Source organism: Beta vulgaris, chromosome 8 (genome assembly GCF_026745355.1).
Source record: "Beta vulgaris subsp. vulgaris cultivar EL10 chromosome 8, EL10.2, whole genome shotgun sequence".
NCBI classification, from domain to species: Eukaryota; Viridiplantae; Streptophyta; class Magnoliopsida; order Caryophyllales; family Amaranthaceae; genus Beta; species Beta vulgaris.
In genome coordinates, this window is record NC_079209.1 from 7074609 (window position 1) to 7146697 (window position 72089).

General features: G+C 33.6%; 3 protein-coding genes across 4 annotated transcripts; all 3 read left to right on the forward strand.

Annotated features, from left to right (window-relative positions):
* Positions 1 to 30455: 30455 nt before the first annotated feature.
* On the forward strand, positions 30456 to 33027 carry LOC104900888 (F-box protein CPR1). Of its 2 annotated transcripts, none has more exons than XM_019251157.3 (4): positions 30456 to 30771; positions 31008 to 32195; positions 32370 to 32454; positions 32634 to 33027. In XM_019251157.3, exons 2-3 carry the CDS (start codon positions 31051 to 31053, stop codon positions 32404 to 32406), a joined length of 1182 nt encoding a protein of 393 aa, XP_019106702.1. In that variant the 5' UTR covers positions 30456 to 30771; positions 31008 to 31050; the 3' UTR covers positions 32407 to 32454; positions 32634 to 33027. The 2 variants fall into 2 exon arrangements, with proteins under 2 accessions (XP_019106702.1, XP_010686719.1); XM_010688417.4 differs by having other exon boundaries at positions 30460 to 30771; positions 32654 to 33027.
* Positions 33028 to 45471: 12444 nt separating this feature from the next.
* LOC125492918 (F-box protein CPR1-like) lies at positions 45472 to 49221 on the forward strand. Its single transcript, XM_057391376.1, has 2 exons — positions 45472 to 47699; positions 48695 to 49221. Exon 1 carries the CDS (start codon positions 46590 to 46592, stop codon positions 47691 to 47693), a length of 1104 nt encoding a protein of 367 aa, XP_057247359.1. The 5' UTR covers positions 45472 to 46589; the 3' UTR covers positions 47694 to 47699; positions 48695 to 49221.
* A 98-nt stretch (positions 49222 to 49319) lies between these two features.
* LOC125492629 (F-box protein CPR1-like) lies at positions 49320 to 52254 on the forward strand. The gene is made up of 2 exons (XM_048635280.2): positions 49320 to 49691; positions 50967 to 52254. The coding sequence occupies exon 2, from the start codon at positions 50980 to 50982 to the stop codon at positions 52117 to 52119; it is 1140 nt and encodes a 379-aa protein (XP_048491237.1). The 5' UTR covers positions 49320 to 49691; positions 50967 to 50979; the 3' UTR covers positions 52120 to 52254.
* Positions 52255 to 72089: the final 19835 nt, after the last annotated feature.

A 72089-nucleotide genomic window follows, 5' to 3' on the forward strand; every position in this document is an offset into this window, starting at 1 on the left:
AGTTACCCCTTGATATAGCTCCGTGATGGGATGACTAGCTTGGGGGTGTGTGTGCACACTTAGCAAAATAGAAGGGGAGATAAGAAGAGAAATTGTTTTCAGGATTATTTTTAATCCAAGTTGTTTGTAAAGAGTTTATTCTTAAAAGGTTATTCTTGAATTACTATTCAAGTGTTTGGAAAGATTTTGTTCTTAAAAGGTTGTTCTTGAATTACTATTCAAGTGTTTAATTTGGAAAGAGTTTGTTCTTAAAATGTTGTTCTTGAATTATTCACTAGTACAGAATCGACGATTTGCGTCCCCTGATTTGCGTCGCACAGACACGGAAACGACGCACAGTTGGGATTTGCGTTACATGTGGGAGGAGTGCGACGCACAACATGGTCCATTTGCGTCGGACCTGCTTTACATGCGTTGCAAAAGCCAAATGTGCGTCGTTTCCGTGTATGTGCGACGCAAATCAAATACCTAATTTGCATCGCACTTATTGAGTGTGCGACGCACATAGGCCTACCTACTCTTATTTCATAAACCCTAACGCCTCATAAGTCATACGCCTCAGCGCCTCTTTCTCTCTCTTTACAATTCTCAGCGCGCCTCTTTCTATCTCTTCACAATTCTCAGCTCCTACCATTCTCAGCGCCTCGTTCTCTCTCTCTCCTCAACCGCTTCTCTCCAAACATCTCCGCCGCTTCTCTCCTCAAATTCTCCTCTCCTGGACGCGGATTCTCATCTTCCTGCTGGACGCGGATTCTATACAATTCAACGAACAATTTCAGCGAACTAAACGGACGACTTACACTAAGTCTTAGATCTGATTTTTCTATTTTCCGGCGACCTACGCGCATCTTACATCTGATTTTTCTAGTTTCCGGCGAATCACACTAAGTCTCTCGCTTTTGACAGGTTCGAAGTTGTTTCAATGTTTAAATCTGATATGTTTTTTCATTTTTATATCTGATTTTATTTTTAGTTTTCAAATCTGGAAATTCGTTTTTCATATTCAGATCTGGAAAACTAAAAATTTTGTTCATGCAAATGAAAATTAAAAACTGATCCTTTCGTTTTTATTTTTATTTTTTATATCTATTTTTTTTTGTTTACTTTTTGGCATTTTTAGGGTTTATTTTCTGATTTAGAATTTACTCTATAATTTTCAGATCTGGAATTGGTTCTTCGAAGTCGTCTCCCTCGAATACATCGAACGTTGCAATCTTCCTTTTTAGTCGCACCTATTTAATATTTTTACAACGTAATTTGTTTTGTATATATTGTAGGTTTAGTTTTTTAATTTCGTGTTTTGTTGTATATTAGATCTGATTTTTTAATTTTTGATATTTGTTTAGATTTTTTCGTTTAGATTTTATATTTGTTTTTTAATTTTTGACACAAGGTTCACTTGTTTAATTATCATCATTTGTTGTATGTTAGATCTAGTTTTTTGATATGAGATTTGTCTTGTTTAAAAAGGAAAAATTCACATGAATAATCCGAACTATGAGCGATCTTCCAATAATAATCCCAACTATGGATTATTATAGTATAATCTAAACTAATTGCAACTCTTCCAATTTTGATCCCACTTGACCGGCAACTTGTTAATCAAGTTAATCAAATGATTAAACTTAAGTTTTTTTATTATTATATTTAACAAATTTAATTTAGTAAAAACTAAAAAATCAGATATTAAAAAATAAAAACAAAAATCAGAAAAAAAATCAAAATCTAATTAAACCCTACCCCTCTCTCCCCCTCACTCTCTCTCCCCCTCACTCTCTCTCTCCTCACTGTCTCTCTCCTCACCGTCTCTCTCTTCCCCCAACCACCTCCGCCACCACCACCAAACCGACACTCCTCCCCACTCTCTCTCCTCCCTCGCGTCACCACCGACACCACCACAGACCTCCTCTCTTCTTCTTCTTCTTTTTTTTTTCTGGATGGGTTTGAATGGGTTTTGGGGTTGGGGTTCGAATGGGTTTTTGGGGTGGCTGGGGTTGCGATGATGTGGTTGTGGGGTTCGACGGTGGGCGGGATCGGGGTTCGAATGGGTTCGACGGTGGGCGGGATCGGGGTTCGAATGGGTTCGACGGTGGGCGGGGTGGGGGTGCGATTTGACGGGATGGGGTGGCGGTTTGTGGGTTCGATGGGGGTGGGGGTGGTTTGAAGGTGGTGGTGGTGCGATTTGAAGGTGGAGGTGGTGCAATTTGAATGGGTGGGTTGTTTGGGGTTGATTTGGGTCGATTGGAGGTGGTGGTTCTGTGGGGGTTATGGGTTCGATGGGGGTGGGGTTGATTTGTAGGAGTGCGGCGGTAGGTGGTGGTTCTGATGGTGGCTAAGGGGTTCGAAGGGTGTGGCGGTGCGGGTGGTGTCGGTGTGTGGTTCTGGTGGTGTCGGTGTGTGGTGGTGCTGGTGGTGTCGGTGTGTGGTGCTGGTGGTGGTGTTGTGGTGGTGCTGTGGTGGTGGTGTTGGTGCGTGGGGTTGGTGTGTGATGCTAGTGCGGTGGTGGTGCAATGGTGTTGGTTGGGGGTGGAGCCGTGGTGTGGTTGTGGTGGACTGGTGATGATGATTTATGATTGATGATGATGATTTATGATGATTGAATAATTAGATAAAAAGAAAAGAAAAAAAAAGGAAAATGAATTTAACCTGTTATAACAAGTTACAATAGGTAAATGGAGTAATATGGGAAGGTAAATGCTTTAGTTAGGATTATACTAGAATAACTCATAGTTAGGATTATTATTGGAAGATGCTCAATAGTTAGGATTATTCATGTGAATTTTTCCTTAATTATATCATTTGTTGTATGTTGAATCTGGTTTTTTTGATGAGATCTGGTTTTTTTTTCCTCCTACGCAGTACTAAAGCATTCATGCTTGGTACTGCGTTTTTTTATTTTTCACATAATGACCAATTTGCGTCGCACCTTGTATACGGTGCGACGCAAATAGCAAATATATCTGCGTCGTTCAGCATACGACGCAGATCATGTCTGGGCTATTTGCGTCGAGGCCTTTGGCGTCGGACCCATGTCCGACGCAAATAGGCGCCTCACATCCGACACAAATCGCCTTTTCTGTACTAGTGATTATTCAAGTGTTTGGAAAGAGTTTGTTCTTAAAATGTTATTCTTGAATTATTATTAAGTGTTTGAAAATATTTTATTCTTAAAGAGTTATTCTTGAATTATTGGTAATGGAGTTTTCGAAATGAAAAATTATTACGAACTAACAAATGTATTACTTATCTAGTACATTTCGTACTCAGTTTTATACTGACGCGTATTTCCTTTTTCCTATTTGGCTTTTCCCTGTTTACCTTTTTGGTAAGCAGTTTTGCAGGTGAATTTTGATGTGCATGGGAGCATACTAGGAAGGGGATCTTCACCTAGATTAGAGTGTTTTATTTATTTCGAGTTTTGAGATAATATTTACTTTTTTCAATAAAGAAGTATTATTATTTTTGGTTAAAAGTCTTCCGCTGCAAGTTATTTTGTTAGTTAGTAGTTGGTTGCCGAAAGCGTGTTAGTCACGTGGCGGTAATACTCCTAAATTACTCAAATATTATTTACTAAATTATTTATTTAAAAGTGAGTAATTTGGGGGTGTTACAATGATAATGAGAATAATAATAATATAAACATAAAGCGATAATGATATTAATAAATAATACAAATAATAACACTGCTAACAATACCAATAATAATACAAATAAGAACAAGATTACTAACAATAACAACGATATAAATACTAATAGTAATAGTAACAACAATGCTAATAATAGCAATAACAATAACGAGTATAATGTGATCATAATTGGTGATAATGATGATTAAAGTCGATCAACACAAGCTAATACGAGTATAACGTGACAGAAGCCAATGTAGGGGGGTAATCAATAGGCTAAACTAGATTAGTATATAGATTAATGTATTGCATTTCGACTATATGTCAATGTATAGATAGTGTATAGATCAATGTGTTGAATTTCTAGCTAGTATACATTAGTATAAACACAAAGTAATACATATAGTATATAATGTATAGATTAGTCAATGTAAGTGAGTAATCATTATGATAATCGTCCTCGAGTGTAATAATGCGTTTCATAAACAAAAAAATCTACTTGAATGATTCAAATTACATATTATACTAAATGAATATGTCAATGATAGTTGATAGGCTAATTAAGATATTTGAGTTAATCGTCTTTATGAGAAATACATTTTCAAACAAAAAAAAACTACTTGAGCTGTATGTCTTAACTTTGTATATAGTGACTATAAACAAACAATTTTATCAGTAGACTTAAATATTTTAGTATGATATAATAATATTGGAATCATTCTAACTAATACACGATTGATTATTAATGAATATATACTCTTAATATGCTCTAATAGTATAACTAACGATAATAATAATGAGTATCATATATTAACTACGAATAGATGATCAATTAGTGTATTGAATATGAGATTACTACTATAAATAATTATATTATTATTTGAAAATAAGGTTATAAGGTATGAGATTTGGGGTTTAGGGATATAGAACATGGAGATTAGTTGTTATGAATAATAATTTGATAGGATTATTTGTTTTCTTAAGGCAAAATCGAAAATCATCTAATGGGAAAAATCTAAACCGTTAGATCATCAAAATCAAGGGCAAAAAAAAAAACAACACAAAGCACACGGATCATAAATATTAACCGTTGGATACATGTCATAATTAAACTGAACCGTTAGATCGTGTCCTACCCTATTACCTTTAACTTTCTCCCATCTCTCCTCCAAACGGCCAAACCTAAAAATCAGATTTCTCTGTGCTTCTCTCTCCTTCCATTTCTGTGTGTTGCTCCCTCTTTCCATCATCCTTCCAACTGGGTCTCCTCAGTTCTTCTTGAATCAAGGTTCGGACCCTGTATGGCGAACTGGTCCATGGGTTGGACAAAAATGGAGTGAAGTTCCAGATATAACGCCATCGGTCTTTTAATTTGATGATTTTATACAGAAATGTATTTTAGTTTGATGATTTAATTTCCTTCGTACTTCTGATAAGAGGATACATATTTTTGGTTCATACAATTAACCCCATCGGCCTTTTGCATAAAGGTTTTAATTATCAAGTTGTTGTCTGTTTGCCGATTGGTTTAGTGTTTGGTTTATTAGTTCCATTTTCAATTTTTAACTATTTTAATTATAATTTATTTTCCCTTTTTCAAGATTCAATGTTAGGGTTTGTAAATATTAGATCTGAAGGCAAAAAAAAAACTCAAGTCAAACATGTGGTGATAGCTAGAAAGTTTGTAAGATAACTGAATTTTCGTTTTTGTTTTATCTTTTTTTTTATCTGATAAATTTAGATCTTGGATTGTAATTTTCTGTATTGACATTCTCAAATTTAATAAACATATCTATTTTTGCAGTATTTTAATTTTTTGTTTGTCATGAAATTAAAGTAGGTATTATCTGAATTTATCATATGGGTTGTTTAGTATAAAGAAAAATGAATCTCTAATTTTGTTTTAGTTTGTTTTAGTATCTCAATTTTGTATGTTTGCCATATGGGTATGGATTTTTTTTTCTATTGCTCATGTTAATGTAAGAGATTTTGTGCTTGGCAATTGTTTTTCTTCCATTTAATTTGACATATTGGAGATTGTGAATTTGTAAGTTTTAATTTGGTTATTGCAAATTGTTTAGTATAGGGTTACGAGAATTTGAGATTTTATTTGATAGAGAATTTGGTAGAACATCAAAATGGGATAATTTGGTAGAATAAATGGTAGAAAAAAGGAAATTTTTTTGGTAGAATATTAAAATGGATAATAAATTTGAAGTATAGGATTTAATCAAATATTTTTTAATATTATTTGAAAATGGAGACTTTGGGTAATTAAATGAAGATATAAACAACTAACATGATATTCAAAGTTTAACCTTTAAATTAAATATAATTTAATTTTTTATTCAATTAATTATTAAATGTAATAAATGTAATAAATTTTATAAATTAGTATATTTAAATGATTCTGTAGATGTAAAAGAATAATTGAATTTTAGTAATATCTGGTTGAGTATGGTCGGGTTTGAGTTTGAATGCAGGTCTGTCTGGTCAGGTCAACATATAATCTTGTCAGGTGCCGGTCAGGTCTGGGTAATTCCTGATCAGGTTTCGGTCAGGTCTGGGGACTGACCTTCACAAGTCGAACCAGGTTCAAGTTAGGTCAGAATCAGGTTGACCCAGCGGTCAGATCTGTTTCTGACACCACTACAAGAGATGAGATTCACCTTCATTAGGAGAACAGAAAGAACAAAGAACCAGATTGTCGATGCACTTGCATATGTATTGTAATAGTCTTTCAGCCTTAAGTTATTATTAATCTAATAGTATCGTTATTCACAAAAAAAATTCAACAAAGTGTTTGCCCCTGATTGAGAAGGTGAGCAAAAAAGCTCGGAGACTGGAAACATATGGCGTTGTCTCATGCAGGGATCGGAGAATACTTAAGGATTTATATGGAGGAACTCTTATGCGAATAAGCCAATATACTGGAGGAGAAGGCAAATTATTGAGACGCCCAAAAGTTAAGGTGGTTTGGGCATTATAAATGTTCATTTGTTCAACATAACTTGCAAATCAGGCAGTGAGAATCCATAAAAATATGGATACCTTAGTATCCACATACATACAAGCAAAATACAAAGGCTCCCCAGTATCATTGGCATTGGAAAATCGCAAACTCCAAGCTTCATCATGGGGTTTCATAGGCTTGTATAGTGCGATTAGGGATTTAGAAATAGTTGAACCCTAAGACAAACGACGCAAATATAGAAATTGTATCGGTTTTCTTTTAGCACCTAATGCAAATTATATAAAGGATGAAACCAAAAGTCACATTTGTTTCGAACATTACCACCGAAACAACGCAAATTACTATACGTCGAATCAAGCCGGTCAAATAAACAACACAAATAAGATTTTGAAATAACAAAATAATAATTAGTTTGTGTCAGATGCAGCAAAATATACGACGCACATCATAGTGGGTTTATAAACCTGTCCATCAGAACATGTCGCAACCTCCAAAGTCCAAACATAAATCTCTATCAAGTCTCACCTCTCTCACCAAAATGTCTTCAGAAAACTAAACAATGTAGGTGACCTCCCGAGCCATAAAATGGGACTAGTTTTTATATGCACGCAATGCGTGCGAAAATACTATGTAGAAAAATTAAATTAATTGTTAACTATATCGAATAAATTAGGGATACTTGAATTGTTGATGGTTTTCTTTTTGTAATGTCTTTTTTATTTTTAAAATTAATTAGGTAGTTTTTTTTTTTAATTAAAATAAGTAGTTAGTTTTTTCATTAAAGGAAGTAGTTATAATAGAGATGTTATGAGGGTAAAATGGGGTTTCTAATATTTTGGTGTCCTACCCCTCTTCCCATATAGAATAGAGATATAATTGAGAAATTTACCAAGTAGTGTAACTAGTGTTGGTTATTAAAAAAAAACAAAACAAAACAAAAGACAATCATCCAAGCCATAACGAACAACTTGTAACTTTGTATTAAAATAAAGACGATACTATCGGAGTTACCATAACTCCATAAGCGGTTATATGCAAGCATACAACTTTGAAAATTATGGATCAAAAAAAAAAAAATACAACTTTGAAAATTTAAGTTATTTCCGTGCTCAAGAAATTAGAATGGTAGAGTAGAAACTTGTGCTGGTGGCAAAGACGCGGGCACTGGTGGCATATCCGGCGACAACGCTGGTTACTGACCTGCAGTCATTGGTGGTGGCAAAGATGCGGGCACTGGTGGCATGTTCATCGAGGATGCTGGTGGCAAACCTACAGGCATTGGTGGCATATTCGGCGAGGATGTTGGTGGCAGACCTGCAGGCATTGGGGGCATATTCGGCAAGGGTGTTGGTGGTAAATTTGCAGGCATTGGGGGCATATTTGGTGAGGGTGACAATACCTGCAGCAACTTACGTGCGGTATTGGCTGGGCTAAGGCCGCTGGAAGTGATGCCAACACCATGAATAATGCTGGGATGACTGCAAGAAACATAATATTAGGTATTTTCTGACCCATTTCTAAACACTCTTGGATTGTAAGCACACTCACTCAAACAAGAAGTAGATGTTAGATGTATTGCTGAGACTTGAGACTTGAGAGGATGAGAACTGAGACTTACAATGTATGTGTATTTATAAGCTCAAGTTTACATTAATTATATTATATCTAATCACATCTGTTTAGCATGGTGCTTGCCCACTAATCTCCTTTGTTATCATTACAGGTAGGTCACAGTCTGCTGCCTTTTACCAAGTCCCCCCCATCCTGGAATTATCAAGATGCATGAATTTCTAAATTATTTTTTTCTTATTTTTGTTGTTTTATATTTTGATTAAACTAATGATTCAGCCCATGATTTGCAATAGAATTAGTTTTGCTTGACTTGTGAAAACATTTGAGGCTTTGAGTTTTTTTTTAAAAGAATTTTTTTATTTGCAATCATGTTATACTAATAGTGTCTTGTCCACTAACATGTACTCCGTTTAATTCTACGAATATTAGACAATCAGCTCTCATATAGTTTCAAATGCTATGAACATTAGTGTATCAGATGTTTCCTTAAAGTTGAGTAAAAACTTATTGCCATTATCATCATAATTACTGTCTAAAAAGGGCCCTAAATCTCAATCTGAGGAATGGAGATCCTCATCAGCTATGTAGAGTTTGTGTCTTGTATTTCTAGGCTCTAGCTAGGATATTATCCAAGAACTATTTATAAAACTATATGCTAGCAAATGTGAAAATAAAATTCGAGTAACAATAACAAACGAACAAAGTAACTTATTTGTATTTCAATTCTAAAAACAAGTTTTTTTTGCTTGCGTATCCGATCCGGGTTCAACGGAGCTTTGCTCCGACTACATCCGAATAGAACCCAGGTCGCACTTGACTTTGGTGGGTGAGTCTCCCAACGAGTGTTTCTGCATACAGTGAAACTTGAACTCGAGACTTCCCTTAAGTGACATCAAGCGAAAACAAATCTTTAAAACATGACTTTGCTTCTAGGTGGCGAGTCTCCGCCAACGATTTCGAAGTTTTCTGGTCATAGTGTACATAAATAAATATGGCTATCTGTCCTTTTCAAAAAAAATATATGGGTATGTGGTGCACGTTTTGAAAGATACCAACGTGTTCAGTTACATACCATGGATACTGCAACCAATAGTATCATCACTAATATGATTAGTACAGGGTGTCTAAGGTTCAAATTATATGCTTCTTTGTTCTTTGCCGGCTTATTGTGATTTTCACTCAACCACAGCTAAGAGAAACATTTGATCTATGATTTAATCCTTGACGTAGTTCTCTTTTAGTTGAATGTATATGATAGTAAGTTATTCCTTAAAGTTTCAATTCCTAGAAAATGGGAAATTTTATTTGGTTAATCCTCAGAAGAATAACCTCTCATGGAAAGCTCTATTTATCTAATTTCTACTTATAAATAACTTTCACCAATTTGTGAGAAATAGTCTTAGGCTCTGTTTGGCATTACTAGCTGAAAATAAACTGAAACTGATAAGTTAACTGAAATTGATAAGATAATGCTGAAACTGATAAGGTGCTGAAACTGATAAGGTAACTGATTAGTTTAATTGTTTGGCAAAATTAGTTGATTAAGTTGATAAATTATTTTAGCAAAATTAGTTGTTGTCAAAATTTTGGAAAGATTTTCCAAAATTTCAATCACCTGATTGTGAAAAGCTAAATTTTTTAACTTATCATTTAAGTCATTTTAGCCACCTGAAATTTTATTTTAGGTGCTCCCCAAACACTGCTAATCATTTTAGCACCTAAAATATGTTAGCACCTTATCATTTAAGGTAGCTAAAATGCTTCCCCAAACAGAGCCTTAGTGGAAATTTGCACTAGCGATATATTTTGTCATCCAAACAACATCACCTCATCTTATTTTCCAAACAATTATACTTTTCATATATTTCAATATGAGCCAAACAACCTTTTTTTAAGCATGAAGTAGATGACATTGATTTCATTTATCTATGTAAGTTTTATTTTCTAATTCTTCCCATATACTCAACAATGTCTTTTTTTTTTAAAAAAATACTAGAAAATGGCATGGTTATTTGAAACTAGTGATATACATTAAGTACTTTGACATGTCAGCGTAAACGTCTAAGTTGTAACAAAATAACAAACGAATATTGATTGATTATTACAGGGTGTCTAAGATTTAAATTAAATTAAGGAAAAGCTATATGCAGCCTTAAAGGTTGTGTATAAGAAGCTAAAAATGGAAATAAGTTGCATTAATTGATCATTTATTATATCGATTGATGCAGAAAATTTCTATAAATTCACAACTTATTTCCATTTTAACTAGTGTTTTTATGTCTATTATGCAACCCTAAGGACTGCATATAGCATAAACCTTTAAATTATATGTTTTTTGTTCTTTGCCGGCTTGTTGTGATATTCACTCAACCACAACTAATAGATACATTTGATCCATGATTTAATCCTTGACACGGTTCTCTTTTAGTTGAATGTATATTATAGTAAGTTATTCCTTAAAGTTTCACTTCCTAGAAAATGGAAAATTTTATTTTGTTAATCATGAGAAGAATAACTTTTTATGAAAAGTTCTACTTACCTAATTCGTACTTATAAATAACTTCCACTAGTTTGTGGGAAATAATAGTCTTGGTGGGAATTTGTAATAGCGACATACTACCTCTTAAGGCAGCTTATCGAGCGAGCCGAGCCCGAACAGAGCTAGGCTCGGCTCGAGCTCGTTAAAGAATATGAAGGCTTGGCTCTAGCTTGTGGCTCGTCGAGCCTAGATTCCCTAAGCTCGGCTCGACTCGAAATGACCAATTAAAGGCTCGGCTCAGTTCTTAAGAAGCTCGACCCATTATCAATCAATAATCCAAGGACTCAGCCCAAAGTATATTGTCTTACACACTTGAAAAGCCTAATTAGGCCCAAAGTATTTCCTTGTTCATATGCAAAGTCAAAACTTAGGCCCAATGCTAATAAGCAAGGCCCGCGCTCTCACAGAATACAAGTTGTAGACTATGGCAAAATTTGTCTTCATTATATGCATGTTACTACCTTCCTCCCTATTGTAAATTGTCGATGTGGGATCAGTTTTGTTTACACTAATGAAATCGTTTTATTGTTACTGATGGTGGAAATCCACTTGTACGACAAGCACTCCCCACTTACATAGTTACCTGTGTGTCCCCTTATCTGCTATAAACAAAGTATCTTTTTAAAAAAAAGAAGATATCTCTTCTTTTTTTCAAGAAGATATCTTTTTTTTTCAATATCTTTTTTCCATGGACAATATGGGTAAAATAAAAGTGATGGAATTATCTATAGTAAAAGAATTAATTTTATGCGAATCCATGTTTGTGAACTTTTGAGCCAAACTCTACTAGGTTCAGGCTCGGCTCGCTAAGGTCGCGAGTCGATCTCGAACTCAAGTCGAGCCCTCTCTAGTCGAGCTTTGACTGAGCCGAGCTCGAACAGTTTGTGAGCCACCCTGGCTCATTAACACCCCTACTAGGATCTCCAGTGTTTATTATTTAGTTTACCCATATTCCTTTTTGAGATGTCCCTTATAAGTTTACTCATTTCTTTTATTTCTATTTTTGGAATGGGACCACTAATTTTCCATCACATACATTCAACTTTAACATAAAATAATGGTTTCTCTTTCCTTCTATGTTCCACAACATTGTTTCTTCTAAAACTTTATGCAAAAGTAACTGGTAAACTAATAAAGACCGGAGGGAGTATTACCAAACAACATCACCTCATCTTGTTTCCTAGACATTTATACTTCTCATATATTTCTATATGAGTCAAACGACCTTTTAGTAAACATGAAGCAGATGACATTGATTGCATTTAACTCGTAAGTTTTATCTTCTCATTCTTCACATACACCACAATGTCTTTTTTAAAATATTAGAAAAGGCATGGTTATTTGAAACTAGTGATATACATTAAGTATTTTGACATGTCCGTCTAAACGTCTATGTTGTAACAAACCAATATTTAGGGTCATCAACTATAACAAGTCTCTCATTATGTTTAGTCCAAACACTCAGTTCCTTCTTGATTCAGAAGAATTATGATGAGCATTGTTGGAACCCCTTCATCTGAAAGATTGGGGAAATATTTGGGGTGTGATATTCAGGTTGATGGAAGAAGTTCAACAAAATGTCTGCCACTAATTGAAAAGGTGAGAAAAAAGGTCGGAGACTGAAAACATAGGGCGTTGTCTCATGCATGGTCAATACTTTTGATAAATGGAATTCTTGCTTCTCTATGCAATCACACCTTGTCTTTTTTTCTTGTACCATGTAGAGTGGCAGACAAGATGAATGCAATTTTTTAAGGATTTATATGGCGGAAGTTTTATGCGAATAAGCCAATATACTGGAGGAGAAGGCAAATTATTGATATGCCCAAAAGTCATGGCGGTTTGGGCATTATAAATGTTCATTTGTTCAACATAGCTTGCAAAATAGGCAGTGAGAATCCACAAGAATCTGGATTCACTAGTATCCACATTCATAAAAACAAAGTACAAGGGCTCCCCAGTATCATTGGCATTGGAAAACCGCAAACTCCAAGCTTCATCATGGGGTTTCATAGGCTTGTCTCGTGCGCGCGGGGTTAGGGATTTAGTACTACACAAATATCAATTTGCGTCTCCTTATTTGCGTCGAATCCCAAGACAAACGATGCAAATACAAAAATTGTGTCGTTTCCCTTTTAGCACCTAACGCAAATTATATTAAGGATAAAACCAAAAGTCACATTTGTGTTGAACGTTACCACCCAACCGACGCAAATTACTGATCTACGTCGAATCTTGTTAGTAAACCGACGCAAATAAGATTTTGAAATACCAAAAAAATAATTAGTTTGTGTGTTGGATGCAGCAGGATATGCAACGCATATCATAATGGGTTTCCATGACCCAACCTCCAAAGTCCAAACCTAAATCTCTTTGAAGTCTCACCCCTCTCTAACCAAAATATCTCTCACCCCACTCTCTAACGTCAACTCACAAGCCACCATCACTCTCTAACCTTCACGGACACCTTCACTTTGAGACATCTTCGTTCGTTCTTCACTCTGCTATTCACCATCAAATCATCTCCGTTCGTTTGTGAAGTCGTCACACCAAGAAGAGAAGACGTCGGACCAAATGTTCGATCCTCTTCCTCATATGTCATCCACCGTCGCTTGCTAGTAGCGAAAATGTTCGAGCTTTTGGTGTTTATTTTTATCTTATCCTTGTTTTAGCAAGTTTCTAGAGTTCAATTTAAATGCAAAGATATTTTTATATTTCGATATTTTTTAGATTTGGGGCTATTATCAGTTTGAAGGTAAATATAATTTTAATATTTAGATCTGGGTCTATAAGGGATTTTTTCCCTTCTTGTAAGTTAGACGTTAGGGACATATTGTAAATTAATGATAGTTTTTCATATTTCGAATAACTCATTTGTTAGTCTATAAAATGAATAATTCCTTCCGAACTAAATTAGGCCATTTGAATGTCATACTCGATCTATTCCCATGTTTTAGTTTTTCTATTTTTTTTTACCAAGAGCGATCCTCGAGACAAAGTAAAAAGTGATATGTGTTGTTAGTCTGCAAATTCACTGATGATAGTTTTTGGGGATGAGGGTATTGATTTTTTTAAAAAAGAAAGGCTTTTGTGGCGAATGTAGGAAGATAATTTAACAACCCAACAATTCTCTATTTTCTAAAATATATAATCTAGAGAATTATCAAAGTATTATGGCCCGTGTGAAAATGTAACAGCTTAATCAAAATTTTGCAACGGAAATAATAATAAATAAATTTGGAAATAAAACTTAGTCAATCAAAGAGAACTCCAACAGTCGAACCGACATAAAGTCAAAGTGAACCTCAAAAGTAGAAGTCTACTACAAAGTCAAAATCAACTATAAAAAATAAAGGTCAAGACAAGCTCTACAATTTCCTGAAGCCATGATGTATCATCTTTAAACCTATAAACGACGATGCTCTATTGATCCCGATGAGAGACTGCTCGCCAATTGGGTCATCATATGATCAATAAGACAGAGTCATGATCAACACATGCACTCAAATCACATAATCAACCAACTTGAGTACTACATAGTAAATAAATATAAACCTAACATGATACTAATAAATATTAAGTAAGGATGGATAATAATATGATAACATAGCAGACTACTTTTACTGAACTAAACTCCACAACCAATAAGTTAATTTCATGTAGATGACATAGTCAATGGAAAGAATTGTCTAAACCTAAACCAGTATTCAATCTAGAAGACCAAGTACGAGCCCGAGTTGTCTAAACCAAAACCAGTATTCCATCTTTATCTTAGGATTAGATAAGGTGATCATCAACTTAACAACCCAAGATTACTTCCAATATTAAATCCATAACCTTTATTTATTTGTTGAACCAAGTCAACAACCAACCAACTTTTCTTAGGTAAATAACCAACTTACCAAATAAGGCACTCAGTCCTCATAAAGTAATTAAATAATCCAAAGAGAACATAAATATTAATCCCTCATGTGAATTAACAAAATAAAGTTTTCAAATCTCATATCCTTGCATTAATCTTCCATACAAACATAACATCATAATCATAATCAACATGCTTCACACAACGGCATAATATATGCAACTCCAATTTAATATAAATCATATAAGAACTAAAAATAGTTTCCTATACATGATACTACATAAATTTCATCCTTAGGACATGATACTAATCCCAACAACACAAAAATATGTACGTACTTTGTGTAGAAAAAATGATAGGCCGCTTTCACAAGCTTAAAAGTCGCCTAAAGAGAATTCTCCACCAAACAGTAATCAATATAACCACCACTACTACATTTTGAAGCAAATGCAACACCACAATGCAACGGGTTACGTTATTGCAACTCCAAAATGCAGCGACGTATGGTAAAGCAACAGTGTATTACAACAGTTTATACTAGTGCAATGCCAATTGCAACAGGTATACAAAACCATTGCATTAGAGTTTTCAAATGCAACAACTTTTCTCTCTATTGCAACGCTTACACAATAAGTGTTACAAATTTGCAATAGCATATATGACATTGCAATAGCAACGGCCCTTTATTTCAATCATAGCTGCGCTATTGTTGTTTCCTCTCTATTTTGCCAAAGAAACAAAAATAAAAACCCCTACAACTATCATCATGATTTTCCAAAACCCCTAAACTTCACCCACACAATTAACATTATCCTAACCCCTCGTTTGGTAGTCGTTAATAAATTGCGGTAATGGGAATGAATTTTAAGTGTAATTTTATTCGAGAAGCACCCTTAAAATTTCCTTGGGGAGACATTTTTTCTCCATGGGCATGCAATATCACCCTCTAAACTTGTGTTTTTGTCTCCAAGGGGAATCAATTTTCATTGCCACTCATTACCACCTACAAGGTGATATTGGATGAGAATGAAAATTCAAGAAGGAAAGTGGACACTTTAGGATAAATTAGCATTACCATGGGAATGAACAATGATATTCTTCACAAATTTACACACAAATTCATTCCCATTACCACCATTTATAACCAACTACCAAACGGACCATAAAAGTTCCCAGACCCCATTTCAGTTCGATACGCTTTCGAACATTTTTCTCGTCAACTTGCTTTTCTCATTCCAAAACTTCTAGCTGATTAGAGGTCACTCATAGGTGGATTTCGTTGTCGGTTTTTCTCGGCGGGAGTCCTACCGTCACCGGGAGTCGTCAGCTGGTTTTCTCGCCTGGATTTTCTTTGTCTAGGGTTAATTTTGTTTGCCGGGATTCTCTTAGCCCGTGGTTGATTCTGCTGCAGAATTTTCGTGATTCTTGGTGTTGATTATAGAGGCGCGGGATTGCAGTGGTTTGTTCTTCTTTTTGTCTCTTGAATTTCTTACTTTAAATTTATTTGGGTGCATTTTACTTTGAATTCTAATTTTTCATTTTTTATTAGGAAATTAAGTCAGCTCAAGGACTAATCCTTACAAGGCTACTAGCCCGTAGGAAACACCAACACATTGGCTGGTAAGGCATATGCATGTTAAGGAAATACCCCAACATAATGCTGGGTTTAAGGATCGAACCCTTGACCTCGCTCTGGGGTCAAGGGGGAGCGTTCTACCCACTTGAGCTAACTCCTATTTTTGAATTCTAATTTTTCATGTCAAAGTGTGATCTTTTTATGTTAAGAGTTATTCAATGCTATTGGATATTGTAAATTGTTGCTTGTGTAATTATAAAATGGATGATAAAGTATTGATTCCATAAAAAAATAGAGCTTTTATTTACAAACGAAAGACATGAAGTATGACTATATGAGTTATTCCACTCCTAAGCGAATTACTTAGTTAAAAGATGAAGGTTTTAACAACAAGAACGCAACCTATTTGATTTTTCTACCTCGGTCGTTTCCGTTTCTATCTATCCACACTTTTAAGTCCTACTTTAGTGAGATTTGATGATGTTGATTGAAATTAGTGGTTGGATTTGACAAAACTTGATCACATAAGTTAATTGTGGCCTATCACTTAGAAATGGATAATTTTTTTTGTTTTTTTGGTTTCTTTTAGGAGATGCGTCTAGTCAGTTCTGTAAGACTGTAACTATATGTTACAATTTCATTGTCCCATTATAATTAGACCTACTCTAAGAAACCAAAATATACTCCTATAGTAAAGCTACTTAAAGAACAAGCATACTCCTATTTAGAGCCGTCAATTTGGTTAGTGAACTGTTGGTTAAAATAAAAACAACTGAAATTTAATCTGAATTAAATTGAATTGGGAGTAACTGTAAATGAAATTAACTGAAAAATGATGAACAAAAATCGAAATAAACTATAAATGAAAAACCAAAACTAAACTGCAACTGAACTGAAACAAACTGTAACCGAAAATAATTGTGAAAAACTGAAAACTTGATCGATCAACTAAACTGAACTGATTCAAACTGAAACTGAACTGAAACCAATTTAAACTGAAATTGTTTCAAACTGATTTTTAACTGTACCCGAACCAAATTCACATATATATTACCCCAATTCATGATAGTACTCCAATTCACATATAAATTTTATCAGAATAATTTTTTATTAGTACTTGAATTTATGACATATAACTTAATTTGTTGATAATTTTCAACTATGTCAAGTTCAGTGCTTTAGTACTCCAAACTCAATTTAAATTTTACTCAATTTAATACTCCAAAATCAATTTAAATTTTACTCAATTTAATACTCCAAACTATGTCATGTGATTATAACAAAATATGTAACTTTTTTCACATTGTATATTGCAAACAATAATTTGTGTTAATACATATAATCTCGAGCAAAGGAAATACACATAATTAGCTAGCCATCTAAACTAATAAAGTTAAATCATTGTGTCCAAGGATTACAAGTTATACGCAAAATATTCATTCAGTCGCGTTTTGATCAAGTCTTCAATACTTGTATTTCTGATGCTCACCAACCATCACCTACAATCACAAAGATTTAAAGAACTATAAGGATACTTTTATGAAAACGAATTTGAGCTTATACTTGTGGATACCAAATACAAAGTACCTGCTAATGTAACATTAGTATGGTTGCAGCACACACACACACAACAATCTAAACACTCAATGTCCTCCTTTTTTTACTGACTCAATGTCTTCTACAAACTACAATGGTCAAGTCCAAACATGGGATGGTTTCACAAGAGAACAAAAAAAAATTCAGGAATTAAATAGAAATTAAGAAGTGAATTAAGTAGAGAATTTGCAATTTAATTTATCACCATTATATATCTAAGCATTATTCACAATACCCATATGATCAGTATCAATCAGAAAATAGGAAGCATTGTCAATCCAAAAACACCAACTTTTATATAAAACCCAATATTAAACAAATGAAATTTTATGCAAGCATTTTAACAAACACATAGTGAGGAAAACAAAAACTCAAAAAAAAAAAAAAGCAAGAAAAGAAAACTTACATATGCACCAAACTGACAATTAAAACACAAGAGCTATCTAGATGAATTTTAATCTGTGTAATTGTCGAACTCATAATAAAAGTTAAAACAACCCAAAGACAAGTTTGTCAAAATTATCAGAAATTGCAAAAAAATTGCAGTAGAATTTTTCGAAAAATTGAGAAACCTATTAACTTTCTCCAAATCTAAGCATAATTTAAGTAAAACATAAGAAACCCAATTGAAATTATAAACTAAATGAAAAATTAAACAGCAAAAAAATAAAAACATACACATCAATCTTGAGTAAAAACGAGGAAACACTTCTCGAACAACTCTAAAACAAATTAAATACAAAATTTTATCCTAGGTCTGGTTGAAGGAGATAGAGAATGAATGGAATAAAGGTTATAGAGGAGTATTAGAAGAAGAGATTTCCTTTTTTTATTTCAATGTTTTATTGCATTGTTAACCGGAAAGATATCAGGCTTTAGTTTTCAGCGAAAATTTTCAGCATTTTAATTTTTTGCAACAAGATTTTGAAGATCAATGGTTGTGGAAAGTGGTTGAAGCAAATCAACGGTGGTAGTTGAGGATCTATGTTTTCTTTATTTGGCCAATCACAAGTCACTAGTACTACTTATATATAGGTCTTACATTAATACTTAAGTTATTGGTTATAAACTTATATTAATTTACGGTTTTTTCTTCTATCACGGTAGATTTCTTGTAACCTTACTTATACAATTATATATTATTCCTCAGCTATAAAATAATTTGATTGTATTCACTTAAGTAAAATTATCTCTATTATATAAGTGAAGGGAGGAGGAAGATGGTGTCCTCTCATAAAAAGTCTAATATACCCTTAATGAAATTAAATTGTCATATAAATCTTTTCTTCTTCCTACTTGCCATATGTATTGAACAATTTAATAATGTCATATGTGTTCCTAGTGTTAGTTGTGTGATTAAACAAATGAAATTACTCACAAAAGCCCGAATTTGGGCAGTCTTACCTAAAAAGATTTCTAGGAAAAACTATGATTGGTTCCAACATTGTAATTAGCAGCCTAAGTAGGCTTGTTTTACCTGCCTTTAGGGAGGGGGTTCAACCTAGTTGATTTGTCTCTTTTTAGGTTTGGTTTGGTTGTAAATTTGTGGTTTCATTAATCTACTTTCTTAATTAGCAAAAAAAAAAATTAGGAAAATGATTTCCTCTTATTACCTACGTGTGACGTGTGAAATAAAATTTATTCAAAAATTAAATTGATAATATAACTTGATTGACACGATTAGAAAAAAAATTAAAACTTGAATTTCATATTAATAATTATACTCGTAATATTTAAAACCTAAATGTTGATTATTCTTCGATTATCTCTATTATATAAACCAAACTATTTTCGATAGACTTTCTTCTAATGTACTTCTTTCTCTTGATAATATATTTGAATAATGATGAACAAAAAACTAATAAAACCAATAAATCATTGATTTAAGAAAAATATAGTAAGAAGTTAACAAAAATAATAAATGTATTTTCGAATCAAATTTTTTATAACACTGACGAATAACTAATTGATAAAAACAAAAAAAATATTAATAGGACACGCACGCATAGCGTGCAAAAAATGCTAGTATAAGTTATGACAAGCCTTAATCAGTAATAGACGTTAGCTTACAGTATACTACATATACAAGTACAAATTTTCGCTTCATATCAGTATCTAACTAATAAGCAATAAGGTTTACTACGACATAGTAACAATAATTAACTACTTGTTTTAATTCAATTAGATGATTTGGGTTTCGAAACGAATTTAACTTAAAGACGATTACCTTAGATAGAGTATTGTTATCCTCTATTAAGTTAATTAATTAACTTACATTGCTACATTTGTTGATCCTATCCAATAACAACTCTTTTTAGTTCAATTGGATGTTGAGTTTCGAACACTAGTAGAATAAATGTTATTTGCTGCGGTGATATTGCTGCGGTTTTACCCATACGCAGCAATATATCACGTAAAAATAAATATAAAATATGAAATAAAGATATTGATGCGGTTCCTTCTTAAAACCGCAGCAATATAGTATCTACCGAATTTTTTTTGAAAAAAATTGACTATTTAACCAAATATATTGCTGCGGTTTTTGTCAAGAACCGCAGCAATATATTAAAATAATATTAAAAAATAATATTTTAATATATTGCTGTGGTTCTTGATAAAAACCGCAGCAATATTATAAAAAAAATATATAAAAGGCGCGTTAGGGTTTTTTTCCCTCTCATTCTCTCAATTCTCACCAGCCGTTTCTTTCATTCTCTCAACTTAACCTCTCTATCTCTCTCAACGTCTACCCGCGACACATTCTCTCTCAACCTCTCATCTCACTTAACGCAATCACCGGCGATCTTCACGCGTGAACGGAGCACATCTCTCTCAAGCACATCTGCACTAGTGAACGGAGCGATCTTCGTCGTCCACCTTCGAACAGAGCGACGCGATGAAGCCGTTCGATCCAGATTGTTCGTCGATCTGAATTTCAGTGGTGTTGTTTAACCGTTCTTATTCGTCGGCCCACCGGCGGCCATTCTTCTTCGTCGACCCACCGCCTTCCGTCAACCTTCGGACGAAGCTACGCGAACCATCACCAAGCGAACGGAACCTTCGTCAACCAAGCGACGAAGCTATGCGAACCATCACCGCCTTCCGTCAACCTTCGGACGAAGCTACGCGAACCATCACCGACCATCAGCGACCATCTTTTAGTGTAATTTGGATTTTCTGTCACGAAATTCTGTATCCAGATCTTCATTTTTTTGTCATTTTTTTGTCATTTTGGTTGAGATTTTGTATTTTGCGATTTGAATTCTGTATTTTTTTTGTCTTTTTTTCGTTTTTTTTTTGTTTTTTAGATCTGAATTTTGTTTCGTGTAATTTCATTTTCGCCAGATTTTTTTTTTGTAGTTTTTTTAAATTTCTCTTTTATTTCTGTTTTGTTTAATTTTCTGTTAATTTCACCAGATTTAGAAATTTTTTGTTATTTCATATTCTTTCTTTTCATCTTTTAGTTATTTTTTTGATGATAAGTTATCGACTCTTGATTATGAGATCTCATCTTGGATAGTGAATGGATTAATTGTCAAGTTTTAATATCTCAAATTTGATAGTAAAATACAAAAAAATAATTTTTTTTTTTTGCTGTACCAGTAGTATTGCTGCGGTTTTTAGGCAACAATCGCAGCAATATGCATATTTTTCATTTTTAAATATAACATATTGCTGCGATTTTCCTTAGGAACCGCAGCAATATCCTTTATTATTCTGATATAGAATACAAATATTGCCGCGGTTTTACCCAAAAACCGCAGTAATATCTTCAGATATTGCTGCGGTTTAAAACCGCAGCAATATTATTAATACCTATTGCTGCCCCCTTAATTGCTGCGCGCCGAAAACCGCAGCAATATGCCACTTTTTAACCGCAGTAAATAGCATTTATTCTACTAGTGGAAATGAATACAATGTAATGATGATTATCTTAAACGAACTTACGCCATCTTGAATTAGCGAATCGACTTACATTGATACATCGATTTAATCCAATATCAACTTATTTCAATTTAAATTAGATGTTTTGAGTTTCAATATGAATTTAACTTAGAGACGATTAACTTAAATGAAGCATTGTTATATTAAATAAATCTATTGAGTTGCAGTGGTCTACATCTATTGCAACTGAATTAGATGCTTTTGGTTTCGAAATGAATTCAACTTAAAGATGATTAACTTAACTAGAGTACTATTATTATCTTGAATTAGTTTATCGACTTACATTGATACACTCATTCCAATAACAACATGTTTCAATTTAAATAAATGTTTTGAGTTTCAATTACTTTACCGACTTATGTTGATACATTCATCTAATGTAACATCAATTTCTTTCAGTTTGGCTTAGATACATGAGTCTCAAATTGAATATAACTTATTAACGATTAACTTATATGGAGTATTGCTATTTAGATTTAACTTATAGATTCACATAGATACCTTGAATTAATCTACTATTAACTTATTTTACATCGATTATATGTTTTCAGTTTTCAAATGCATAGAGCTTAATAACTAGTATAGTTATATTAATCCATTGATCTAATATAGTAAGAATGATCAAATTGACTTTTTAAAAAATGTCTAACTCATCTTTCGAGAAAGTTTATAAGAATTTATACTAATATGAGATGTCCTTTTTAACCAAATATGATGTAATTTGCATACAACTAAAAGTTTGAATATCGACTTCTGTAAAATTGTCTTATTCCAAATTGTCACCTATATCAGTCTTGTACACAGATATAATCGATGTCACTTTCATACACTTTTTTGTGAAGTATAGTACAATCGGTTGTTTTTGAGGCAAGTGTCGGACTATACTTGCTACGTTAATTTTAATCGAACCAGAAAAAACAGGTGGTCAAAACCTGACATGAAGTTCCATTATTATCGAACAAATACAAGAATGTGACTAATTTTTATCAGAACCGATGTGATTATTGTCAAACTTATGTGATTTCCGTCAACAACTAAAATAAACTGAATCAAAACTGAAAATAACTGCAACGTGTTTTAACTGATATGGATTTAATTGTTGGTTGGTTTAATTGTTCGGATAAAACTGGTTTAAACTTGAACTGAACTGAACTGAAACTGGAAAGACAAATAACTGAATTAAATTGAACTGAAAAGTTTGTTAACTGAACTGAATTTTAATAATTTTAACTATTGTAAACTGAACTGATATGAACTAAACTTTTTGGATATGACCATAATTGATCTGTTGAACTGAATTGATTGACACCTCTACTCCTATTACTAACTTACTGATACTCCTATACTAAAGCTACTTAAATATGTAACTAACTGACTATATTAAAGCTACTTTAACACAATAATTGGCATGGTTGGCAGCAGCAGCAGCAGCGCCACCAGATTTCATAGTAATACACTCTATAATAACAATCTGTGAAGAAATCATAAAGTCCATTTTTTATACTTTGCTAGTGTTTACTAATCTATACTTTGTTGTAAAATGTTTTTCTCCTTAAATATATCTCCTTACTTAGGGGAAAAAATACTTTTCTCTTTCCTTAAGCAAATATTCTTGAAAGGTGAGGGCAAAGAGAAATATCTATTAAAATCAAGTACAATTTTCATTTCACAAAGATTTTCAGAGCTTGTAGATAGACATAATTCTGGGGGATGCAGGGGTGGGGTGGGGGTGTTTCTGTTGGTAACACAGCAGGAGTAGGGACAGGGGAGGGGTGGGGTGGGGGTGCTTCTGGTGCGAATGCAACAGGGACAGGGGAGGGGAAGGGTGGCGGTGGAGGGTGCTGCTAGTGACAATGTAAGACAATTTCATAAAGTGACAATGTTGAAATCAGAAATTCTCAAGCACAATGTCAGAGCTTTTAAGTGACAAACCTAAGCCAATTTACTGAAGTTTTACTAGGCTGCAACTTAGAAGGAATTCCCTGCACAGATGAATAAGTAATTTTGTCATCTTTTTGTTATAATGTTGTTGTTGCTAGCTTGTTATACTGTTGTGGTTGCTAGCTTGAGTCAATTGAGGAAAGCGTGTTGCAGCTCCCTCAACTGGCTTCTACATAGAGAGGTGAGGCGATTAATTAATTCTGAATTTTGTTGACATGTTGCCAACTTGATATTTACAAACAAAGAAGTTGGTTCGTTTAGATTAAGCGTACAGTGGCATGTAAATGGAACACTTCTGCTACATATTCAGCTAACTGTGGTAATCATAAGGAAACTCAAATAACGAAGCTTAAATGAGACTTGAGAGCTTAATTTTAACCTTGGTTCTGGCAGAGACACACACACACACAAACAAAAAGAACAAAGGTCATCAAAGTTTCTTTACGTCTGATCTACTGCTTACCTCCTCAGTCCTCCCCCCCCCCCCCCAAAATTCCCCTGTAGCAACAATCCCATATCATAGATTGACACTTATTATTGCAACTGCATCTACAAATACCTCATTCTTTACTGAAGCTTTAGTTGCAACCAATTCAACTTGTGCTTGACTTAAACCAAGTGTAGCAATGAATATGCACGTCCATTTCTTTCGCACTGTATTAAATGCATTATGCATGCATAAATCATTGTACTTCTTAGGCTCCCTTGATGCCAACTGCACCAGCATCATCAAAGAATGTGTGATTCTAAAGAGCCAATGCCCCCCAATTACACCAAAAGCACTTCCCTTACTCATAGGACATCTAATACTAGCACTTTATTATGCACGCGATGCGTGCGACAGTATATTAATATTAATAGTAACATCAAAAAGTAATAAAAAGTAACTTAGAGTGTACGGTGAATATTGATTAGTGTTATGATTTTTTATTAGCATTCGTATAATGTAAAGAGTAATGTTTACGATGAAAGTCTATGTTGAAGTAAGATATCTTATCTTGAATTTGGTAGATAATTTATCAACTCTCCTTTTTAAACTATGATATAGGCTATGTTATTTATATATTTATTTAAAAATAAATACATATATTTTATAGGCGTATTTCATGAGTAGTAGTTTAATTTAACTTTACTTGGTAATTGAGGTTTTTAGGCATACTATAGTGAGTAGTACTTCAATAGAAAAATTATGAATTGATATTAGATGATGTATATTTACCTCTTTAATAATTTATTATCCCAACTAATTGTAAGCCCCAAAATATTTTAAAAAATAAATATTTTCCAAGTTTTTAAATTTTTTTATGGTTTGTTAATGCATTTTATATGAAATTATAAATTGATAATAAGAATATTTGTCAATATTTTCTTTTATAATTATTTGATCTAGACATTAGTTTATATTTTCAATTGTGAGTTTCTTTTCACATATTTTTAAGTATTTATTTTTGATAATGTATAACTTTCCTTAGTATTCATATTTTTAGATGAGGAAAGAATCAAAAAAATCTTTTCTTTATTATCTTTTGTGAGATTAAGGGTATAAAAGTCCTTTCAAGAGTGGACAACATAGCTCCGCCTTAACTTATAGAGATTATGCTTAAAACAATATTGGATTGGTTCATGTCGTCTATTAAATAAAGAGGAATTCATAGTACACAAGTCTTCTTGAAACCATTCATACCTAAAAAAGATGCAAAGGATATTTTGTTTTAGATAAGCTTAACTGATCCTGCAAAATAGCATATACTGTGCATATAATATTAATTCTGGAAAAGTGAGAAGAAAAGAGGCAACTGAGGCCTCCCAAATATAATAATAGAGTCCATAATATTATTATATTAATGATTGTGTTGTAATGCTAATTATTCTTTGCATATCAGAAATTAAGATTTTGTAGTGAGAATAAGTTAATTTATTCAGAGCAGAATAAAGTACTTGATATTTGAACAGCACTTTGTAAATGTAGGTGGTTACTGGTTTATATGAAAGCATGTGACATATTAGAGCCTCTAGTGTACTCTTTGTAGCTCAATTCAAATAATTAGTGAAGCAAGGTTCATGCATTTGTACGTAAAGAATAAATATATATGTAACAGCTCGGATTTCTCTGACCAGCTTGCAAGGGATTAAGCACATCGGAAGATATTCTAGTCGAGATAACTCAAACTATACCATCATACTCACCGAACTACATCGGAGAGTGTGGAACTCGATTCCCAATTCTATTCATATAATTAATTAACTATTACAACTACGCCCTGATTCTCATAAATTTCTACAGAAAATTCGACAAAGTTTCCTTTGAAAATTTGACAACTCTAAAGCGATAAATTGTTTTAACTTGTTGCAGTTTCAATAAATAAAATAATTTCAAATCCCAACAACCTCAACGCTTTCGCGGAGCAACAACCAACAGAGACTCAGGAGCACTAGCTAGCTAGCGACTCTTAAATGGAGAAATAAGTTATAGGAAAATATACGATTACCTATTACAAAGTCGAGCGTCCTCACTTTGATAACAACTATAATTCTGCTCCAGCTCGTATTAGCTTCAACTTGCAAAAGATTAACTTACGGCATCAACCAGAAACATTTAGGGAAACTGCCACCCACCAAGTGACAGGCCACAGAAATGACAAAACAACATATATACACACATCAGCAAAGCTGAGTACTAAACCCGTAAACAAGGTAACACATGCTTTGATGGCTTTTACTTAAAAACGACTCAACAGTCAACATAAGTTGAATAATTACATCCATCATAGAATGCTTAGCAGCAACAATCTTGTTGAAAACACATATTATATTCCTATCCACTTCCTCGTTTCACAATACATCATTAATCACATAGTAACAAACACAATAAGGTGACTCCCAACAATGACATGTTTCTATATTCTCATTTAATCAACCTTTCAACTTACCATGATTCCGTAGTTGGAATTTGAGGTCACCAACTTTGATATAAACAATATCTTCATTTCCTTTAGTCGATTTCTTAATGGAAATTCACACTTATGCTTTCATGCTTTATCAATCACTTTCTTATATTCTATAAAAAAACCTCTTATCGGGCAATAAATATCATAACTTTCACTATAGCAATTCCTTATCGGGAATCCACATAATAAGATACGATTCCTTATCAGGAATCTAACATTAGTATCACTTACCATGATATGCCTCCTTATCAGGAAACCAATATCGATATTTATATTCATACACTGAATAAACATTCATTACTTACCTGATATGATTCCTTATCGGGAATCCAATATCGAAACAACTTACCACGATACGATTCCTTGTCAAGAATTCAATATCGATATAACTTTCACAACTTGAGATTTTCTTTTAACTAGGGGGAAAGAGAACGCGGCAGAGGAGACAAAGCTTACACTCTGATAGTAGGGGTCGTCACCCAACCATTCGCTTTACTTTTGGTCAATAACCGTGACTAGTCTGGGGTATATTTTTCCGCTTATTTCATCAACCATCCACATGTTTCACATTACCTGATATAATGCCCGATTATCGCCCCCACAGAGCAATGGGTAGGTTTTCCTGTGGGGCCCCCAAGGTTCACAGTCCATGGGGCACTATTCGTGTCATCTCATCCGTCGACTCAGACGAGGCTACTTTCTCCTTTTAGATTCCTTTCGATTATCGTTCATAACTCAATCAGATCATTCATATAACTCATCCAATATTATTCGTAATTCTTAACAACTTTTGCACAACCAACCTTACTAGGAGACTTCACATTAGAGAACTATAAATCACATGTCATAGTCCTTCCATAAGTAATTGAGGTTCTACATATATATATATATATATATATATTAGCAGTTTTATGTTAACGATAGTACTTGTTGACAACCATATGGTAACGTAACACTTAGTCAATTACTCTTGTCTTTATGTTATACTATAGTTTAATACTAGTATAGTGTTTATGATATAATGTGTGAAAAGTTTAATTACTACTATAATTAATTACAATTATTTTAAAAAAATGTAATGATAGGGTGTGATATTTTGGGTTTAGGATTTGGAGCATGCAATTTAGTTGCTTTGGATAATAGTTTGGTAAGATTATTTGTTTTTTTTAGGCCAAATCCAAAACTATCTAATAAACAATATCTAAACCGTTAGATCATCACAATCAAAGGCACATAAGAAAAAAAACACAAAGCACATGAATCATAAATATTAGCCGTCGGATAGAAGCCACAAAACAAAGTGAACCATTAGATCGTCCTTCATCTATCACCTTCTTCCTTCTCTCTCCTCCAAAGCCATGTTTCCCACCCAAAACTCCCAACTTTTTCCTCTTTTCTCTCGTTGCTCCCTTCCTCCATCCTACTTGCTGGAATTCGGCCACCGCCATCCTACACGCATCCCTTTATCAATGTTCTCTCTCTCTCCCCTCCCCTACATCGCTCCACCACCGCAGCCACTCATGTCCCTCTCACCAGGAAACCCTAGATTTATGAAGCAACGACATCATCGGCAATGTTGCGAACTTCGCTGGGAATAACGTGTTGTGAATCGTCGGCAAGCGCGTTTTCCTTCATTTCGAAGGGGGTGGATGGAGGTAGAAATTCGGTCGACGATAACCTCCGGTTAAGACGAGATAGAGCGAAACCTTCAAGGATTTGGTGTCTTCATTCGATACGGAGTTAGAGGAATCACCAGATCTACGTTTTAATTTTCAGATCTAAATACTGAAATTTAATTTTATTTCGCCAGAATTTTCTTAGTTTTTTTTTGGTAAATAGGGTTGTAGATTTTTTTCAAAATTTTCTTGGTTTTTTTAGTAATTAGGGTTCGTTGATTTTTTTGATAGTGATGGTTGTTGGGTATCGTAGGTGGTGGTGGTGGTGGTGGTACGACTATCTGGGCTGGCAGAGGTGGTGATGGTGTGGTTGGGTTCATGGAGCCCAATTGCTTTCATCTCAATCAAGGAGGATATTTTTTTTGTAATTTCGCTAATTGTTTTTGGTTATTTTTCTGTGTAATGTGTGTAATTTTTTTTGGTAATTTTTAAATTTGTATAATTATTTTTATAAGGGGAATTTCCTCAGGTACCCCTGAGGTTTGACGTAATTCTCAAATTACCCCTCACATTTGGGAAATTCCCCAGATACCCCCAAACTTAGACTTTGTGCTCAAAATATCCTTACTATTGACGGAACTCTAACACCGTTAGAGTTTCTTTCTCTTTTTTCTCTTCATCTTCATCTTCTTCATCTCTTCTCCCACCATCCTCCATTAATGACATCCTAAACCTTCAATTTTCTCTCTCTTCATCCACTTATATGCCTTTATCTCTCCTCCCATCTTCATCTTCTTCATCTCTCTTCATGCTCATGTCTCCCATCAATCCATTTTCAATCCCTCTTAAACCCCTCTTCTCTATCTTCTTCATCTCTCTCTGTCCTAAACTTCACATCCCCTTTAACTTCATTTCTCATTGTTCTCAAAATACCATTCAAGCACAAACCCAGAAAACCCAACTCCCCAACATCGAGAAGAAGAAAATAAAATATGGGCCAATTTTCTATGGCTACATCCATGAAAATGGTGTATAAAACCCATTTTTAAAACCCAGAAATTTGGGAAAAATTCACAAGGAGATAGAATTAAATTCACCATCATAAAAAATGAGGGAAATTCACAAAATGAAGATGGGAAGGAGAGATAGAGGCATGTAGGTGGAAGGAGAGGGAGAAAATTGAAGGTTTAAGGTATCATTAATGGAGGTTTTTGGGATAGGAGATGAAGAAGATGGAGATGGAGAGGAAAAAGAGAAAGAAACCATAATGATGTTAGGGTTCCGTCAATAGTAAGGGCATTTTGAGCACAAAGTCAAAGTTCGGGGGTATCTGGAAAATTTCCCAAATGTGAGATGTAATTTGAGAATTACGTCAAACCTCAGGGGTACCTGAGAAAATTTTCCTTTTTATAATTGGTTATTAATCAAATTGGATTTATTTGGTAAATATAATAATATTTATTTAGATTTAGGTCCCTTATTTGTGGGTTGTAATTGAGTTGGAACGATTGAGTTAGAATTGTGTTGCGATGTCAAATATTAATATATCAAGAGTGAAAGAATTCTACTTGCCTCTTTTTCTAAATATTTTAATTATTATATAGATTTTTATATGTATCGATTGCAACATACTAAAATAATCATGTTATTAAGAAATATATTTTTAAGTAGTTTCAACTCATAAATAGTTATAAAGGAATGAAATAGCATATAAGAATAATATACCAACTTATTATAATTTTTGGAATTTAGTTGTATATGGGTCTATCATAAATAAATCGGGTTGAACCAGATATTTACAAGGTCTAGTTGGATTTTGAGTTAATATATTGTTAGTTTACGATCAGGTTCGGGTTTGAATGCAGGTATGTGTGGTCATGTCAGAATATTGTCGGGTGCCGATTAGGTCTGGGTAATTTCAGGTCAGGTTTCGATCAAGTCTGGCGAATGATCCTCATAGGTAGAGGTGGGCATGGTCCGGGCCGTCCCGACACGATTTGGGTCCGGCCCGGCACGAGCGAGGCCCGGCTCGGCTCTGCTACGGCCGCGAGCCTGTCACAGTCAAGAAATTTTATTTCAGGCCCGCACTGGCACGAGCCCGTGTGGGCCGGCCCGCGGGCCGAACACTCCTTTCCTTTGTTTTTTAGCTTAAAACTGTCGAAAATACAAAAAAACAACATAAAATATGGGCCAGGCCCGGATGAAGCACGAGCCCAGCCCGCGGTCCCGTGGGCAAATTTTGAAAATTTCAAGCCTGACCCGTCTTTTACCCAAACCCGACCCATGCCCACCTCTACTCACAAGTTGAATCAGGTTGAAATTGGATCAGTATCAAGTTGACATAGTTGTCAGATTTGTTTGTAACACCACTAGTACTAGTGGAATAAGAATGACTTCAAAAAGGAAGAAAAGACAACAACAACAAAAAAAAAAAAAGAGAGAGAGAAAAGAAAAAGAGACATGAATAAAAATATATTCTTTAAGACTTTCATCAAGCTGGCTTGTCTTGTTCCCTACAGTCGCAAACGCATCGGTGCACATAATTCCTTCATTTCTTATTTCTTCAGAATTTTCTGGTAATTCTCTAACAATAACTTCATCTTTCTCTTTTTGTTAATTTACGCAAAAGCTTTTATTCAATTTAGCTCATATTTTGTTGTATTCAATGTTTAATCTTTCAATTGTATCATAATTTTATGTTGGGATTCCATTCAATTACGTGCACAATTTACCCAAATTCCATCTTTAACTATCCAATTGACTGATAATTCTCTGTTGCAATTGCTTTAAATTTTCAATCTTTTTTGTGCAGAAGAACAACATAGTTCTGTAATATATCATCATTTTCTGCTAAGATGGCCGAATTAATGGACCTCCCCTTTGATCTATTGATCAATATACTCTTAAGATTGTGTGGGAAACCCTTGATGCAATTTAAAATTGTATGCAAATCATGGTATGACTTAATTAGCTCTCCTCGTTTTGTTGAGCTTCATCTTGATCAAACCCTAGCTCAATCAAATCCGAAACGCCACTTTGTTTTTTCAGCTCCCCACCTCTCTTCAGCTGAATTCGATACGTTTGATCGAATGAAAGAGCTTGATAATCCCTTTCGGAGTCAGGGTTTTGCCCATGTGGTGGGTTCTTGCCATGGGTTGCTCTGCCTATGTAATTATGATTTACACCTTACTATACTCTTGTACAATCCCACTACTCAAACACACAAAAAACTCCCCTTTTTGCCTAAGCCCTCTAGCTTGCCTTATCGATACTCGTTTGGGTTTGGATATGATGGGGTGTCGATGGACTACAAATTTGTTAGAATTCTCCAATCTGATGAGGGAACGGGTCCTTTTAAGAGTCAAGTCATGGTTTATAGCTTGAAAATGGATATGTGGGTGAGGGCTCCAGATGTTCCGCAGCCATTTTCTTCCTACCGTGAAGATGGTGTTCTACTTAATGGTACATTGCATTGGGTGCATGAGTTTTTTGATGGGGTTGAAAAGCGTTATTCGATTGTTGGGTTTAGTCTTGGTGACCATAGCTTCAGTGAGGTGCTACAACCGAAGTTTGTAGAAAGGTTTTGTAACTTCCGAGTAGGAGTGCTTGATGGGTGTTTGTGTCTTTTGGTTAATGACTTGGAATACTCGGACATATGGGTCATGAAAGAGTATGGTGTGAAGGAATCTTGGACTAGGTTGTTCAAAGTTAAGCAATCGCAACAGCACTTGTTTCCTGAGTGGCCTATTGCATATTCGTTGGATAGACAGAACCTGTTTCTGCAGCTGAACACTTGGAGGGTCGTTTCACTTGATTTGCAAACCATGGTGGTGAAGGATGTTAAGGTTTGCGATTTCTCTAGATGTTTTGACACGCATGTATGTATAGAGAACCTCATAATGTTGAAGGATTCTGGGACTGAAGGTGAAGAAACTGACCATCATCTGGGAAAGAAGAGGCGACGGAGGAGAAATCATGTGCAGCAAAGACGAAATGATAGGTAAAAATGATATAGTTTCACTTTCTTTTGATTTGAATGCCATGTGTTTTGGTTTCCATGTATAATATAAGGTGAAAGAAACATGTCTGTTTGGAGGATTGATGAATGCTTTTTGTGCTTCATCTGCCTTATTAGCTACAAAAATTGAGTTCTGCTATATCTCTTTTTCCGTAGTGTTGATGAAGTTTTGGATACGAATATGGAAGACTAATCCATTAGATGGGAGGAAACGGAACATAAATGCAAGAAAGATGAAAAGGTAATAGAGATTACAACTTGTACATATATGATTTTTTAGTGCTAGTACATGTAAATATGCATTATGACTCTACTTAAGGCTTATTTGGCAGATGGTAAAATATGGTAGTAAATGGTTTTCACTTTTTCCCATTGTGATTCCTGATATGTATGTGTTCAAGTTTCTCAACTGTTAAACAGCTTATATTGCAATGTGGCAGGAGAGGAATGCCCTTTCGATGGTGGTGTCTTTCCATAGTTGTATCTGTTTCCCTATTGTTAAAGAAAATAAGCTCATTCGCATCATTTGTACAGTTTGGGCTTGTTGCTGATTGTGGCATGAAGCTATTTCTTCGGGCTCAGAGTTTACAACTCTAAATAATTGAGAAAAGCTGAAAGCTTTCTCTTGGCCAGTTTATTACAAATTGGTTTTACTGTACAATTCTCATTTTTGAATGGGGTCTGAACTCTGAACTATGAACTCTGAAACACTTGCATGTATATAATGTGCATCTCTTATTTGTTGTACATTTGACAAACTTAAAATTGTGTATTCTGATTCTGTTGAATATAAATCCAGTTATCGTTTCTAAGAGATCGTATATCTTATCAATTTATTGTTTGGATCATCACTAATGCTGTGAAGATGAAATACAGAGCCTAAACTCAAAGGTTCTCATTCTGTATAATTTCTCTGTTCATTAAGAAAGAATTTGTTTTGAAGAAAATAAATACAGGTTTCAAGTGTAAGAGTGGTTAAAATGGTACAGCACTAGAGAATTTTCATTATGAATGACTAAACCTCTAGGGAGTTGCTTCACTTATGCTGGTTTACTCTTTAACTGTTCCAATGGTAGTAGTCGTTCAGATGTCGAATGGACGGTACTCAAATACCATGGTCTTTGTTACTCAGGCTCATGTACTCATGAGTCATGATCGATACATGGACACCTCCAAACGTCTCTCTGAGCTATCGTTAAAGAAATTATCATTGTCTATACCTATGTCAGTTTGGAATTTCAGTATATCCCTGCACACTCTTGTGGCTAACAACTACTTCCGCTGGTTCGTTTACATTGATAAGAGAATAAGTGTGTCTATCTTTTCGCCCGGAAAATTTACGAGCTAGGCGCTCCTCAAGCTAGAGATGTCGACTAGCTAGACTGATCATGGTTGTAAGAGGAAAGTTGTGTAAAGTGATGATCTTACACGCATGTTATTTATATATGGCGTATACTAGAGAAGTATGATAAGGAAAAGCAGTGGGATCGACTCTTTCGTTCCACATTCAGTCTACTAATTTCGTTGATAAAGGAACCTGGCCTATGGATTTGAGACTGAATCTCTTGTCCCTTTGGTAAGCTATAGAACTATATGAGAATGAATATGATTGTTGTTATAGTATAGCATCCACCACCATGACATGGAATTACTCAATCGGATCAAAAACAAAAAGAAATTCATTCTCATCATAAAAATCTTGCAAAATACTTCCTCCGGTCTTTATTAGTTTACCCTTATTCCTTTTTGGGATGTTTTTTATAAGTTTACCTCTTTCTTTTGTTTATATTTTTTTTGGAATGGGACAGCTAATTTTTCATCACATATACATTTAACTTTAATATAAAATAATAGTTTCTCTTTCTTTCTATGACCCAGTATCATTTCTCCTAAAACTCTGTGCAAAAGAAAGGGGTAAACTAAAGGCCGAAGGGAATATGTTTGATCATATTATGACCAACTAAGAGATTAGTCACATAGTGAACAAAAAATATGTAATGAGAAAAGTGAGCCGCATTAAGTGATGGGAAAATATGTAATAAAATGTATTTGTCAGATTATAATGGGTTTATTTAAAAAAAATGAAAAAAAATCAATGATAATATATTTATTGAGATCTACAATAGAATATTCATTTTGCCAATTTGAAGCACTTCAAAAAAAATTAATTATGAAGTAAAGAGTAGCAGATTGAAAACTTGTGAATTTTTTTTTTTTTTTTATGTCATGGGTAGGTGGGATGATTTTGTGTATTTGGTTATCAACCATGACTTTTTCTAGATAATGAAAAGGGAAAAATGGAGAGAAAATTGTCATATTTAAAACACTTCAAAAAAATTGATTTTGAAGTAAAGAGTAGCATTTTGAAAACCGATGAATTTTTTTTTATGTCATGTGTAGATAGGATGATTTTGTGAATTTGGTTATTAGCCATGACTTTTTTAGAATAATTTAAGAAAAAGTTGGAGAGAAAGTAAATGAATATTTTTTTTTCCGAGTTAGGGTTTGTTTTCCCGAGCTTATTTTCAATTTAGTTCAATTCAATTCAGTTCAGTGCAGTTCAGCTCTGGACGATACTTTTACTCTTACGTATAACTATTCATTTCAGTTCAATTCAATTCAGTTCAGTTCAATTCAATTCAGTTGTTTTATGCCGAAGAGAACATGCATTTAGTCTTGCGTGGACCTGGTTCATAATATTATTGTGGAGCCATTTATCTAACATAGTGACTCTTTTTTTCCATATAGTAACTTTTTAAAATCTTAAGTTACACTCTACAATTATTATATATCATAATGACCGTTTTTTTTAGTATAGTCACTTTTTCTCATATTAGTTTATCATAATTCACTTTACGACATAGTAACTCTTTTTTTCATTTAGTCAAACTTTACAATCTAATATCAACTCATCTCTTATATCTATTATTCTTATATAATGATCATTTTTTTATAAATCACATGAATTAACATTAGGTCCATATTAATTTAGTGCGGACCAAGTCTATATAAATTTTTACATTATTTTCATGGTTGATGATGCTTTTCCATACCTTTTTTTTTTGGCTTCCTTATAATTATCCAAACATTGATCCTAGTGAATGTTAATAGATCGAAATTACAATATCCACTTGAAATTTTTTATATTATGAAGAATTAAAAGTAAAGAGGATAAGTGTGTAACGTGTGTAATGGTGATGATTGATGACAATTTGGTTATGATTGATGAAAATAATTAATAGTGTGTAACCTTTATTTTCGATAATTAATAGAGTTTTGGTTATATATTTAATTTAATTTATTCATGATATCATCATTATGGTCTTTTTTTTTTCCTTCTCATCTTCTATATATATATATATATATATATATATAATATATATATATATATATATATATATATATAAACTTTTATATGAGGCGGGCCACACCTTCAACTAATGGTGTGGCCACCCCTCCCCCTTTCCTCTCAACCCTCCTTTTATCTCACGCCTCCCCTCTTTCTCTTATTTTTCTTTTAACTCTTTCTTTTTTCTTTTCTTCTTTTTTTTTTTCTCTTTGATGTCTCTCGCATTTTTTCTATTTTTTTGTCTCATTTTCTCTCTTCTCTTATTTCCCCTATTTTTTCCCCCTATTTTCTCTTTTCTCTCATTTTTTTTAAAACTCTTTTTTTTTTCTCTTTGATGTGTCTTATCATTTTTCCTATTTTTTTTGCCTCATTTTCTCTCTCCTCTTATTTCCCTATTTTTTTTCCTATTTTCTTTCTCCTCTTATTTCCTCTAGAATTTTAACACTAACACATTGATAAATAAGGACGTGGCCAATAATAAGTCCAAGCTAGGCCGTATAATGATGCTTGTATCCCCTTTAAAAAAAATCCAAGCGTGAATCCGTTTTTGAATAACCCTACCTGAATGTACGTGTAACCCATTACTTCATAATAAGTAACTATTATTATTTGTACCCTTATTTTATCATACAAATAACCCATTTATTCTACAAGTATCCCTTATATATTTTTCAAATGACCCATTATATTGTAAAAGTAACCTCATTAGTTAACAAATGTAACCCTAATTACATGTTTGAGTAACCTTATTTATTTGTTCGAGTAACCTCATATGTTCGCAAAAGTCGGTGCTAGTTTTGTAATTATAAGGGGTTACTTTTATTGAAATTAGGAGTTACTTTTTAATTATAAGGGGGTTACTTCTACTGTAAATAGAGGTTACTTTTTGTAATTATAAGGGGTTACTTTTGTAATTATAAAGGGTTACTTCTACAGTGAATAGGGGTTACTTTTTGTAACTATAAGATGTTACTTTTACTGAAAGTATAGGTTAGTTTTTGTAACTATATGAGGGTTACATTTACTATACCTAGGGGTTACTTTTACTATAAATAGGAGTTACTTTTATTGAAAGTGTAGATAACTTTTTACTATAATTAGGGATTATTTTTATTGAAACTAGAAGTTACTTTTTGTAATTATAAGGGGTTACTTTCAATGAAACTAGAGGTTACTTTTTATGAGAAACCCATTACTTCGTAATAAGTAACCATTATTATTTGTACCTTTATTTTATCATACAAGTAACACATTTATTCTACAAGTAACCCTCATATATTTTTCAAATAACCCATTATATTATAAAAGTAACCTCATTAGTTAATAAAAGTAACCTTAATTACATGTCTGAGTAACCTTATTTATTTGTTCGAGTAACCTCATATGTTCGCAAAAGTAACTCTAATTATTTATTTGTTTTAATGAAATGAACAAAATTATCAACATAAAAAAAAAAAAAAACTTTAACAATTGCTAAAAAGTTTCACAGTTGCCAATAAGGTAAATTTCAAAACTCATCATCTTCTAATAAGCCTAGCAATTGCTAAAAAGTTTCGTAATCAACTCAACACTAGCATTAATCTTTACCTATTTGGGTTTATCTTATTTCCATCTCTCTCTCCTCTTTGCTATGAGAACTTATTAAGTTTAGCGTTATAACTTATAGGTGTAGCAACATAATTACGTAGTGTCTAGCTTTTCTGACAACAATACAACAAAAACACATTGTTATTCAACAAACGTTCAACCTGTTATTCAACTTCAGCTCAAATTTACAACTTAACTTTCACATTTGATGCTAAATACCCAGAAAAACTCAACTAGAAAGAAGTAAAAATCAACATATATAAGAAGGAAAAAAAAACTTCAAAGACTAACCCACATAAAAGTAGACACTAAAATGGTTGGCAATCAACACCTGCATTGACATAAATATGAGGGACCCATCAACATTTTAGCCCTTAGTTACACATTTCCAACCTTAAACACTCATACATCAAAAAAAGGGCTTCATTTCATTTCTTCACCATCATCTTCAATAATCTTCATCTTCATCTTATTCAGATGAAGAATAAGTATCTAGAAAATTCTTAGCAATGGCTTCTCAGGCAGAGAAACCATATCAACTCAAATAAAATGTGAAAGAGACGAAAAGAATTTCTGAAAAACAGGAAGAAGAAGAAGATAGAGATCTTGCGATGTGGTGTTCGATTTTTTCTTTTTCATTTCAGGGGAGATCTTGAGATATTCATCTTCATCTTATTCTCGATTACATTGGAATTCGTCGTCTTCTCCTTCATCAGAAGGCTTAATCTGGTGTTCGATTTTTTTTTTCATTTCAGGGAGATCTTGCGATGTGCGGTCGTAACTCTCTCTCCTCTCTGTTCGACATTGACGATGATGTTGAGGAGGAGGAAGACGAGTATTCCCCTAGATCTGAGGAAGGAGGAAGGAGGAGGGAGGAAGGATAATCGAAGAGGAATTGGGGTGGGAGGAGAGAGAAAATGAGTGTAATTTGGATAGTGTGGGGGATGGTATGTATGGGGAAGGCATGTATCTCGTATGACCCGTGTGTGTAAACCAAGTGGGCGGGAAAGGAGGTGGCCACACGGTTTGGGTTCCGTGTGGCGTGTTGTACAAAAAATGCATTTATATATATATATATATATATGCGCGTTAGTGTTTATAGGTTAATAATTAAAAGTTGAAGTCGTGACTGATACTCATATTTTTTCTCTATTCTGTCTGTCATGCATCTATTAAGTTTTTACCCAAATGTGTTAGCTATTGTTAGTCATACAAATTATTGAGATACTATTTCGTAATAGACTTAGATACAATATTAAACTAAACATAAACATATTTGTTGTGCATGTACATGTTATGTTTTATGCACATGTTATGTTTTGATGATGAAAATTAATATAATATGTTGTAGCATGAAAGTATGTAACAGTTGCAACAGATGCATGAAGAAAGAAATTGATAAACGAAGACTTTGAAGAAAAGAAGAATCAAAGAAGAATCAAGAATGAAGTTTTAGTTTATAATTTCTTAGAATAGTAACTTTAGATTAAAATGTAATATGCTCAAACTTGGTGATATGCTATGTGTCGAAATATAGATTATATGATATTAGTATAATTATTATTTTCTTAGAGTTAAGGAAATAAATAATTATGTTAATATTATATGTCTATATAAAAAGGAAATTAGTTTTCAAAATAAGGGAATAGATTTTCGAAATCAGAATAAAAAGGATTAAGGAAAATGAGTTTTTAGAAAAAAGATTTTGTAAAAAAGATTTTTGTAAAACCGAGTTAAGAAAAAGATTTTAATAAAAATAAGTTTTTATAAAAACGGATTTTAATAAAACAAGTTTTGAAAAAATTTTGATAAAAATCATTTTTGATAAAAACGTTTTTAAGAAAAAGATTTTATAAAACAATTTTTATAAAAACGTGTTTTCAAAGAAAAGATTTTTTATAAAAACAGAATTTTATAAAACGTTTTAAGGAAAAAGATTTTACAAAAATCACGTTTCCTTAAAACGTTGTTAAAAAGATTTTTTATAAAACCAGTTTTCCAAAACGTGTTTGTAAAGAGTTTCATAAAATCAGATTTTGTTTGGAAAATATCTTTTGAGTTGAATAGAAAATCTGTTATGGAAAACATATCTTTTTAAAGATAAAGAGAAAAAGATAAAGATTGTTTTCTAAAAGAGAATTAAATCCCTTGAATTAAGGAAATTGGAAGATATCCTTGGAAGGATATTCGTCCAGTCCATACTCTATAAAAGGGATTCATAATTCACTTTTAGATCTAAGTTTTCAGAGAGAAAATCGAGTCTAAGTAAAAAGCTGAAAACATTTCCTTGGCACTGAGCTAGCACTGAGCTGTTAGGTTTAAGTTACTATTTCACAATTGTAATTGTCCTCTATTTGCTTGACTAAGAAGCACATCTTTGAGGATCGTTCTTTTTGTAACTTTTACATTATTGAGAGTGCCAACACTTAGAGTTAAGTGTTGGGGAGTCATTACTAGGGTTAGTAGTGAGGGGAATCGTATTGTATCAAGAGTTTGATATTATAGGATTCAAAGAAATAAAAGAGTTTTTGTTTCTTGTGGACGTAGATCTCAGAGGTGAGATTGAACCACGTTATATCTTGTGTCAAATCTAATATCTTTTAAGTTTATTATTCGCAAAAACAAATTAGCAATTTTCGAGTGTTCAGCTCAGAGCCTGGCACTGAGCTGTGAAAGGATTTTTGCGAAAATCGATTAGATTTGTCACTCAATTCAACCCCCCTTCTTGAGTGTTCCCTTAGGTTACAACAAGTGGTATCAGAGCAGGCTATTCTCGTAAGACTCACATCTAGAGAATAGAAATCATGAACACACAAGACGACTTTCGCGACAAGTATTCCAAGTGTCCAATTTTCAACGGGAAAGATTATGGATGGTGGAAGACAGGATGAGGATATACATTCAAGGTTCTGACTTTCAATGCTGGAGAATCATCAAGACTGGACCTCTTCCTATCCAAAACAAAGACGAAAAGGTAACCTGTTCGACAAAAGGAAGAGGAGTACAATTCTGTTGACTACGGAAAGGCAGAAAAGAATTTCAAAGCTATGAGTATTCTCCAATCTGGAATTGGACCTGATGAATATTCAAGAATCTCGCGTCACCACTGCTAAGGAAATTTGGGACACATTGGAATTGGCACATGAAGGTACAAACGAGGTAAAACAGTCTAGGATAGATTTACTAGTCCAACAATATGAACTGTTCACAATGACTAAGGATGAATCTATTAAAGATATGTTTACCAGATTTACACTAATAACTAATGAACTAAGATCTTTAGGAAAAATCTATTCTTCTGAAGATTTAGTTAGAAAAGTGTTAAGAAGTTTGACTAATAAATGGCTTCCTAAAATAACTGCTATTCAAGAGGCTAAGGATTTATCAAAACTCTCACTAGAACAACTCATTGGTTCCTTAATGACTCACGAACTTGTTTTAGACTCTAAATCAAGTGAACCAAAGAATAAAGGGTTGGCCTTAAAAACTGAAGTAGAAACGGATGTAGTGAAAGTGATGAAGAAGTAGCGTCTCTAACTAGAAAGTTTCAAAATTTCTTAAAAGAGAACAGGAGCAACAACTTCAGGAAAGTAGGAAACTTCAAAGGTAAAGGCACTACTTCTAACCCTAAGAAAAGTGCTACTAACTCTGGTTGTTTCAAGTGTGGTGAGTATGATCACAGGATTAAAGAATGCCCTTGTGGATGAAGAAAAGCCTAGAGAAAAACGAGAGCAGTCTAAGAAGGAGTACAAGAAAGCCATGATCGCAGCAGTCTGGGGAGACTCGGATTCTGACGAGGATCAGTGCCACGCTCAGAGCCACGAAGCAAAATTATGTCTGAATGCTGTACAGACCACTCTGAAGACGGCACTGAGCCATGACGACTCACATCTATGCTTGATGGCTAAAAGTTCGAACCCTCTTGAAGAGGAAGAAGACAGTGAGGTAAGTCTAACTTCTTTAAAACCTTCAATTCATCTTCTTTCCAAAAGTAAGCTTGTCATATTGCTTGAAAACGTAATTGATGATTGTCAAAACATGAATGATAATTTTGATAACATGAAAAGGAAATAAAAAATTTGACTAGGCTAAAAATTGGATTAGAAACAGAATATAAGGAATTACTTAAGGAAAATAAAACTCTGATGAAAAGGATTGACGAGAAAGACTTAGAGATAAACACACTAAAACAAGAAAAGACTCTAGTTGATAATCTCGTAAATAGCTCAGTGCCAGTCACTGAGTTCGAAGCTGAAAAATCTAGTCTTGAGGAACAAATTGAAAAATTAAATCACGAGTTGAATAACTTAAAACTCAAGACAACAATCTAGAATTGTTCCACTAATGCTGCCTAGTGATGCAAAGATAAGAGAAGATTGGATAAAGTTAAAAGAGACTTAGAGACTTCCCGAAAAAGAAGTAGTGATTTAAATACCTCAGTTGAATTTTAGAATCACAACTTTCTATTGCTCGAAAGATGCACGAAAAATGGACCAATGGGAAGAATGCTCTAAATTACCTAACTTGCACCACAAACAACATGAACAAAACAGGATTAGGATATTCTGACCACGACTCAGTGCCAGGCTCAGTGCCAACCTTCGAAAGAGACTTTCGAAAAAGAAAATATGTGGCCTTCCTGAAATTTATTTGCAACTTTTGTGGAAATAATGGCCTAATTGAGACGTGCAACAAAAAGAAAAATCGAATTGCAAAGAATGTCAAACAGTTACTCAAATCTGGGTTAGAAAAGACATACTAGATGCTCAACGTAAGAAAAAGGGACCCAAGCAAATATGGGTTCCTAAAACAAACAAGTAATCATGTAGAAAAGGAAGCCCTTGAATTTATTTGTACTGAAGACCAAATAGCTGATATTTTCACTAAACCACTTGCTCGTGAAAGATTTGAAAAACTTAGATTAGCTTTGGGATTGATTTCTGGTACTTAGTTGATTTATGTGCTTATTTGACCCCTTTACATGCTTAAGAGTTCGAAAGATTCTATCTACACTAAGTCAGATTTTTGATTTAATCCAAGACTCCTGAAAAGGCTATTGATGCTGTCCTGATAACTGACACTTAAGTTGCTCTAGAAAAATTCTATGAAAAACTCCAAAAGTATCATGTTTTCTAAAATATTCATTGATGTTGCTTTGATAAAACTAAAATATTTTCAAAATTTGTTTTTCAAAATTTTTTTTCGAAAATTATGCAAGGCATTAGAACTAGAAGGGCTTAGTGGACTCCAACCTAAAAACACCTTCCCATCATTTCAAAATAACTGGTCCCCCTCCCTCTCATCAAACCCTAAAAATCTCCACATTCTATCTCCTTCCTCACCTCCAAACCCTAACCATGGGAAGGAAGACCACCAGGCGGTTCCCCAAGAAACCCACCGCCGCTGCCACTTCTTCTCCAGTCCACCGTTATCACCGCACCGCCTCTCCCAAAATCACCGACCAAAACCCCACCTCTCAAAAAAAAAAAAAATAAACCTCCGGCTCAGAAAACTATCGAACCACAAAAACCTCCGGTCAAGAAGAATCCGGCCCGAAAAAAAAAAAAAAAAAAAAAAAAAAAAAAAAAAAAAAAAAAAACCGTTCCAAAACCCGGCACAAGATCGGCTCAAGAAAAACCGTCCGCGACTTCTCCTTGCCGACCTACGCGATCTCCGACCACTTCCGCTGCTACACCTCCTGACGCCTCTCACTCTCGCAAACGGAAAGGGGTGAGTTCCGGTCAGCTTATCTCCTCTAAACAACAGGCGTTTCGGAATATGAAAGTTCTCCAAGGGTTCTATATGGTCAAATCTTTCCCACACAGTGGTTAGGTAATTCTGTCGTGAAGTTTCTTTTAGAATCTCAGCCAAACACAAAATCCTTCGAAACTTGATTACTAAATCTATTCTTCCCAGGATTGAAAATAGAGGAGAGTGCCTAATAATGGATCAGGTACTTATATGGTTGTTAACTAACGAGATACCGATTAGCCTTCCACATCTTATATTTCACCATATGAAAACTTGTCCATCACCCCTCTTTATTATCTGTATGGACTGTGGCTCACCAAGATATTTCATGTTGTTGATGATTATGTAATGAGTGATAATATACTGAGTCGTATGGATTTATGTGTTATGGGTGATGAGTTACTAAAAAAGGACTGTTTGGGGTTCACGCCAAGGGAGGTGTGTGTGGGATGCTTAAAGATGGTGGAAGAAGTGTGTGACATGAAGAAACAGATGCACAACGACATCGCCACCCAATGTCTAAACCATAAACACTTTTCCTTTTATCCTAGTCCTACTATGTACTTTTGTCTATGCCTTGTAGTTTTTGGAAAAACATGTCGCTTTTGTTAAACTGTTTTGATGCTTTTTGGATGTTTTTTTTGGATTATTTTGGAGATTGTGAATTGGTGTTGGTTGTAGCACCAGCATCACTAGCTTAATTAGTTGAGCTATTGGATTATTTTAAACTCTTCTGATTGTGTGAATGATTTTTTTGTCTTTATGTACTTTTTGAGAATGACAAAAGGGGGAAAAGAAGGTATATAATATTGACTTTGTGTCTTGATGATATCCTAGGTTGAGCTAATGTGAATTGAATATAAATGAGCATGTGGGACAAAAGTGAATAATTGAATGCTATTATCTGATGTACGGATAGGTTCTATAAAGGGTGAAACAATCCATGCATTGTTTGAGGGGGAACAAAATCAATATGCATACTTTAGGGGAACAAATGTTTATTTAACAATATTATATTATGGTTTGTCATCATCAAAAAGGGGGAATTTGTTGTGCATGTACATGTTATGTTTTATGCACATGTTATGTTTTGATGATGAAAATTAATATAATATGTTGTAGCATGAAAGTATGTAACAGTTGCAACAGATGCATGAAGAAGAAAATTGATAAACGAAGACTTTGAAGAAAAGAAGAATCAAAGAAGAATCAAGAATGAAGTTTAGTTTATAATTTCTTAGAATAGTAACTTTAGATTAAAATGTAATATGCTCAAACTTGTGATATGCTATGTGTCGAAATATAGATTATATGATATTAGTATAATTATTATTTTCTTAGAGTTAAGGAAATAAATAATTATGTTAATATTATATGCTATATAAAAAGGAAATTAGTTTTCAAAATAAGGGAAATAGATTTTCGAAATCAGAAATAAAAAGGGATTAAGGAAAATGAGTTTTTAGAAAAAGATTTTGTAAAAAAGATTTTGTAAAACCGAGTTAAGAAAAAGATTTTAATAAAAATAAGTTTTTGATAAAAACCGGATTTTAATAAAACAAGTTTTTGAAAAAGATTTTGATAAAAATCAGTTTTTGATAAAAACGTGTTTTTCTAAAGAAAAGATTTTCATAAAACAAGTTTTTATAAAAACGTGTTTTCAAAGAAAAGATTTTTTATAAAAACAGAATTTTATAAAACGTGTTTTAAGGAAAAAGATTTTACAAAAATCACGTTTCCTTAAAACGTTGTTAAAAAGATTTTTTATAAAACCAGTTTTTCCAAAACGTGTTTGTAAAGAGTTTCATAAAATCAGATTTTGTTTTGGAAAATATCTTTTGAGTTGAATAGAAAATCTGTTATGGAAAACATATCTTTTTAAAGATAAAGAGGAAAAAGATAAAGATTGTTTTTCTAAAAGAGAATTAAATCCCTTGAATTAAGGAAATTGGAAGATATCCTTGGAAGGATATTCGTCCAGTCCATACTCTATAAAAGGGATTCATAATTCACTTTTAGATCTTAAGTTTTCAGAGAGAAAATCGAGTCTAAGTAAAAAGCTGAAAACTGTTTCCTTGGCACTGAGCGTAGCACTGAGCTGTTAGGTTTAAGTTACTATTTCACAATTGTAATTGTCCTCTATTTGCTTGACTAAGAAGCACATCTTTGAGGATCGTTCTTTCTTGTAACTTTTACATTATTGAGAGTGCCAACACTTAGAGTTAAGTGTTGGGGGAGTCATTACTAGGGTTAGTAGTGAGGGGAATCGTATTGTATCAAGAGTTTGATATTATAGGATTCAAAGAAATAAAAGAGTTTTTGTTTCTTGTGGACGTAGATCTCAGAGGTGAGATTGAACCACGTTATATCTTGTGTCAAATCTAATATCTTTTAAGTTTATTATTCGCAAAAACGTAAATTAGCAATTTTCGAGTGTTCAGCTCAGAGCCTGGCACTGAGCTGTGAAAGGATTTTTGCGAAAATCGATTAGACTTTGTCACTCAATTCAAACCCCCCTTTCTTGAGTGTTCTCTAAGGTTACAACAATATTACTTTTATATATGACAATAACAAATCTAGAAATTAAAGTATAATGACAAATAATTTTTTCTGTCTTTTTCTACTACAACAATGAGTTTGGGTATGGTTTGTAAGAAAAAAAAAGGGTAGTTTAGCATAGAGGATAGTTAAACTATAGTAGGGGATAGGTAGATCTTTAAAAAAAAGTAAACACAACTTTATGAGGCAATTTGAGTAATTAATGATGTTATTACATAAAGTAAATGCGATGTTGTCAACTTATAGTTGTTGTTTTTTTACCAAAAGTGAAATGATTCGAATAGATAAAACTACTCAAAATCGTGATTGTTGCAATAGAAAAAAAATGAGAAATTATATAACAATTAGCAAAAAATTAAATCTCATTTCATAGCAACAAAAAATGAATAATGTTAACAAAAAATTAGCAAAAATAAAATAAATAAGAACCCAACGCATTACCTTTAAAACTAGTAAGAGGTAAACTCAAAAGAAAAGTGGATAACTACTAAAAACGAGTAGGAGGATGACCTGCAATTTTTTTTAGTGTTTAAAGACTTTCTTTTAAGCCATACTTAAACCGTGACCGCGAGTAGGAACCCAAGCCCACAAGCAGTCTTGCGGTACAAAGGCTCTTATTAATGTACATCCAATTACATGATAGCACAAATAAGCAAAAAGATATATTGAGGGGAAAAGCGAGCTAACCATAAGCAAAAAGATAATAGAAAAATATACACGCCTAATAAGATAGCTATCTAATACAACTCGACTCCGGCCATAGCGACTCGGTTTTAGAAAAAAAAAAAAAAAATTAGATGGTGGTTTGCATAACCTGGTATCATACCATGATAAATTAGAGAGAGAAGAGAGAATAATCTGATATTATTATTGCTTGTTTTATATCATAAAGATTACAATCCTTTATATAGAGAAACATAACATAAATTTAACCTAACACAAGTTAACCTAATGGGCTATGGCCCAATACTCCTAACAACTTCCTACGCCTGATAGAAGCAGGAGATGCTTAAAACTCCTATATATGATCCCAGATTGCGGTACTCGATCATAATTTTTCAGTTTCTTGAATCAGAATCACATAATTTTCTTTAGGTTCTAATATCTTGACTTGCCGTTCAAATATTGTAATGGACGTGATTAGGAAAGAAACGACTCATGATCTTCCTTCGCTTCATTTCGACTTAATCCATAAGATCTTGTTGTGGCTGCCCGCTACATCTCTTGTTCGTCTCAAGTGTGTTTCCAAGTCATGGTACCATGTAATCAATAGTCCTGATTTCATCAAACTTAATCTAAGCCATTCCCTCAAATCAAACTCTAATAAGAGCCTCATCCTATATGCACATAATTCTCTTTACAGTTTGTACTTCCATGATCTCTCTTGTCGTGTCACTGAACTTCCGTACCATCAAGTAATGGCGAACTTTGCTTCACCTCAACAACATGATTTCAAAGTGACAGGATCATGCAACGGCTTAATTTGCTTCAGATTTAGAGACAATAACCTTGCTCTTTACAATCCCGCCACTCGAGCCTGCAAGGTATTACCTCAACTCAACTTCAAGAGATTATCCTCTGAGGCCGAGTTTTTCTATGACTGTATGTCCGATGATTATAAGGTTTTGAGGTTTGCAGAATTGCGGAACCCTAGGGAAACCTTCCTCTATAGTTTGAAAATCAATGCATGGGAGAGGATCCTAGGTCCCCCTTGGGATTGGCATTGGAAATCTGTTAAATTCCCTGGTATTTTGGTTAACAACACTTTGCACTGGATGGATCGTGAGCATAAAGACATAAAGTGTTTCGATCTTTCCACTCGCAGGTATTACGTGTTGCTCCTTCCCAAAAAAGTTAGTCCAACTTATTTCCCTTTATTGGCAGTTTTAAAAGGAGAATTGTTCGTAGTAACATATTATTTTGATATATGGGTAATGAAGGAGTATGGTGTGGAAGAGTCTTGGACTCGGTTGTTTCGCTGCCCATCTACGCAGTGGAACGATATATATAAGTCTGCATCGTCTGGCTGTTTGAGTTGGGGTTGTGAATTGAGTATTGCTTGCTCAAAAGATGGGTGCAAAATCCTAGTAGGTTGTTTGAGAGGACCCCGAAACTTTATTTGTTGTGATCTACAATCTCAAGAAGCTTCTGAGGTTGAAATTCCAAGTTTATTACCAAAACGGTTCTCTGCCATACTACCATGGGTCGAATCTCTTATCCCTCTATCAAACTAATTGAAGGTAAGAGCCTATATTGTTTGAAGAATACTTATGTTGATGATGATTTACTAGTTTGGATGTTATTAAGATGATATTGGCTTTTTCATTATCCTGAATTTTTTAGTATATGCCGTCCTTGTGGATCTGAAAGCAAGCTAATTATTGTCTTATTTGACTAGCAATTGAATTCTATAGTCTATGTAATGAATGCAGTGTCTATCTTTCAAACATACTAAGTTATGCAAAAAATTTGACGTACGTAAACCAGGAACGGTGCCACGTGTGGCTCTCCTTAGGGAGTTTTAGATCATGTAATTCATGTACAATAAAAAAAAATAGAAATTGCATAGTATAGGTTTTGATCTCGTGCCTCAAGTTCATGTACTAAAGTTTTAACCACTAGACCAAATAGTATTTAGTGCTATTATATCAAACTACAATATTAATAAATGAAAATTTTCTTACCCGGGGCATAACCCGGACCTAATAACTAATTTTTTAGTATATGCCGTCGTTGTGGATCTGAAAGCAAGCTAATTATTGTCTTATTTGACTAGTAATTGAATTCTATAGTCTCTGTAATGAATGCATTGTCTATTTTTCAAACATCCTAAGTTATGCAAAAAAATTGACGCACTTTGATAACCAAACTAGACACTACTAATTGTGACATTGATCTAAGTGTACAAACTAATGTTCAAATTTTTCTGGAACAGAGGTACCTATTAAAAGAGATATGTAGCAGTGAGTAGTGACTAGTGAGTGAGTATAGAAGTATATAGGCTCAATAAGTAGGGTAAAGTATTGTGAAAAGGGAAAAATAAATTACAAAATAGAAAAATGTAAAAGTAGGAAGTTTTTTGTGAAACACCCTTAATTTATGTGTTGTTGATTAGGTCTATAAATATGTATGAATTTCGTCTCACTATATATTTTTTTCCAAAATATCAATTTTTTATAACTCTAGTCGACATAAATGTTGGAGATGATTCAAACGTTTGTTTCATTGTTTTTAGGGAGATGATTCTACTCGTGCTATCTTGCTCAAAAGGTTGAACAAGAAGAGGATCGGCTCTTCTAAAGTCATGTGTCATGAAGGTCGTGTTCGAGGTCACATTCGTGTTAGTAGCCGAGGTCGTGTTTGTGGTCGAGTTCAAGTCGAAGTTCGTCGTTGTGTGGTAGCGTGTTCGTGGCAGTAGTTAAATTTCATGGCAATATGAAATCATTGAAGAAGTTGTGGCATGAGAGTTTGAACCAAAGGAGAGTGTTGGAAATAATTCAAACGTTTGTTTCATTGTTTTTAGGGAGTTAGTTTCCTAAGTCTAAGCTAATGTCAATAAGTTAATTTTTTTTTTTTTGACGAGAAATGTTACTTAGTATGATGTTAATTTTTTTTTTTTGACGAGAAATGTTACTTAGTATGATGTTACTATTTATATCTTCTTTGTATTGAATTTTATTAGAGTATTGTTTTATTTTTCCCACCATTGCTTTGCTTTCTTAATGTTTACTTCAACTAAAATATTATAAAATACTTCCTTCATCTTTTTATTATTGTAACATTTATTTATTTAAAAATTTTATATTAATTACAACATTATTAAATTTGCCTCATATGAGTTTTTTTTTCATCTTTCTCATATCTCTAATTTCTCTCATTTCCTTAAAAAGTATGCTAACTCTTATATATACGTTAAAAATATTAAAGAACAGGAGTATAAATAGTCAACATTGAGCATTGATCAGTATGAAAGTTTAATGATAAGTATGAAAGCTTAAAAAAAATGGTTGTAGTCGACATTGAACAACGTGTAAGCTACTTGGATCTAACGTGCAGTAATTATATTTTTTGTTTGTTTTGGAAGACGGAATCCTTAGATGAACTGGCAGCATCAGTAACAAAAAGGGGCTTACCACAGGATTTGCAGAATCCAAAATTTCAGTTATTTTTCCAATTCAAGTTTGAAATTTCAAGATAAAAGGTCGCAGCTTTGTGATTCGTCATTTTAGTTGGTAAGACTAAGAGTTTATGTTCTTTGATTTATAACGCTATAGATAGGGCTGCTTAGTTTTGTACTTCTTTGTTTAGTTGCTCTTGAATTCAATGGTTTTTGTAACGCATTTTAGTCTTAGATTGTCTTTGAGGATCTTTAATAATATTTTGAATATGCTGAATTCGATTTGGAGAATATGTTGTGAATTTGATTTCCATATTTCGAGATGTGGAGCAACAAATTGTGTGTTTTTAGATGGGCTAAGAATTAGAAATGACTTATCATGTGTCATTTGGAAACTTCTGAAATTGAGTTAATTTCTAAAATTTAGTCACAATACACAGGTACTTTCATTGGAATAATCGTGCAATATGTGGTAGAACTTGAGGTTGACTTTTTTGGTTGGTAAAAACTCAGGTTGACTTTAGGATCATGTATTTTTTGTTAGGAAAACTAGCAGGGGGTAGGCTACTAATCTTGCCTTTGGCTATCTTTGCTGTTTAATTCAATTGTTCCAAGTTTATGGAATCCACCACTACAAGAAATTGTACCATTAACAATGGGAAATTCCGTTGCTAAAGGCCAATTATGACGGGATTTTGCGTCGCGAACCCGTCATGAAAGTGGGTTGTCATTGATGAAAAATCTTATCTTTTAGCCCATCACAAAAGAAATTTGCGGGCCGGATCAAAATAAAAAAACAAAAGACATTTGCGATGGGTACTTCCTGCTGTTTATTTGGTTGTTAGCCTCATTGCTATATGTATTTGCAACAGGATTTTTGGCCCTTAATAATTGAGTTGTCATTAATGATCCAAGTTCTAGTAGTATACCCCCTACCTACTTTTCTATCGTAAATAATCAATTGATTTTGAATTTTAAAACAATATGCGGGATAAGGGAAAACATAGTAGTTCTTGTGTATATAAGGTACAAATGTGGCCACCCATATCTCATTTATATTATGTTCGTTAAAGGCCAATGTTTTAACTAGTTATCGGTTGCAGAAATGATTTCAGATTTGGAAGTACCTTAATAGTATGTTGGTTTCAAAACTTATATTGATCAGAGAACTGAACTTGTCATAGACTCCTATAGTAAACTACTTCAATAAGCTTTGGAAGATCAACTCCTTAATTATCAAGTGGTGGTAATTGATGCTTTGTATTATGTGGTTTTACTTCAAATATGTATTATCACATACAAAAAAAGTTGGATTTATCAGAGGAATGGTTATGTCTACATGGGGTGAGGATCTATTCACATTAATTAACCTTGTATCCTTGACTTGCAGTTCAAATATTGTAATGGATGTGAATAAGGAAGAAGCGACTCATGATCCTCCTTTGCTTCCTTTGGACCTACTCCATAAGATCTTCTTATTACTGCCCTACAAATTTCTTCTTCGTCTCAAGTGTGTTTCCAAGTCATGGTACCATGTAATCAATAGTCCCGATTTCATCAAACTTCATCTAAGCCATTCCCTCAAATCAAACTCTAATAAGACCCTCATCCTCTATGCGCATAATTCTCTTTACACTTTGGAATTCCATGATCTCCCTTGTCGTGTCATTGAACTTCCGTACCATCAAGCAATGGCTTACTACCCTTTACCTAAACAACAAGATTTTGAAATAATGGGATCATGCAATGGCTTACTTTGCATCAAGTTCAACAATGATAAACTTGCTCTTTACAATCCCGCCACTCAAGCCTACAAAGGATTGCCTAACGTCCCTTCAACGAGAGGGTGCAGGACACTATACCCAGAGGTTCAATTTTCTTATGATTGCATTTCCGATGATTATAAGATTTTAAGGTTTGCACAATCGCCGATCCCTAGTTATGGAAAACCAGAGTGGATCACTTTCCTATATAGTTTGAAAATCAATGCATGGGAGATCATTCTAAACCCTCCTTGGGGTTGGCACTCTATCAAACTCCCTTGTATTATATATTTTGAAACGAGACTGCCTAGTATTCTAGTAAACAATGCTTTGCACTGGATTGATCGAAACCGTAAAAACATTAAGTGTTTTGATCTCTTCACTCTAAAATATTATGAGATCGCCCTTCCAGAAGATATTACTCCCTATGATTACTTCTTTTTGGCAGTTCTAAACGAACAATTGATCATATTAACATCTTGTTTGGATATATGGTTAATGAAGGAGTATGGTGTGCGACAGTCTTGGACTCAGTTATTTCGTCGCCCATCTATACCTTTTAAGCCTGCGTACAGTCTTTGGAATCATGGGCTGAGTCTTGCTTGCACGAAAGATGGGTGCAAAATCCTAGTTGTGTCTATGGGAGGACCACTAAACTTCATTTGTTGTGATTTAGAATCTCAAGAAGCTAAGAAAGTTGAAATTCCAGGTTTATCAATACCAAGTCGATTCTCAGCAGTATTGCCATGGGTGGAATCTCTTGTTCCCTTATCAAACTAGTTGATGGGTGTATCAACAAAATTGAAGGGAAGAACAAAGAACTAGCATGATAAAAATACATTCCCCTATGTTCCCTAAGTTGTTCTATTTTGACTTCTGCATTGTTTTATTACATTTCATCCTTTCAGTCTTTGACATTCCTTTTTATTAATATTAAAAATTCAATGTTATTATGTAAAAATTAAAATATTATTGATTTATATCGATGTCTATTTTTTAAATATCAACTTCTCGTAATGTTAATAATGAACTACTTTAACCCTCTTTTTTCTCAATCTCCCTCAAAATTCTAGTTTTTATTTCTTATCGGCCTACTATAAATCTTTTGGTTGATGGTGAGCCCCAATTTTCTCGTTTAATCTAATCTTTATCTCATGTGTCAATTATAAATCCTCATTCTCTCTCTATTAGAGAATTTAACTACTCATTGAGTTAAATCTACCCATCTATAGGATTATTGATACCCATCTATTTGGCTTCATTTACCCACATATTGTTTTTTTTCTCTTTTTTTGTGAGTATTTGGGCTAAAATTTGTTTATTAAAATTTGTGCAATATCGGTGCAGATATTAATTATACATATACAATCAATTAGATTGGATATAATTCCATTTTCAAACTAAAATGGATCAAAATTTTTTTGGTAGTGTTACAAAAGGTTTTTTTTATAGGATATGAATGTTTATATTTTTGGTCCAAAAAATCTGAGTTGGATCCGGATCTAGGAATGGCAGGTGGTATCTGGATTGTATCTTACTTTTGAGATACAATCCAGGTTCAACCTGTTGATCTTTTTTCTATTGTAAAGTATATTAACGTATGTATGATTAAATGACAATATGTTTTATGAAAATTAAAATAGCCTCGTTAATGTCATTTTTGTTGTAAAATAATCTCTGTGATTGATGTTTTTTTTAATAATTATTCTTCAAGTGTTTTACTTCATTTTTAAGTAAAAAAGCAAAAGTGTATATTGATTCAGGTCTGGATTTGGATCTAAATTTTTTTTGGATCCAACATATCCGATCATCTATAATAATATGGATTATGGATCTAGTATGATCTGTTTTAAATATGATCCCTTGTTATCTCTATTTGGATCAGCACAAGATTTTGACCATGACCATTTGGATCAAAATTGGATCGGAATGGCCCAGACTTTTTTAGTCTTGACCCGGTGGATTTTTAGTTAAAATGTCTAAAGTTCAAAAAAGTTTTAAAGTTATAAAATCGTCAGATAGCTAAAAACCTAATCTTTATTGCATGTATGATTATTGCCTTTAAAATTTATAAATTTTAATGTATCTAATTTATATATATGTTTAAATCTAAGGAAAAAAAAAATTCTTTTTTGAATACAAATTCTAGTCTAGTCGGTCAAAACACGATCGATGGGACCGGATCAGAATATTTCGGCTCGGACCAAGATGGGGCTGGACCATAATATTTTGGTGCGGTTCTTGGTCCACAAACCATCGGTCCAATGTTCAATCGATTCCGTTCAGAACCTGGATCGATGCATACCCCCTATTGACTCAATTTATTTGGCATTTATTTTACTAGTGGAGGAAAGAAAGAGAAACGAATGAAAGGGAAGATAAATGAAAGTATGATAAAAGAAAGTAATTAGATTCTGTTTTTTTTTCTAGAACTTTAATATTTTGCCACTTTTTAAAAACAATTATTGCCTCAGTTTTTTTAAAGTTTTACTCAATAACTATATACACAATATTTTAGTAAATAAAAGAGATATTATGCTTTTTCGACACACTTGCATTAGATAAATAGTAATATGAAGAGAAAGAACATTGGTTCAATTTGCATTAAATAAATAACCAAATAAAAGTGGGTCATAAGCCAACTAACTAATAATATTTATTTTGTTAATTTAGGAATAAATTAAAGTGAGTATAGCATTACATATCAGAATGAAATGAAAAGTAAATAAAATTTCACAGAATGGAAAGAGTATCTTATAAATTCTTTCTTTCAAATAACTATCTTAAAGTACAAAAACCTTCGGTAGTAATACCAAAAGACGTTTTTCCATCAGTTTAGTATGTCAAAGGGGTCCACTTTAGTATTGATCCTCATATTTTTCGTTAATAGATCAAAAGAAAATAGTGGTACCTAAAAAAACTAGTGGTCGATCTTATTCCAATACCATCACACTCACATATGCCTCCAATTTTGATCAGTCATCCACCTATTTGGCAAAGAGTTTTAGGACAATTATGTATGTGGGCTGCAAAAGTAAAGAAAAAATATTAATTCATTGACATATTGTGTTGAGGTCAATATTGTGGGTCCATAAAAGTTGAGTGATAACGAAAAGAAAATGAATAAACAATTTGTGAGACCATTTCAGAAAAAATAAAATAATAAGTAACTAATCAATATGTATGTGTGTGTGTGTGTCTGTGTGTGCGTGCGTGCGTGCGTGCGTGCGCGCGTGCGTGTGCGTGCGCGTGTGCGTGCGCGTGTGCGTGTGGGGGGGATTTGCCAAATGAGGTGTTAAAGAAGATCAAAAAAGTGGCATATAAGTTAGATTTGTCAAATGATTTAAGTCAAGTCCATGACATTTTCCATATATCTCAGTTAAGGATGTATATTCCGGATGTGTCTCATGTGCTGCAATCTGAGACCATTGTATCATATGATAGTTTGACTTACGAGGAAAAACCTGTAAGAATCCTTGATAGTAAAGTTAGAAGTACTCGGATTAAGGATGTAAGATTAGTCAAAGTATTATGGTCAAACCATTAGACCGAAGAAGCAACATGGGACGCGGAAGCAGATATGCGCAAGAAATATCAGTCGTTGTTTTCCGATCCGATGTTAGTTGTCGAGTTACAGGGTCGTAACTCTTTTTAAGGGGGGTAGAATGTAATAGAATTTCGCGCTTTTACTATAGTTATTGCATTTTAGCATGTTTTTGAGTCATTATATGCATTTCAGAAATGAGCATTTGAGTCGGAAACTGCAATTTTATTTGAGATTTTAATCCGGTTTTGGAAAGTGTTATGCCATTTTGTCTTAAGTTTCGAGGTCGAAACTTCTTTATGGGGGTAGACCGTAATACCCCTTATTTTTAATATTTATTTAAATAATTAAATATTTATATTTCTAAAATAAATATTTTAAACAAAAGGTATTTTAGTATTTTCACTGGTTAAAATTATTTTGGCGGGAATATGGCACAAAAATTGAATTTTTTAAGCTTTTGGTATTAAATCCTAGTCAAAAAAATTTAAGAAAACCAAAAAAAAACTAAATTTGACCCATATTTTCCTACGAGATTTCATGGTTCTTGGAGGGAGTTTTGTTTTCTTATAACTTTCAAATTTATGATGGAGGTTACAAATCTTGGTTTAATCTCCTAATTTGTGGTGAAGGTTACAAACTATTTGATTTTGGAAACTAAGTACTACCTATTTTACTCCTATAAATACCCCATACCTCAAGCCATCTTTTTCACACAAAAACTTTGGAGAATCCATATTTCTTTTACTTTAAGGTTCTTCTTTCTCTTCTTATCTATTCTAATTTTCTTTGGTTTAAGAAAAATATTTTCATATGTCTCACTACAAGAATAACCCTCATCAACGACGGGAAATCCTGTTGTTAATGAGCAGTTTCTCGTCGCAAAAGCCTTTTACGACGAGATTTCCGTACGGTCGTCCGCAGTCGCAAAAGGCTCCGTTGCAAAAAACATTACGACCAGTTTGGATCAGCCGTCGTCATTGATATTTTACGACGAGGTGAAAAACTCGTCGCAAACAGTCTTGTATCTACGACGAGATAAGCCGACGCAATTCAGTTTTTGAAAATTCGAATGATTCTTTTTACGACCAGATTTGCTCGTCGTAAATATCATTTTTGAAAGTTATTGTTGACCTTACTACGACGAATTTTCGATCGCAATTATACTCTTAGAACTATTTCATTACACCACTAACGACCATATTTCTTGTCGCAATTATTTTTCATGCATTTCTTACAACACATTATACAACCATAATTCTTGTTGGTGTTCTTTTATTAAATGATTTTCATAGCACCTTTTTACGAACGCATTTATTTCGTTTTTTGCCGGACCAAACTGTTACATTTTGCGACCATTCTTGCTGTGCATTCACTATATTTACCTGTAAACCATATACCACTCATTCCGAATATCGTGATAAAACATAATTCATAAGTACATAGATGTCCAAACACAAGTACCAATAACAAAAGTATCTACAATCTTAGCCAACGGTTCAATACGACAAAAAAGTCTAGAGAATCTCTTCACACTCGAAAATAATGTACATTTAAATTTGAAGGTAAAGAAGTAACATGTACATGGTTTGTGACCCTAGGGGAAGTAACTGTTTCACCTAAAGTGGACGAAGAAGGGGGTTTTGCATTCACACTCGAAAATAACGTAGCTTTTAGTCCTTTGCCACGGTTTTTACCAAATATTCCAGGTGCCAGAAACATGTTCTTCTTCCCACCTGGTGTGATTATGACGTACACGAAAACTTAACCTGTCCGTGTATTACTTTTGGTTAGTCGCATGTCAAGAGATAAAGTTCGGGATCACAATCGGATCCAAGATTTAACATAGTCCAAACAACAAAATGAATCCAAACAATAGACCAAAAACAATAGTCCAAGTCTTTCCTTACTTTATTGAGTTCCCTCTCAAGTCACACTAAAATCTGTTTTTCATTTTTATTAGTATTGATTTGGAATCTTGTGTATATGTGTTAACTGGTTTTTGGTGTTTCATTATCCTAATATCTGCTGCAGGGATTTGTAATTTCAGATTGGGAAGGCATTGATAGACTTTGTGAACCTCAAGGTGCAGACTATCGTTTCTGCATTTCAGCTGCTGTTAATGCATTTGACAGTGGTGTTTGGACCAGCTATGGTTTGTGTTCCAGCCCATGTTCAGACTACCACACACAGATCAAAAAGCAAGAAGCTCAAACTCAGCATTGCAAAACGAGGAGTCTCCTTTTCTGACAAGCCCTCCACTACATTCTAACCCAGGGACTCATAGTGCTACTCAAGGATGTGGTGAACCAAAGGTTGAGCCTGTAACTAAAGAATACATGGGTGCAGCAGTTCACATGCTGTGGATCCAAGTGGCAGTAGCACGCATTATAACGATTTTGGTAGTCAGCATAAGATCAATGCTCATGGAAGTGCATCCGAGAATACTGATGTTAATGCTCCAGATCTCCAGATGTGTGCCAACCATTTAAAAAATTGTTACAAGTGGGTAAATGATTTAGCATGCTGTGGATCAAGTGGCAGTAGCAAATGATTTTGCAGGGACTCCTCTTATTTGATTCCATTATTCAATCTAATGATTTCAGCTAATGGAAATCATTGTTACAATTTACTAGTAAAATTCTTTTCTTATCGAAAAGAACCTATCTTGGAGTCCAAAAGCACCGAAACTTCTGAAATAAGAAATGTCACTTATTGACATCTCAATCTCGGGCACTAAACTTCAACTTAAAAACACATTAGGTAAATCAAATGCAGACCCCCCCAGACATAGACTTATTAATCTGTATTTCCAATACTTTCCTGCTAATGTCCAACAAATTGATCATCACCATTAAACAGCTACACTCGTTACCACATACATGAAAACGATACTTCTAAGAGCCAAAATCGTATAAAAGACCAAAATGCAGATCTGTCCTACATTTTAATAAGTTACTTACAAGAGGGATGCAAACTACCATATCTTGCAATTTAAATTTTTAACAAACTAACATATACCTTCGGATGATTGCAAAGCTTCTTGAAGGCTGTAATATATGCTAATACTTTCGATCGCTTTGTTACATCACTAATAACCCTTTTCACCTGATGATAAGAAAGAAAATAATAGTTATTTTTTTGCACCATTGCTGAGAGAAGTTGTGACAATAATTAACTATGCAGAGAAGGCTTACATTTTCAGATTGTATAAAATGGTTGTACAGATCTTCTAAAGTATAAAATGGTTATACAAATCTTCTTAAATGAGGCTCAGAAGCCAGAAAATAATGATGTGACCATCAATTCAGGCATTTTATGTACAGAACCACATAACAATTTTTGGATCAGCAAGAATATATTGTTCTATCCCCTGTGCAATCTATGTACTTCAATTTCACGTGTAGTGCAACTATAATCACATATCAAGCAGTAGCACATTAAAATTTAAAAAGATGGAATTGGTTCATGAAGTTCAGAAGATTGCAAAAGACAGAAGGTTTCTTGTGCACTCGCTACCATATTAGTTTGCACACACACACCCCCTCCTAAAGCCCCTGCACACCCCCTCCTACAGCCCCTCATACAGCACACCCCCCTCCTACAACCCCTGCACACACACACCCTCCTAAGCCCCTGCTACACCCCCTCCTATAGCCCTGCACACACACACCCCTCCTACAGCCCTGCACTTAAATAATATACTTATATTGGGTGGTTTATTTGCTTATGCACTTTTGTACCTGCATGACCAAGTTAAAACAGAAAAAAAAGTAAAAGACAACAAGCACATAAGTATTGCCTCTCATTAGTAGTATAGCTTGGTATATAAGATATTAAATATTGCCAACTAGAAAAGAGACACAACACAGATAGAAATATAACTTAGTAGCTTTTGTAAACACCTTCCCTTTTAAAATATCCCTGCACTTGCCGTATATATGTCATATAAAATTTAGAATAATGCATCACTCTACGAGTTGGACAATACAAAATCAGTTTACCAAATTATTAGTTTACATTTTACACCTTAGAGAAAGATTTTTCGGCTTAGTCTTTAAGAATCCACAATCGAGACCATGAAATTGATCCTAATTCTACAACTAAATTCCCCTAGTCCCATGATCATGATTATTAGCTATCACAGATTCCATTTCACTCCCACGTTTTAATAGCTTAGGTTCCATCATTAAGAATCATCATTAGCTAGCATTAACAATGAAGGAGCAATAAGGAGTAATTCTTCATCAAAATCAGTAACTGAGGAAGAGTAAAACAGAAGCTTGGAAATGATTTAACAGAAGAATCTTGATAATCTGTTAAGAGGTAATCAGCAGATTTAACAGAAGCTGCTGACTACTCTTGATGATTTAACAGATTCATCAAAATCAGTAACAGAAGAAGAGTATATGATTTAACAGATTAACATCTTGCGTTATATTAATGATACTCAAATTCTAATAAAATCAAACCAAATTAACATAATACCAGCCAAATTCGACAATTGTTCTTCCAGTTTTTTTGTTCGTTTAATGAAATTCTAATAAAACCAAACGAACATAATACCAACCAAATTCTAATAAAATCTTAAACGAACATAATACCAGCCAAGATTATGAAAATATTAAATCAAAATTATGCCTTGAAACTCGAAGAATAATACCTAATTCCCCTGAATCTGATGCACTGAATACAGTCCAAGAAACACTTACTCTTCTCGCCAATGGGAGAACAACAAAAACATGAAGACCGTCAATTTCGCGAACAAAAACAAAAGAGAACATCTAATTTTGGCTTTATAACATGAAGGATGGAGAAACTTACCAGATATTCTGAACAAACGATTCACTAATTGGAGAAATTCGGATGAAGTTGAACAGAGGACTTCGCGAGTGAAGATGCTCGAAGAAACCGCAATGGAATAGTGTAGGGTTTTTTTAATTTTTTGGGAATTGACAAACTAATAATATTTTTTTTAATTTAATAGTCTTTTACAACCGTTGGTTCGGTTGTACTTACTAACGATATGGACGTTAAAAGTATTAAATAACCGAGAAAGCTCCCGCTCGAGTTTTTTCGCACAAAATCAGACTTTTTACGACCAGATTTAACCGTTTACCACCAAATTTAAGACTCGTCGCAAAAAAACCTTAATATCTACGATGGTTTTCAAAACTCGTTGTAATTGCTACCTTTTTACGACCGGATTTCCGCACGGTTGTTAAGGTTGGTCGCAATTGCCATTCATTCTTGTAGTGTCTTATTCAAAAATATTATGCTCATGATAGGTCATTCATGTTTCAATTCTTGATTAAGTTTATGTGATAAGTTACTTATTGGTTGGTTAGGAGAAAGCTCAAGCATAAGAATAAGTGAAGATACTAGTATAGTATTTGTGCAAAATAAAGGTACGTCATGTAGCTAGATCTTTTGAAATGTGGTTTTATGTGACAAAGTTGTTTATTGATTTAATTGAATTTGTTTAGAAATTTGGTTTAAAATGGTTACAACATTTTATTATGCACTCTTGGAAGTGAAAAGAAGGAATGACTTTATCAATCATTTTTATATAGAAGTTTTGTTATCCTTTTTAGAAAATTAAATTATTTTTGCAAGGAAGGTTGATTGATTTTTATGAACTCCGAGTACTCAAAAAGTTGTTTATGAGAAAAGGAGGTTTATTCATGACTAACAGATCATATTATTATTATTTTCGCTTGATTAACATCAAGAGCTTCAAAGTCCACTTGTTGACAATTATAGTTACCCTTTGATATAACTCCATGATGAGATGACTAGCTTGGGGGTGTGTACTTAGAAAAATAGAAGGGAAGATAAGAAGATGAATTATTTCAAGATTATTTTTAATCCAAGTTGTTTGAAAGAGTTTGTTCTTAAAAGGTTATTCTTGGATTATTATTCAAGTGTTTGGAAAGAGTTTGTTCTTAAAAGGTTATTCTTGAATTATTATTCAAGTGTTTTGAAAGAGTTTGTTCTCAAAAGGTCATTCTTGAATTATTATTCAAGTGTTTGAAAAGAGTTTGTTATTAAAAGGTTATTCTTGAATTATCATTAAAGTGTTTGAAAATAATTTATTCTTAAGGAGTTATTTTTGAATTATTAGTGATGGAGTTTTCAAAATGAAAAAAATTATTGCGAACTAACAAATGTGTTACTTATATAGTACCACTAGTAGAATAAATGCTTATTGCCGCAGTCAAAAAGTGGCATATTGCTGCGGTTTTGGACCCGCAGCAATTAAGGGGGCAGCAATAGGTAATAATTATATTGCCGCGGTTTTAAACCGCAGCAATATATCAACATATTGTTGCGGTTTCTAGCATAAACCGCAGCAATATGCGTTTTTTTAATATTAAAAAAGTGCACATATTGCTGCGGTTTTGTGCTAAACCCGCAGCAATAGGTGCACTTTTTCAAAAAAAAAGTTTTTTTTAAAATTAAAATCTTCGATGTTTACAGTATTTAAAATGCAATAAAAATTAAAGATAACTAAAACACTCGTAGTAATAATATACTTCACAACAATCATATAACTCAGTAGTAATTTCCACAACTAATTAGTAATACCACAAAAAACTACAAGTCTACAACTATCATATAACTCAGAATGTAACTACAATTATAATATAGTAATACCATAAAAAAACTAGATCTGAAAATTATTGTAACAACAATCGTATAACTCAGTACTAATTTTCTACACGAATAATTACAAAAATATTATAATAATAACAATAATTACAAAAATAAAATAATTACAAAATAACGTGAAACTGGAACGAACGAGCAAAATTCTGGAACGCGCGAAGAACGAACGACGACAACTACAGAGGCGTTTCAACAGAACGAACTGGTTTCGTCGGAAAAAACTGGAACGATGTGGTTTCGTCGAAATGATGTGGTTTCGTCGAAACGAACTGGAACGACGACGACGGATGCGTGAGACGTCTAATAGGGTTTTGACTGCGCCATTGTTGTTCTTGTCGCCATTGGAACTGGAACTGGAACGAAGTGGTTTCTGTCGCCATTGTTGAATGCATGAGAGGAGAGGCGAAGAATTGAGAGTGAGAGGAGAGAGAGAGACGTGAGAGTAGAGGAAGAGGCGTGAGAGGAGAGGAGAGGAGAGGAGAGAGAGAGAGATGCGTAAGACTTGAGCGGAGAGTGAGCGGGGAGTGAGAGGAGAGAGAGAGGGGAGAGGGGCACGGTTTTTTTAGGGTTTAGTGAGAGGGTGCCGTCTTACACAGCCTTATATAATATTGGGCCTTTATATTGCTGCGGTTTTTTTTATAGAAACCGCAACAATACATTAAAATATTATTATTTTAATGTATTGCTGCGGTTTCTTTATAAAACCGCAGCAATATAGCTGGTCAAAGTAGTCAATTAAATTTGAAAATTTGTCCCGTTACTATCTATTGTTGCGGTTCTGGGCGGGAACCGCAACAATATTGTCAATTATATATATATGCGTTAGTGTTTATATGCTAATAATTAAAAGTTGAAGTCGTGGCCGACACTCATATTTTTTCTCTATTTTTTTTGTCCTGCATCTATTAATACTTTACCCTCTACTTTCTTAAAGTATCATTCCGGTATTTTTCATGTTAAAAATGTGTTAGCTATTGTTAGTCATGCAAATTATTGGGATAATATAATATTAACCTGAACATTCAACATATATAAAATTTATATATCACAATAACAAATCTAGAAATTAAAGTATAACGACAAATATTTTTTCCGTCTTTTTCTACAGCAACAATGAGTTTGGACATGATTTATAAGAAAAAAAAAGTAGTTAGCATATAGGATTAAACTAGAGTAGGGGATAGATAAATCCTTAACAAAGTAAACCAACTTTATGAGGCAATTTGAGTAATTAATGATGGTTTCATTACATAAAGTGAATGTGATGTTGTCAAATTATAGTTTGTTTTTTTTACCAAAAGTGAAATGATTCGAATAGATGAAACTACTTAGAGTGATAATTGTTGCAATAGAAAAAGAAATGAGAAATTATATAAGAATTGTGTTGAAAAATCTCATTTCACAAAAACAAAAGATTAGCAAAAATAAAATAAATAATAACCCGTGTAACCACTGTCTTCAAAACTAGTAAGAGATAAACTCAAAAGAGAAGTGGATAACTACTAAATTAAAAACGAGAGGGAGTATAACCTGCAAATTTTTTCTTTTTTTTAGTGTTTAAAGACTTTCTTTTCAGCCATACTTAAACCGCGAATAGGAACCCAAGCCCACAAGCAGTCTTGCGGCACAAAGGCTCTCATTAATGTACACCCAATTACATGATAGCACAAATAAGCAAAAAGATATATTATTGAGGGGAAAAACCTAGCTAACAATAAGCAAAAAGATAACAGAAAAATATACAAGCCTAATAAGATAGTTATCTATCTAAAACAACTCAGACTTCCGATTCCTGATAGAAGCAGGAGATGCTTAAAACTCCTATATATATGATCCCAGTTTGCGGTACTCAGATCATAATTTGATTAACAGCTAAAATTTCTTTGCAGTTTCTTGAATCAGAATCACATAATTTTCTAATATCCTTGACTTGCCGTAGTAATGGACGTGAATAAGGAAGAAACGACTCATGATCTTCCTTTGCTTCCTTTCGACTTAATCCATAAGATCTTGCTGTGGCTGCCCGCTACATCTCTTCTTCGTCTCAAGTGTGTTTCCAAGTCATGGTACCATGTAATCAATAGTCCTGATTTCATCAAACTTAATCTAAGCCATTCCCTGACATCAAACTCTAATAAGAGCCTCATCCTCTATGCATATAATAATTCTCTTTACACTTTGGACTTCCATGATCTCCGTTGTCGTGTCACTGAACTTCCGTACCATCAAGCAATGGCGAACTTTGCTTCGCCTCAACAACATGATTTCAAATTGACAGGATCATGCAACGGCTTAATTTGCTTCAGATTTAGAGACGATAACCTTGCTCTTTACAATCCTGCCACTCGAGCCTGCAAGGTATTACCTCAAATCAACTTCAAGAATAGGTTATTCTCTGAGGTCGAGTTTTCCTATGACTGTATGTCCGATGATTATAAAGTTTTGAGGTTTGCAGAATCGGATAACCATACCTTTTTGTATAGTTTGAAAATCAATGCATGGGAGATGGTCCTAAGTCCCCCTTGGAATTGGAAATCTGTTAAATTCCCTAGTATTTTGGTTAACAACACTTTGCACTGGATGGATTGTAAGCATAAAGACATAAAGTGTTTCGATCTTTTCACTCGCAGGTATTACGTGTTGCTCCTTCCCAAAAAAGTTAGTCCAACTTATTTCCCTTTATTGGCAGTTTTAAAAGGAGAATTGTTCGTAGTAACATATTATTTTGATATATGGGTAATGAAGGAGTATGGTGTGGAAGAGTCTTGGACTCGGTTGTTTCGCTGCCCATCTACGCAGTGGAACGTTATAACTAAGTTCGCATCTGGCCTTTTTTGTTGGAATTTGGGATTGAGTCTTGCTTGCTCAAAAGATGGGTGCAAAATCCTAGTAGCTTGTTTGAGAGGACCCGAAAACTTTATTTGTTGTGATCTTCAATCTCAAGAAGCTTCTGAGGTTGAAATTCCAAGTTTATTACCAAAACGGTTCTCTGCCATACTACCATGGGTCGAATCTCTTGTCCCTCTATCAAACTAATTAAGAGTCTATATTGTTTGAAGAATACTTATGTTGATGATTTACTAGTTTGGATGCTATTAAGATAATATTGCCTTTTTCATTATCCTGAACTTTTTAGTATATGCCGTCCTTGTGGATCTGAAAGCAAGCTAATTATTGTCTTATTTGACTAGTAATTGAAATCTATAGTCTACATAATGAATGCAGTGTGTATTTTTCAAACATCCTAAGTTAATGCAAAAAATTTGAAGCACTTTGATAACCAAACTAGACACTACTAATTGTGACATTGATCTAAGTGTACAAACTAATGTTCAAATTTTTCTGGAACAGAGGTACCTGATACTTCAATGGAACACGTACAATGGGGGGTGAATTGTACTTGGAACTTTTAGCAAAGTTTCTTGCGGAATTTTAAAACAATAAAGGAACAGTAATCAGAGAAACCGAGATATAAAACTGAGGAAACTTCTTGAACCTTATCAAGAAGGTAAAACCTCAAAAACTATATTATTACAATAACTCTATTACAACCACTCTCTATAACTCGAGTTCCTCTCGAACTAAAGTTCCTCACAATAGCCCCCTTCGACTATTGTAATTCTACTAGTCTCTCTAACTTGAGTTCCTCTCGAACTCAAGTTCCCCACATTAATCCCCTTTGATTACCGGAACTCTTCTCTCCCTTGCTTCTACTCCCAAGCCTACACTCACTGACTTAACTCTAAATCTTACAAGAGTCACGCAACCCTTGAACCCCAAATTACAACCCAGTTTGAGAAACACACTAGTATATATATTGAACTTAGATATTAAGGAACTTAGGAACTCACTTAATAATGCAACAAACCTTTTCAAAAAACACTGTAGATTTAGCCATAGAAATATGTTTTCAGTTGGTGGATTGCAATGAGGAAGACTTCTACTTATATAGTGAAGTCTTCTCATGTCAGTTCCACTTATTCCACCACTAAGTGTGAAGCAGTAACCCACGTAGAATTATTTTCCCACGTTCACAATTCTTGAGGAACAAGCAAAGTTATGGACAATCCAATAACAGTACGTGGTTTAAACTGTTGAGAGAAATAAGGAATTTATTTAGGAAATGTATTTTTATTTGTTCAATAACAAAGAAAGGATTTTTATTTAAAATAAAAAATTATTCTATTTATAAACAATATTTCCTAAAAATTCTCAATTAAATACTTTTTTAAACCACTATTGTATTAATTAAATTCCATGTAATTGATGCAGTGTGTATTTTTCAAACATCCTAAGTTAATGCAAAAAATTTGACGCATTTGGATAACCAAACTAGACACTACTAATTGTGACATTGATCTAAGTGTACAAACTAATGTTCAAATTTTTCAGGGACAGAGGTACCTATTAAAAGAGATATGTAGTAGTGACTAGTGAATGAATATAGAAGTATGTAGGTCCAATAAGTAGGGTAAAGTGTTGTGAAAAGGGAAAAATAAATACAAAAAAAAAAAAGGTAAAAGTAGGAAGATATTTATGGAACACCCTTAATTTATGTGTTGTTGATTAGTTCTATAAATATGTATGAATTCCGTCTCACTATATATTTTTTCAAGATATCATTTTTTTATAATTCTAGTCGACATAAAATATCATCTTTTTATCATTGCAATATTTTTCTTATTTGGATATTTATAACGCTACAGCTACTCCTTTTAGTTTTGTTCTTCTTTGTTTACTTGCTCTTGAATTCAATGGTTTTTGTAACGCATTTTAGTTTTAGATTGTCTTTGAGAATCTTTAATATATTTTGAATATGCTGAATTAAATTGGAGATTATGTTGAGAATTTGATTTCCACATTTCCAAATGTGGAGCAACAAACTGTGTGTTTTTAGATGGACTAAGAATTAAAAATGACTTACCATGTGTCACTTGGAAATTTCTGAAATTGAGTTAATTTCTCGAATTTAAAGTCACAATACACAGGTACTTTCATTGAAATAATCATGCAATATGTAGTAGAATTTGAGGTTGACTTTTTTAGGTGCTGAAAATTTAGGTTGACTATAGGATCTTATATTTTTTGTCAGGAAAACTAGGGGGTGGGCTACTAATCTTGCCTTTGGCTATCTTTGCTGTTTAATTGTTCTAAGATTATGGAATCCACCACTAAAAGAAATTGCATCATTAATAATGGGAAATCTCGTTGTTGAAGGCCAATAATGACGGGATTTCTCGTCGCGAACCCGTCATGAAATAGAGCTGTCGTTGATGAAAAATCTCGTCAATTAGCCCGTCGCAAAAGACATTTGCGATGGGTACTTCCTGCTGTTTATTTGGTTGTTAGCCTCATTGCTATATGTATTTGCAACTGGATTTTTGGCCCTTAATAATTGAGTTGTCATTAATGATCCAAGTTCTAGTAGTATACCCCCTACCTACTTTTCTATCGTAAATAATCAATTGATTTTGAATTTTAAAACAATATGCGGGATAAGGGAAAACATAGTAGTTCTTGTGTATATAAGGTACAAATGTGGCCACCCATATCTCATTTATGTTAAGTTCTTTAAAGGGCAATGTTGTTATCAGTTGAAGAAATGATTTCAGATTTGGAAGTACATTAATCGTACGTTGGTTTTGAAACTTTTATTGATCAGAAAATTGAACTTGTCGTAAACTCCTGTAGTAAACTACTTCAATATATAAGCTTTAGATGCTCAAACGCTTAATTATCAAGTGATGGTAATTGATGCTTTGGATTATGTGATTTTGCTTCAAATATGTATTATCACATACAAAAAAAATTAGATTTATCAGAGGAATGGTTATGTCTACAGAGGGTTAGGATCTATACACATTAATTAACCTTGTATCCTTGACTTGCAGTTCTGATATAGTAATGGACGTGAATAAGGAAGAAACGACTCATGATCCTCCTTTGCTTCCTTTGGACCTATTCCATAAGATCTTCTTATTGTTGCCCGATAAATTTCTTATTCGTCTCAAGTGTGTTTCCAAGTCATGGTACCATCAAATCAATAGTCCCGATTTCATCAAACTTCATCTAAGTCTTTCCCTCAAATCAAACTCTAGTAAGACCCTCATCCTCTATGCGCATAATTCTCTTTACACTTTGGAATTCCATGATCTCCCTTGTCGTGTCACTAAACTTTCGTACCATCAAGCAATGGCTTACTATCCTTTACCTAAACAACAAGATTTTGAAATAATGGGATCATGAAATGGCTTACTTTGCGTCAAGTTCAACGATGATAAACTTGCTCTTTACAATCCCGCCACTCAAGCCTACAAAAAATTACCTAACGTCCCTTCAACGAGAGGGTGTAGGACATTATACCCAGAGGTTTAATTTTCTTATGATTGCATTTCTGATATTATAAGATTTTAAGGTTTGCACAATCGCCGATCCCTAGTTATGGAAAACCGGAATGGATCACTTTCCTCTATAGTTTTAAAATTAATGCATGGGAGATCATTCTAAACCCTCCTTGGGGTTGGCACTCTATCAAATTCCCTTGTATTATATATTTTGAAACGAGACTGCCTAGTATTCTAGTAAACAATGCTTTGCACTGGATTGATCGAAACTGTAAAAACATTAAGTGTTTTGATCTCTTCACTCAAAAATATTATGAGATCTCCCTTCCAGAAGAAATTACTTCCTATGATTACTTCTTTTTGGTGGTTCTAAAAGGACAATTGATCATATTAACATCTTGTATGGATATATGGTTAATGAAAGAGTATGGTGTGCGAGAGTCTTGGACTCAGTTATTTCGTCGCCCATCTATACCCTTTAAGCGTGTGTACAATCTTTGGAATCATGGGCTGAGTCTTGCTTGCACGAAAGACGGGTGCAAAATCCTTGTTGTGTTTATGGGAGGACCACTAAACTTCATTTGTTGTGATTTAGAATCTCAAGAAGCTACAAAAGTTGAAATTTCAGGGTTATCAATACCAAGTCGATTCTCAGCAGTATTGCCATGGGTGGAATCTCTTGTTCCCTTATCAAACTAGTTGATGGGTGTATCAACAAAATTGAAGGGAAGAACAAAGAACTTGCATGATCAAAATACATTCCCCTATGTTCCCTTAGATGTTCTATTTTGACTTTTGCATTGTTTTATTACATTTCATCCTTTCAGTGTTCGACATTTCTTTTTATTAATATTAAAAATTCAATGTTATTATGTAAAAATTGAAATGTTATTGATTTATATCTATGTCTATTTTTTAATTATCAACTTCTCGTAATGTTGATAATGAACTACTTTAACCTTCTATTTTCTCTTTCTCCCTCAAAATTCTAGTTTTTTTTTTCTTATCGGCCTATTATAAATCTTTTGGTTAATGGTAAGCCCCAGTTTTCTTTTTTAATCTAATCTTTATCTCATGTGTCAATAATAAATCCTTTTTTTTTTACGGGTGTCAATAATAAATCCTTATTCTCTCTCTGTTAGAGAATTTGACTACTCATTCAGTTAAATCTACCCATCTATAGGGTTATTGATACCCATCTATTTGGCTTCATTTACTCACATATTGGTTTTTTTCTCTTTCTTTGTGAGTATTTGGGCGAAATTTGTTCATTAAGATGTGTGCAATATCAATACAGATATTAATTATGCATATACAATCAATGGGATTGGATATAATTCCATTTTCAAATTAAAATAGATCAAAAAAAATTTGGTAGTGTTACAAAAGGTTTTTTTTTTATGGGATATGGATGTTTTATATTTTTGGTCCACCAAATCCGAGTTGGATCCGGATCTAGATATGGCGGGTGGGATGTGGATTGTATTTTACGTTTGAGATCTAATCCATGTTCGACATGTTGATCTATTTTCAATTGTAAAGTATATACTAACGTATGTATGATTAAATGGAATATGTTTTGTGGAAAATAAAATAACCTCGTTAATGTTATTCTGTTGTAAAATGTAAAATGATCTATGTGGATAGTTTTTTAGTAATTATTTTTCAAGTGTTTTACTTCATTTTTAAGTAAAAAAACAAAAGTTTATATTGATTCAGGTCCAGATTCATGGATCCTCTTATCTAGTGGATTTGGATCTAAATTTTTTTGGATCCAACATATCCGATTATCTATAATAATATGGATTTGGATCTAGTATGATCTGTTTTAAATTTGATCTCTTGTCATCTCTATTCAAATCGGGACAAGGTTTTGACCATGACCATTTGGATCAAAATTGGACCGGAATGGACCAGACCTTTTCAGTCTTGACCGGTGGATTAAAATTTATATTTTTTTAGTTAAAAAGTCTAAGGTTCAAAAAAGTTTTAAAGTTATAAATTAGACAGCTAAAAACCTAATCTTTATTGCCTGTATGAGTATTGCTTTTAAAATTTATAAATTTTAATGTATCTAATTTATATATATATGTTTAAATCTAAGGAAAAAATAATTCTTTTTTGAAAACAAATTCCAGTCCAGTCGGTCAAAACACGACCAATGGGACGAGATCAGAATATTGCAGCTCAGATCAAGATGGGGCTGGACTAGAATATTTTGGTGCGGTTCTTGGTCCACAAACCATAGGTCCAATGTTCAATCGATTCCGTTCAGATCCTGGATCGATGCATACCCCCTATTGACACAATTTGTTTGGCACTTATTTTTACTAGTGGAGGAAAGAAAAAGAAAGGAATGAAAGGGAAGATAAATGAAAGGAAGATAAAAGAAAGTAATTAGATTTGGTTCTTTTTTTCTAGAAGTCTAATAGATTGCCACTTTTTTAAACCGACTATTGCCTCTCTTTTTTTATTAAAGTTTTACTCAATAGCTATATACACGGTATTTTAGGAAATAAAAGAGAGATTATACTTTTTCAGCACACTTGCATTAGATAAATAGTAATATGAAGAGAGAGAACATTGGTCCCATTTGCATTAAATAAATAACCAAATAAAAGTGGGTCATAGGCCAACCAACTAATAATATTTATTTTGCTAATTTAGGAATAAATTAAAGTGAGTATAACATTACATATCAGAATGAAATAAAACGTGAATAAAATTGCACATAATGGAAAGAGTATCTTATAAAACCTTTCTTTTTAATAACTATCTTAAAACTACAAAAACCTTCGGTAGTAATACCAAAAGACGTTTTTCCGTCAATTTAGTCTGTCAAAGGGGTCCATTTTAGTATTAATCCTCATATTTTTCGTTAATAAATCAAAAGAAAATGGTGGTATCCAAAAAAACTAATGGTCGGTCTTATTCCAATACCATCACACTCACATATGCCTCCAATTTTGATTAGTCATCCACTTATTTGGCACAGAGTTTTAGGACAATTATGTATGTGGGCCACAAAAGTAAAAAAAAAAAAATTAATTCATTGACATATTGTGTTGAGGTCAATATTGTGGGTCAATAAAAGTTGAGTGATAATATAAAGATAATGAATAAATAATTTGTGAGACTATTTCAATAATAATAAAAAAAAAGAAAATAAGTAACTAATCAATAGGAACTTTTCGGGAGCATAGGGAGCTACTCAAGATTTCGAGGTTCATAAAGCACGCAACGTAGGATTTTCATGTCATTAAATTTTATTTTAATATTTTACAAATATAGAGTTTTAGATAGATTTGAATACACATAAGGAGTTCTAGATAAGCTAAAATTAGAGTTTGATTTTGCATGAACAACCTAAATTATTATATTATGTAAATTGTGTATAACTTGTGCTACATAATTTGGAATATTATAATCTTTGTTCCATTGAATAATGCTCGAAATATGCTCCAAAATAAGACCCACTTATAATATAGTTTTACAACTCATAAAAATATATTTAATTAGATGAATGGTAAGGCATTATTTAGTCTTTCTTTTAGATAAATATAACAATAGTTATAATTATAGTGTAATGTATGTGACTATAGCATTTTATCATATGTTCAACGTACAGGATTAAACACTAGGGGAAAAAAAAGGAAGGGCTGCGCCGGAAGGGCTGCGCTTTCTTCATTACGCAGCCCTTCTATATAGTAGGGCTGCGCTTTTAAATAAAACGCATCCCTTCGTTAAAGTAGGGCTGCGTTTTAATAGAAAAACGCAGCCCTGTTTTGTGAAGGGCTGCGCTTTTTAAACAAGCGCAACCCTACTACTATAGAAGGGCTGCGCTTTTTTAAAAAGCGCAGCCCTACTATTACCAGCCCTCTCTCTCACACTTAGTCTCTCTCACGCTTAGTCTCTTCTTTCTCTTCTTTCTCACGCCTCCCTCTTCTCTCTCTTCTCACGCCTCCCTCTTCTCTCTCTTCTCTCTCACGCCTCCCTCTTCTCTCTAGTCTCTCCCAGACAAACAACTCAAAGCAGCGCAAAAATCTCGTCGGATCGGAATCCAAAGCAGCGCAAAGATCTCGTCGGATCGGAATCCAAAGCGAAATCAACCCCCTGGTATGAAATTCCCTTTTAATTTTATGAAAACTTTTTAGATCCAGAAATCGTATTTTTTTTATGAAAACTTTTAGATC

What these genes read in the sequence shown, in the direction of transcription:
- LOC104900888 (XM_019251157.3), top strand. Translation starts at nt 31,051, where the DNA reads ATGGCCGAATTAATGGACCTCCCCTTTGATCTATTGATCAATATACTC. An exon ending in CAGCAAAGACGAAATGATAG is followed by an intron (nt 32,196 to 32,369) that starts GTAAAAATGATA and finishes CTTTTTCCGTAG; the next exon opens with TGTTGATGAAGTTTTGGATA.
- LOC125492918 (XM_057391376.1), top strand. Translation starts at nt 46,590, where the DNA reads ATGGACGTGATTAGGAAAGAAACGACTCATGATCTTCCTTCGCTTCAT.
- LOC125492629 (XM_048635280.2), top strand. Translation starts at nt 50,980, where the DNA reads ATGGATGTGAATAAGGAAGAAGCGACTCATGATCCTCCTTTGCTTCCT.